The sequence below is a fragment of the Dromaius novaehollandiae genome, chromosome 2 (genome assembly GCF_036370855.1).
Source record: "Dromaius novaehollandiae isolate bDroNov1 chromosome 2, bDroNov1.hap1, whole genome shotgun sequence".
NCBI classification, from domain to species: Eukaryota; Metazoa; Chordata; class Aves; order Casuariiformes; family Dromaiidae; genus Dromaius; species Dromaius novaehollandiae.
Genome location: NC_088099.1, coordinates 14,459,180 through 14,531,268, shown reverse-complemented (window position 1 = coordinate 14,531,268; position 72,089 = coordinate 14,459,180). Strand labels below are relative to the sequence as shown.

Below are 72,089 nucleotides of genomic sequence, written 5' to 3'. Positions count from 1 at the left end.
TATTAGAGTCAGCAGGGGCCTTAGTACTTATGGAAGCAGAAGGAGGATGTTTCCCTTTGATCAGCTGAAGGCTTCATGTGGCACCTTGTGTGGACCATCTGTATCAGGATGCAGTTCACTGTGTGTAAACAAATGTGACTTCCAGGAACCGAGGCTACAAATCAGCTAGGTGTTTTATCTTCAGTTCTGAGCTGCCCATATGGATTTAATTTATACCCATGAAATAACCTTTAAGAGAATTCAATGTATCTGTCTTAAAATTAGCCTAATGTTAGTCAGATTTGCCCTCTTTCGAAATAATAGTGCCTGCAATGCACTATTTATACTCTCCCTTGGAGCCACTATTGTGTAAAATATAATTAAAGAGTTTCTAAAATTCACAGTACGGTCTAGGTCAGGTAAATACATAATCAGAGAGTTATTAATGGAGCTGCAATTAATTAATATGCCTCCATTGGAGCCATTAAAGCTGATTAATGTTATGGCACACAGAGAGAATTTGTAGTTAACAAATCAATGACCCAGTAGACCGTATTGTCTCCTTTGGAGCCATTACCCATACCATATCGAAGCCTCATTAGAGAATTTTTAATTTACTGATCATCAGCCCCAGTAGTCATTAGTTGGCCCAGGCTGATGATGCATGTGCACAGAAGAAATGTAAGATAGTACTCCACTGGGGGATAGATCTCCTCACAATGACACTGCTGTAAATCAAAGGTGACTCCATTGGAACGAACGAATATACACAGTCATAGAAAAAGAAAAAAAAAACTGCAAGAGGAGAGTCAAATCAATTGAGATTTGTAAAAGTTCATTTATTATGCTTATAAAATAACTCATTTATAACGAACTAACTAAAAGGTTTGATTTTTCTTTTCAAAATAGAAAAGAATACTACTCAGAACTCACAAATATATGACAGGGAGGCAGGGAAGGGCAACAGGTTTTACATTTTCATGCCTTACACTTTTGTATTTCATCGGAGGTTTACCTTGGGATCCGATTTTTTTTTGTGGTAACTGAAGCATCCCTGGGATGCATTTTACTCTATACTGCTGATATATACTTCTAGCCTTTGCTCTTTCTAGGCGTAGATTTTGTGTGGAAATTCATTAGTTTTTTTTCTCACTGGAGATAAATCTTTCCCAGGTTTTCATTAACTTCAGTGGAGTTACACCAGAGAGAATTTTGGCCCAAGTGGTTTAATATAGAATTAATGTTCACAACTGCAGTTACAAAGATCCCTTTGAGGATGGTGGTGATCTGTACTATAATCTTTTACAAAGACTTAGCCCAAGTCTTTCCTTGTTTAGATTTACAAACTTGGACTTGCTTTGAGAGGTCACCTGCCTTGAAAGCTGTGCCATTTTAAGAGTGTAGGAAGGAATGACTCTGGGTACATGATTTCCCGGTAGTCGCACTCTTTTTGTAGATTTTGTTACACAGCAGTCCTTTCCAGGTTGCCAGAGATTTATGGAACAGAGTCTTGCTTTCTTGTCCATTTTGAAGCGAGGATTATTATCTGACAGCCTTGCTCAGAAATGTAGATAAGAGTTCATTTCATTTACTTTTGATGTATTGTAGAAGGCATGTGTATTCTGTTTTATACATTTATTCTTACAATAGACAGAGCTTAGACCATTGCTAAGAAGCAAAGGATTTACTACATATCATATAGCTATTGTTACCCAACTCAGACTTTCTGTAGACATGGGTTTTACCAGAAGGTTGATTGATGTAGCATAAAGTATCACAATATTAGTTTAGATTAGGAAAACTAAATCCACCTTTTCAGATAGTTCAATGTAAAAAGAGACAGCACCTCACTTGCTTTCCCTTTCTTGTTTTAAACAAAGAGTGTCAGTAAATGGGGCCACTTTATTTAAAAGATCATTCCATAAATCGGTTGGGGAGTGAGAGTGTTTATAAATACGTATTTCAGACCAGTAGAACTCAAATCTTTTGAGAGTCAAGTTTCTTTTGCTGCTGAAATGTATTGCTGACAATATTATTGTTAAGGAAAGATGACACCCATAACTCTGCTTTCAGATAAAAGGGCAAACTCAGCCCACGGCTAAAAGAAAAGCTGCTCAATTGCAGGGCTGCAATATCATGTGATGCAGAAAGAGCATGTAACTGCAGTTATTGCAACTGCCGTGGCTCTTTCTTGTCATCTATACCCCTCTGACCTGTAAATCCACACCTGAACGGCAAAAAAAAAAAAAAAAAAAAAAAAAAAAAAGTGTAAATATTTTAGTCAGACTTATTTATTTCTGATGCCTGATAGCTAAATATGCTCTGTCATCAAAAGCCTTAGCAGAGTTGTGTCCATGCTTCTCCACTCAGATTCTTCTTCCCAGTTCCTCTTGTGATGCTTTTCCTCATCAGTTGTTCTCTGAATAGGACATTTTTTTTTTTTTCTCCCCCTCAACAATTATTGGAGTGGGGCTCATAATGAACATTGAAATTAATCTGTTTGGGAAACTCAAGAGACACTTGCAACTGTGAGCCACGTTCACAAAGAGGATAAATGGACAAAATTTCCCGTTCCTAACTAACTAGTTAATTTCTCACTAGCTATCCCTGCATTTGTAGTCCCAGAGTCTCTTGTGCATAGTTGTTAACATACAGATTACAGCACTTCTGCCTTTTTTAATGGCTTTATTTAGGCAGTGATTTTCCTGCTGTCACTGCAATACTGAGATGGCTCCCTTCCCTGTCCAAAGACATTTGATGGACTATAACATAAAATCTGATGTTCCATTGCTTTCTAATGGGTCCCATCAGTTAGACTGTACTCCTGTAACTGAATTTAACTCATTGCTTGTTTTGTTAACTCATTGTTATGTTTTGCAATAAATTCTTGAAATCTTTTGAATTAAATCCTTGAGGTTTCACAAACTGAAAGGGTGGGTGAAAGGGCTATAAGTGTTTTACAAGAGAGGAAGACCAAGTAGAGATTTAAGAACTGGAAGTATCTGTCCATTTTAGTATGGTACTCTTCCAAAACTAGCTATGCTAAGAGTCAATGTACCATGCAGCACAACACTATGTAGTGGCTGTCTGCTTCTGCTATCCAAACTAGCTCAAAGAAAGCCAACCTATGCTTCCTTGCACAGTGCAATCCTGCGGGGTGGGCAGGTGGGTGATCTCTTGGCTGGAATTTTCACAAGCCCCTGTTTGGTCCAGGTGGTTTTATTGCCACAAGCCCTTAAGTGTACTCCAGATTCAGGGAACAATCGTTCAAACAGTTCAAAAAAATTGACCAACTCCAGCCCTATCACCACCACATCACCTAGCTGTTCTCTCTTGACAAATCTGTAATAACCACTATGTATTTTTTTCTCTTTAGCAGACTTCACATAGAAGAGGCAATAAATTCACTTTCTACAAGATGACTCATATTTTAAAAGTGTCAAAAATAATTTCACAGTAATAATTATGGTGCTTTGGCAATGTCAGACAAGCACAGCACATGATTTGTGCTAAATAGGAGATGAAAGACACATAATTGTTGTTTCTAATAAGTCAAATTGGCCACTAGAAATGCAAGTAAGCTGAAGTTAGGCTTTTATAAGGACTACTGAAGTGAAGGATCACATCAAATTCACTTCTCTCTCTTTCTCTCTCTTTTTTTTTTTTTTTTTTACTTTTGACAGACTTGCTAATCGTCTTGGATTTTACTTCTTTGTGTAAATGAAGCACAGCTGGAATGAAATTCCCTAAGAGGATGGTTTCATTCTATTTGCTCGTGATTAAAGCTTTGTTCATAGATAGGTTTCTATTTTCAGTGAGGTTCTGCTTTTAGCCTGCTTCTTCTTAGAGATGTCAAAGGATGATGAAGAAGGCATCAAGTGACTTGACCCTGGCCACACTCAGCAGGGGCTCTGCCAGCTTGCAGCTCTTTGCTCTTTCCTCTAGCCAAAAGATGATTCCTGTGACCTTTCTCTTCCCTTCCCCTCCTCCCTGCTCCCCCACCACCACCTTGACAATCCTCTTTGTGATTTAACACCAAGAAGGACAAATAAAAATGGAAGTGTTTTAGTACACATTTGCATACAGAGAGCATACCTTGGAGGACTGATCAGCTGAAATACATTGGTTATTTACTCGAACTGAGCTAGAAATATTCTAACCCCTTCTTCTTCTACCCAACCTTATTCTATGATTAATTTTATATAAAAAAATAGGTGGGTTTTTTCCTGCTTCTGCTTCATGGTTGAGAGTACCATAAAAGTGCTGGAAACAATAAGAAGAAATATCAAAAATTCTGTAATTTCACTTGTCATGGGCTATGTTTGCTTTACAGTCATCGATATATTTGGCCCAAACCTTCTGCTGGTACAGATAAAGAAAACCAGATTTACATCAAAAGAGAGCTCGCAGATTGAGAAGTTGTTTTTAGTAATAAAATTACTTACATATACATATATAACATCACTTGCAAAATACTTCTTTTACAAATTTTAACATGTTTTTTTGCTCTCCTCCAAATGTAGTTTTAGCAAAGTTCACAAGTGTACTGCATAAGATGGAAAACATAATACATTATGAATAAAACTTCAAAGCAACAGCTTAAATGGTAATCTTTAAGTAAACTCTAAGCCCTGCAATATGTCCTTTATGTTATGTAGGCATCCTGAGACACATGGAGGGTACAAATTAGAGAGAAGTAGGAAGAGAAAAATCAGCAAAAGCCATTATGAATTGAAAATCTATTCCTTTGTTTCTTTTAGTTTTTCCTCATAGTAGAAATTATGTTCTCAGCAAATACAGCAAAGGGAACACAGAGGGCTTTAAATTCTCATCTAAGTCACTGTAATGCAAATCAGGACCAATTCTGTGAAGCTCAATAGAATAACACTGTTGCAAGTGAAATGAAAAGCAAGTTCCAAAACTGAGCTCTTCATCTCAGTTGAACCAGCACAGACCAACTACTGGCAACTACATTGAAACACTGAACAGCTGAATACGTTATCTGCTTATTTAATTTTTATTGATAGAAAATGAGTTCCATGGAAAGTAAAGAGAGTGGAACAGACATTGAAGGACAATATCTAATGCACTGACCTCCCCGTTCTTCCTCTTTCTTCCTTCAGTAGTATTTCAGAACCACATGATGTGAACCATCCCTATCTATGAGACAAAGCAGCACTGTACTTTCTCAGGTGGATAGATGAGGCAGAGACACCATGTCATCGGCACCTGCCCCTAGACAAATTTTTCAGCTCTAAAGAAGCTTCCTGAGAAGAGGGGAAGGGGGCTTAGGACACTCCTGTGACAGAACTACCTTTGATACTTAGACATATTTTGAGACACCTGAATAAGGCACTTTTTTGTACAGCATACACAAAGTCTTAGGAACCTCCCGAAGGTCACGTATGAAGTTTAGGAGCAAATGTCTGCTTCTCCCATATCTCAGATTGATGTTCCAGTGCCAATGGATTGTTATTCTTTGGTACTGCTGACTCCTGTGTAGTTTTAGGATCCCATGTAGGATTAGTTTACTTCATATATTTGTGGGAAAATGCTAAAGGACATTTTTTCAACTCTGGGTTTTTGAATAAGAAGAGAGTTAAGACATACTTTCTTCCCTCATTGCAATTCACAGTTCTTCTACCTCCCCCCCCCCCCCCCCAAAATCCCCAGAATATTTAGTGGAATTGTTTTATTTCTTGTATGCCTTCTAATTTTGTCTCTGTGCCTCAGCCAAAATTAGAAGTCTTGAAATAGATAGCAGGCCTCATGATCATTTACAAAACTGTGCAAAGGAGCATAGGTTTACACGATAGATTATAACATTAATTTTTCAAAATCTCACTTTCTTAATTTGACATTGTTCAGCGCAGTAATTAATCTGCCCTGACATTCACAGAAGTGTACAATTTCCTGCATGCCACACATTGCAGGCTTTGTTTAGTTAATTCTCATTGGTATAGAAGAAGCTTTCTAGAGTAAAGACAGTAATTTTGCTCTATTGTAGTTATATGCTGACAGTATCTTGAAAGCTTTAGAGAAACTAAGATGAGATCTCTTTTTAACTTTTAAAGAAGCTCAAAATTAGAACGAGCAAATAAGTTTCAAAGTAGAATTAGCACCAACCTGATTTTCTGTTTGAATAGATATACCAAATGTCAGATTCTATTTTACTGCCAGTTGACTTTATATACATCCATTATTATTTGAAATACATGAAGACAGTAGCATGTCACTTATTGGCTACCTTTCTTTGGACTATATTAATATGGCCATGGTCTGTAGGAAATATTTACCTCAGCTACTAATTTGCTCTATTCTACTAATACCACAGCCTGGAATTTCATTTTACTCATAGCACAAGCAGACACACTCATTACACTAGTGTAGGAAAGGTGGTTCCTAATTGCTTTTCATGACTATTCCGAATAACATTAGTTAGCAAATCAATATGCAGCCTGCCAACAATATCCAAAATTACAGTTCTGCTCACCTCAAACCCCCCCCCCAAACAAATAAAAAACCTGAAGGTTTTAATAGGTTATAGTTCCATATAAAAAGTCCACCTGCTACTTACTATCCACATCACTAAAATCCTTTCTTTCAATGTAAATAAGTGATGCCCTATATTGTGATGATGATTACTGATGTATTGTATACATTTTCTGTGTGTAGGTCTAGCTTGTAAGTCCGTGGCCGTTTAAGCATGTCGGTCGAGGGAAAGGGATAGAGAGGGATATGGGTAAGGTTCAAATTCAGTGGGAGGAATTCCTCTGTGCTCATCCACGAGCCCTCCCAAAACTCTGCGGCATCACTTGCACTGCTCTTGTTAGCCTGAAGCAGGTTTAGTGGGACACCATGACACTGAAAGTGGTTTACATGGGGCACCATGACATCCTTAGTAGAGAGCAACATTATGTCCTCAGGGAACACCACATAAAATTAGAACATTTGCAGTCCTCTAATCCATGTTACATTCCCATGCAGGGACTAGCCCAAATCTATTAAACAATCACTAATGCAGATTACATCTCATACATTATTCCAAATTCCATACCCTAATTAGTATTTCGGGCATTAAATGATTTCCTATCCTATGAACATTTTTGAGACTTTGAAATTTTCTTTCCAAACACTTTCCATACAACATTCAAAACTTTTCATAAATCTATTATTAAAAAAAAAGATCTTGAAGTCACTAAAAGAAGTTGCAAAAATGTATATTTAAAAGTCAAAACTATAAATTCAAAACTTTGTTGTTTCTTTTCCAAATGAAAAATAAACTAAACCCAAACCTTTCACATATCCAGACTAGGTTTTATAGGTCAGTGTTATCTCTTTTTCTATAGTCAATGGAGAGAATAACATCCTGAACAAATCATTCATCCCAGTTTTATACAGTTGGTGTAATCTCTATAAAATATCTGTTTCTGTTTCCATTGTTTATAACCAAAGTTTTGATGACTAGCTTAGATTAGATACAAAAAACCTAGACTTCTAAAGTTTGATGAGATGAATTTTGGCATTTACAAGTAGATTAATAAAACTAAGAAAATGAATTCTATGTTTGCCTTTATTGGACTTTGTAAGACAAACTTTAGTTTGGGTTTAGTTAGACAGTGTGTTTTTTAGTCTCCATTTTGCACTAAAAGTCCCAAAAGATGGTTGCAAAGTGCAAACAAAACAAATGCAGTTGCTCTAAAAGTAGGTGTATAAGAAAGAGAATTGGTTTACCAGAAAAATGTGTTACTGCAAAGTTACCCAGTAGCATTCTGTTGGTTCCTGGTTGAGGCTGTACAAAGTCATCTGGCAGAGGAGGCTGAAAGCTTAACATCAAGGCAGGGGACAGACTGAGGTTTTTTTAATCTATTTTTACCAAGTGAGAAGGAGAAGTATTGAAGAAGCTTGGATGAAATAGTATCTTTTTTCCTGAGCTGAGAGGGAAACAAGGGTAAGCTACAAGAATTACTATGACTGGAATGTGTGTTGTTTTACATTTATTGTTATTCTTTTGTCCTTTAGATGTAAACTAAAGGGTAATGGCTCGAAATGCTGTTCAGAGACTACATATATTTATGAATATATTGCCTGTCTACTTTTCTATGTCATTTGGCAAATTAATTCTGGGGAAAGTTTATTTAAGGTAAAACAGAGAAAGTCAGTATTAATCCAGCATGATCTTCAAACTTCTTCCTGAAGGGGTAGTGGATGAAGAATTGGACTCAGGTTAAAGTATCATTCAAGGCCATTATCTCCAGTGCTACCTGATACACTTAATATGTGTTTATTTACACCAATTCTTTTGGAAAGAAACTGCTCATGAAATGGTGCTTATCGAAAACTTTGGGAAGCCTTGGCATTACTGCTGCTGTCAGACTTATGAGGAATCTGGGGGAGTCTAGAGCAAGAGCCCTTTTCCTGGACACCTACACACATGATGGTTAGCTGCTCCTTAATTTACTGCCATTGCTATTGTCTCGTAGTTGGCAGTCTAGCCAGCTGGGCTGGTTGCTTATCCTCCCCCTGCACCCTCCCAACAGCCTATGTTTAGTGTATGACTATAAATACAATACTATAAGCTATAGCTTACAGTGTGATGACTATGTGTTAAGTAGCCCAGACTATGGAATTTTTTGGCAACACTATATTTTATGATTCTTTGGGGTTTTTTTTGTCACCTTTTTCTCATGAGCTTCCCAAAGAACTGTTCTTGATCTTATTTCTGAACTGCAGACCAAAGCTGGGATTTTACAAAGTTGCCTGAGATATGAGGATAAAAATGATAAATTTGATGGGCTTTGAATACCTGTGTGTCTGGAGTTCTCAGTTTAGATGTACTAAGTAGTTGTCATCTATTATTTTGAAAATGGAGATACTGAAGAGACTTATTCTTGATTTTCTAACTTATTCTTTAATTTTCTCCAGTAATAAGAACATATCAAAATCTGATGACTTCTAGAAACACTCATCCAGTAAATTTCAGTATTTTCATCTCATTGTCTGTGATCCAAAGCTAATAGTTAATGATAATGGGACTTCTTCAATACCTGTTGGTTAAAGTAATGAAATATGGTATAAAACTTTTGCAGATTCTAAGTTAAGTAGTCACTATTTTTGAATAAGACAGTAATATGCAGACTGGCTCAATCCGTTACATTCTATTCTGTATATATTGTGACATTCTTTTAAATTTGATTCAAGCATGTAGTTTTGTTCTCCTCTTGAAAACACAATAAGACACCTTAGAGGTGACGAAGGAAGATACAATGACTATAATAAAGATGGAAGCGGATCTTGTGTAAGCTGTACGTTACAGCAAAAATAAAACTATAGAGATCGAAAAGTGTGGTAAAACAGTTTTAAAAATCAAACTCAGTAATCTGAGATAAAATTAGAATAGGAGAGGTTCTTTTAAGCAGCAGAGGACATTTCATTGTTATGCTTTTTGTGAATGATCATCTGTTACGTTTGTTTTCCCAGAATACACCGATTACATTTTTAGAGAAAAGTTTCTTTCCTGAGATATTTTATTATTTAACTTGTGAACTGAAATATTAAATTATCTAATCAATGCTAAAATACATGATCAGTTTAGCCTGAATAGAGCATTCATTGCTATTTACCCTAGAGTATTTTTGTCTTCTAAGCCTTCTCTAAGCCTTTTCCTGAGATAAACTAAGCAGCAATGTCTTCTGGGGCAGGTTAGAATCTCCCCAAAAGATTTTTATATACTAGGTAAATGCAGAAAACTCAGTTCCCTTATTTTTTCTATTGACGTTCTCAAGAAAGTGAACATATAAGACAATAATCAGCCCAGAGGAAAACTAGAGTAAGATCATTAAAGTGAAGTTTCTGAAATAGAACATATATTGTATAAACTATTATCATATTTTAATACAGAAGGAAAACAGCCTAATGGATGTGTTCACTCACTTAGTAGGCTTATATTGTGTAGTTATGAAAACATATATTCAATGTTTAAGGAACTTTGTCTCAAGAAAAGAAAATATTCTGAAAATTGCTATTTTATAAAAATATGATAGATGAAAAGCTATTGTTTCATCTTTTGAATTATGGCTTGTCTGTGTTTTAAATTATTTATCAAATGCAATGTCCAGAACAAGTCATCTTTCCTTACACCCTTCAAAAGTGATTTTCTTCTGAGCATTTTAGTTTTTCCTCAGTTTTATAACTAATAAAGTCCAGTTAAATTACAGTCCATTTATCAATATCATCTAAATGATATTTATAGATATTGCAAGATTGGAGGAAGTCTCTGCACCAATAAGAAGTTTCAGAGCTCTGCTTTCACTTACTGTTTGCCAGTTTAACTGTGCTGGACCAACTTTATGATATATTTGATAAATTATCTATTACTTCTACAAAGCAGGTTTAATTCCTGGAATATATAAACATTCCTGCAAATCCTAATTTCCTCCTGAATTAGATTCTCACTTCATAATTTTGTCTGTGATCCTTAGCCTCCAGAATTAGATATTTCCTGGCAAAATGCAATGGGCTGTTACTTCTAAGACATATCTTTGGTACTATATGTTCCCTTTTTTTGAAAGTAAAAGCATTTCTTTATTTTTTTCTGTTTCTTTAATATTAAATACTTTTGGATGATTTTCCAGATAATATGCTAAGATTAAAAACAACAAGTTTAGATGTATGTATTTGTGTATGTATTTGAAGATATGAACCACTGTAACTGCTGAAAACTAAGAGTTGCAAATTAAGGCTTTTAACAGCTTTGCACTTCCCAGATTCCCATCTAACACAATTTAGAGTGTTAAACCATGTCATAATGGATAGCAATACATAAGAGACTCAGCCCTTTATTTCTGTTTTCATCTTCATTTTTCCTTAAAGTGTAAGCCTCTGATTTGCAAAACAGCTACTTCCTTTTTATCTGTATCCTCCTCAGAAGACTCACTTTCAATTTGCAAACAGAAAGTGCTTGCTACACAGAATTTCCTTGAATAGCAGTAGTATTATTGAGTATTCCTGTCTTAACAGCATACATTTGGTGTACTATTTGCAAGACTGCTCATAGCTTAGATGCCATTGTCTTCCTGTAGAGATTGTCATAATCCAACTTGTCAGCACGCAGTACATTTTATAATAAAGCCCAGTGCATGGATATTATAGCTCAGTTTTGCCATTCAGCATCCTAAGTACATAGTATGAAGTTAGCATAATATATCTGAAAAAAAGAAAAAAAAGAAAAGCTTGGTTACACAATGGGCTGTTTTGTTGCTTTGTTTGTTAATGACTTGTTTTCCACAGGCAAACTTTCTCTCTTATGAGGAACCCACTAAATTCTTTCGAAAACCACTACTACAAACCCAGATCCACTACCCTGCCGATTCTGTTAGGAAGCCACTACCTTTTGTAAAAATCTGCTACCCTACTGTTCTGTCTCATGATTTAATGGTTTTCTGGATGAATGACTGTTGTGTCTGCAGACAAATCCTATTGTTCGTGCAAAGTGAGTCTCTCCCAAATGTGTTGGACTCTATGCATGTGTTGTAATTGATCTAAACACACAGAGTCATTTATTGGATTTGTTGCTCATGCCTAGAACAATAGAGCTTAGACAATAGGTCAGACACAGAACACAGAATAAAACAGTATTTTGGCCTCTGGATCTGCCAAAATTATGTGGTCTGCAAAACATGCCAGTGTGACATGTTCAAACCTGATTGACTTTGATATTGTTACAGTATAGAAATATAAAGCATTAAACATTAGTCACACAGATTAGGTGAGATCCTGATTTTTTTGAAGCTGATACAAATATGTACTAATTATATCCCAATAGGATCAGGATTCAAATATTTCTTTCTTCTTTTCAGTAATTTCCAAAGCTTTCTTTTCAAGAGAGAATGGCTAATCTATTTTTTACCTAGAAGAAGATGTTTCCTGGGAAACCAGGGCTGAAAAATTGAAGCCAGACCCACCGATTTGCTAATTTTAGAAGAAGCACAAAACTTGTCTTTCAATTAGTCAGCTGCTCTATCCATTGATTGCCTGAGTAGTGATGCACTTTATCATTACTATGACTTGCAATAATGCCGGTGAAGTCAACAGGAGATAAGCATGCAGAATCAGTTTGTCTCTAGTGATTAAGAATAATGTACAAATGAAATTACATCTCCCAATATTTTATGAAAAGACATTATGAAACCAAAGACAAATGCGGAACTGTTTATACATTCTAGACTGCTGCAATGTAGCTGTCTATTATAATTAGAAATTTGCATGTAAACTAATATAAGTTCTGTTTACTGACTGTAGTGCATTCTGCTTTAAAACAAATGTTGATTTCAGTCAAATGTAATGGAAATTATGGAAGCCTAACTGGCTGAGAGGAAAAGCTAACTCTATTGTTCAATGTTTTAGATAGTGTGTATTTTTATTTTTTTTGTTGTTAGCAAAGCAGAGCTAATTTTCATAGTAAAGTTAATGGGTAAATCAGTCAGAATTATTAGCAATGATCAAGTCCCATTAGAAAAAGTATGGGCAGAACTGGAAACTGCTCTTAAAACATTAATTTATCCCTGTCTTCCAGCTTTTGCAACCTGAAATTATTGAAGATTAATTAGCTAAGCACCGCCCCCCGCCAAACCAAAGACTGTTTTGTAAGTTCTGCTAAGGCTGCTCTTATATTACTTCAGTGAGGGCAAAAAAGAAGCAAGTGACCACAGGCTGTGTCACATGGACCTGTCTCCATTCCCTTTCATTAATTATTAAGTGTGTTGAAACCTAGTTAAAGATATAACGTGTAGCAGGCTCACCCCTTTCTAGTAACCACCTTAGATGCATTATGATTCAGAAGGATGGCCTCAAGTTTTCGGTTCACAGACAGTTGACATCATAGGCAAAATATGAAATCAAAATACTGTGCACAAGTGAATTACAGCCACAGGAATATGAAATAAATTTGAGAAACAAATCCTAGACTGTTTTTTATCATTTCATGTCCCAGGAAATACTGGGTAAGACGAGAAAATGCTGACTGACACTTTAAAACCTGAAGAACTGACATAAGTTCCTGTTCATTTACACAGCCAGACAATGCATGAAAAATTCTTGCCCTTCTGAAGTACTTTTATCCCTGGCTTTGAGGGGAACAAAGTTTTCCTGTGCTTCTTTGAACCTAAGTATTCAATCATGTAGCGATGAGCCTACATCATGAGACTGTCCTTATGTGGGTGACTTCTTAGCCATGAGCTCTTGCTGCATAGGCATTTTAAAATTATAGGCTTCTAAAAAGTTCATCGTTTTCTTTTTTAATTTGCTTTATTTTCAGAGCAATGAAGTAATTCACTGCTGCTGTTACTGTAGCCGTTTTTCTGATCCTACTTCTCTTGGCAATCTGTTCACGATTCATTTGAATGTGCAATATGTTCGTTGTGATAGGCAACTGGGTGATTATGGGACAAGGGTGTGGTGGAAGGTATCCCAGGGTCAAGCACTCAATAGCATTTTGCGTTTTGTTAAAAAGAAGGGTGACTGGCTGTAGCCACTTTCATTTCACAGATTCCTGTGAGCAAAAACTCCCCTGACCTGAAAGGGTTACATTTTCAAATTTGAGTGACCTCTGTGACCTGATGTTTTTTCCACATATTAGTTTTGAAAATAAACCCTTCTGATAAGGTCACTTGTTGCTCAGCAGGTGATTGCTGTATTCCCAGATGCACAATTCTGGTTTATGCTTACTGTAAGTACCAGAAAAAAATAAGAAAGTATGGAGAGACATCCATAGAGCTGAGCATCTACTAGTTCCTCATTATTCTGAAAATTTTTAAAGTTTCTAATGCTCACTTAGGTTCCTGTGTAGGCAGATTTTTCAAAAGGCCTCCATGCTTATTCGCATGTATAAGCAGCACTAGATTCTCCTAAGTCTTCCAGTCTTTAGTAGCTTTGAACACATTTCAAATAATGCAAAATGAAAACTCAGCTCTTAAAACTATATTCTTAAGTTATTTTTCAACAAAATAGTAATAATAAAAAACGACAAAAAATGTAGTAGAAATACTGAGACACAAAGCCTATTGAATCAGTACAATTGAGTTAATTCTAATGAAGGGTAGAGAGTAAACTACTGAGGGGCTTTTGAACACTCAACACAACAGGAAGTTCCTTAGTCTGGGATACATTATTGTTGCTGGAAAAGTATCTTTGTCTTTCTAAGAATAATCTTAAATAACCATTCTCCCTGCTTGTTACGCATGAACAATACTTCAGAAAACAGTTTTTTAAAGTGTATAGTACAGATTATCAGAATGGTCCAGGGTTAAAGACAACTGTCTCATTGATTGAAGACGAGATCCACATTTCCAGTTAACATCTACTTATGGATACTCTGTCTGTGGATTTTTAAACAAACAAGTAAACAAAACCCTCCATTTCTTCAATATGTTCATGTATCTTTTCATTGAATTAAGAAACAGGGTAATATAGCAATAACTAATACACGCAGCCACTTAGACGGCTGCACTGGAAATGGTTCTGTATAGCTTGAAAATAGATTTAAAAAAAGGGAGAGTGCAGAAATTCATTTGAAAGGAGCTTGTATATCAAAAGTCCAAAGTGTGCTATATGGAATATGGAATCTCTTGGCAGGATTTAAAAGTACAAATCCCAAGGTCCTCTGGAGCTAAGTGCTCTCTAAGTGAGGCTGTTAGCAGCCAAAAATCGTAGCAGATGTCTAGCTAACTTTGGGAAGAGGGAAAAAATGTTGTTTATTATTTTTGGCAAACTAACCAGTTCTTTAAGATATAAAGGAGGACAGATATAAGCCTATATATTGAAATTGTTGCTAGTCTGTTTCACAATTGCCCTTTTATAGCAGTATTTTAGCCTCCAGAAGAAAGTAGCTTTTCTGAGGAGCAAACTATTGGCAAATTTTGAAGTTGTTCATGATGAAACATAAAAGCCCAGACTGTTGCATTGATATAAAGAATTATATTTTCAGTTTGTGTAACTATGTTGACCAGATGTCCTTGAATTTAATTTATTAAAGCTAACACTCCTGAGGTTGCTAAATAATTTATACAGGCATCACTGTAGAATTTTGCATTTGGTGACTTATTGAATCATTTTTTATTAATACAGAGCTTTCAATTAAATATTAAAAGCTTTGCTACAGTATACAGCCACTTTAGATAAAAACGCCCTGTAATCAATAAGTCTGGGATATCATATCAATAATCACAACCAATCATGCTGCTAATTCACAGTCACAGGTATTTCTGTCATTATTTCAATGAAATTCAAGTCTGTTCTAGATGACTAACACTGGAGCTGATGTAAAGTACACAGACACGAATTCTAGTCCTCATCTTCAAAACACAGTGGATGAAAAACCTATAAACTTTTCTCTTCTAACTCTAGACCTATGCAGAAATCTCAGAAAAATAGGTGGGAAATGTACTCTTAGGGAAGCATAAGCCCATATTGTTCAGTTTTGGCTACTCTTGTTTTGTACATCTTGTTCACAGGAATCCTCTTACGGGCTTACATAAACTCCTTGTCAATGTTAAACATTTAGGGCTAGACTGTGGAATTATCTGAATTTTCAGAAAACGTGAAGGCTAGCTTGGATGGTTGCAGAAACAGAAAGAGGATCAGAACTGGATTGTGATCAGAGAGTCTGGAATCTGAGCATATATCACTTTATTCAAAAAATTTCTGGTTTGGTTTGAAAAAAAAAAACTCGACCTACTTTTCACCTTCACTGTGGAAAGACTTTTGTCTGCTCCGAACTATTAAAACTGGCTTCAGTTTGTATAAATTCCTATATACAATTGTAAGCAAAAATTTAGAGGATGGAAGAATACCCTCGATAACACTATGAGTATCTGCATGTGTGGTTTTTTTTGTTATTGCTTTTTTTATAAAGTGTCGATGTACCTCACAGTGAATTCAAACTGTTACAGAAAATAAGTTTGTCACGTAGCAATTTCAAATTGGATATCATCATACGTTCAAAATATTTGATTGATCAATACTTTAAGTGGCACATTCAACAATGATTAAGTGCTTATTTATTAAACATTATCAAATATTTATTGAATGTAAAAATATAGAACTTTTTAGGCTTGCTCAGTGTTATTTTTGGTTTTAGCCATTGAATTGCTTTAAATATAATGGCAACATTGAATCTACAAATTGTTCAGCTCCAAATATTAGGGTCGCAAACATGCCTGAACTTTCATTTCTAAAATATTCTGCAAGCAAACACAATGGTTGTGTGTTATATATTATTCAACCACCATATCTATTGGTCTGGGTACATATTATTATGATGATGCTAGTGTGGATTTTCTCAAGAGCACTTAGCAACAACAACAACAACAATCTCTTCTTTTTGTACAAAGGTTTACTTAGGACTGTAGTTTCCATGGAAACTCCTAGAAATAGCAATTTGATTCCAACCTTTACAAAGCCAGTGTGAGCCTTTTTCATCCAGACGTTTTTTTTGTTTTAATAAACTCTTACATTCTAACTTGTTAAAGTAACACAAATCATGTCCGTGTGGATTATTAATAGTTTATTAAAATAATCTCTTTATTTTTAGGCTGAAATGGAAAATAGTTCTATCATTGTTCTTTTTCTGCCAAAGAATATGAAGCAACATCATTCAAAAGAATATTGTTTAAAGTAACTGTCATTATAAACAGCTCTGATTGAAAAAGTTTTTTACTGCATTTTAGCTTACTATTTGATAGGATATGAGTCACACACAAAAATTATATACCTAACCCTTAGAGCTACTAAAATAGCTGCAGCTGGGACGTGTAGCTCCATCATGAATGAATGAGATATAGTAAAAAAAAAAAAAAAAAAAAAAAAAATTATCCTCTGTAAGGAAGTTTCTCAATGAAAAAGCTGGTAAACAAGTCTCAGAAAAAAGGAAACAGATGCTCAGTGATAAGAATGTGCCTGTTCTGACAGGGAACACCACCAGTATGCGTGTGTGATGGGCTGAGTGTGTGTGTGGAGGGGACTTATTCAGCTGTTTCCTTGCTATACTCAACAGTGAATCAGTAAAACAAGATTTTGCTTTTCAGCTAGGAAATGACACTTTGCTTCTATGCTATAAAGGAAATAACCCTTTTGTTCTCTTATGTAAATTCCTCTTTAGGAAGTTAAGATGGCTGGGGTGCAGCCAGGATTTGGAGAAATAATTTTACAAGGCTCAGAAGATGTTTATTGTTACAAAAATAACTAACTAGCCTCCAAGGATGGAACTGATACCAAATTGTTTGTGGAGCTTGACTGACTCTCTGGGATAGCCAAATATTTGGGACTATTCACAGAGAGGTCCTGCAGAGAGCCTACTATCTGGTAGCTTAATATAGTTCATACGCAGGAATCTAGTTTTTGTTCTGCTAATATGTCTCATTAAACTATGTGGAAATAACATTATTCTTATCCATACCTTAGACTTATCAAAAATCTAAATGTAAAATAAATTGAGAGTTTCTGATGAAAGTTGCTGTATGTATATATATGCAATTATTCTTTTTTTTTCTTTTAATGTGTAAAGGTTTCTTTACTGTTTTTACCTCAGCATAACAAATCAGAATTTGGAGTCATTCTTTAGTAGTCAGAAATGGTCCAGTACCATTGCTTTGTGAGCTGGAATTGCTAGACTGTGCTACTGATGACTCTTAGAAGAAGTGAATCAGGGAAATTCTCTCTTCAGTGTAGTCTAAGGCTAGATGGAACATGTTGTGTTTAATACAGTTAGAGGCATGTCAAGTGGAAGAAGGTTTTCCGTTATATATTTATGTAGATTATGAAGTAGTTAATATGAGAAGTTTTCTGAATGTTAATCAAGCTGATATTACCTTGATCTAGATAAAAAACGGATGCTTTTTTTCCGGGCATTTTCAACTTTTTTATTACAATAGAGTTAAATATGGATGAGATGGAAGCACCTGTGTGGCATGTCCCTATCATTTAACAAACAATTATGTAGCTTAAATCTTTGTGTAACATCTATGATATTACTGCAGAAAACAAGAGTCATAGCAGATTTCCATTTTCCTGGTTGGAAAATATGTCAGAGACATAAAGTCCTATTTTGATAGAACCGATCAGTTACTCCTTTTGGATAGTAAAATGTTAATATTTTTCATTTTAGCAACTGCTGAGATTTTGCTCAGTGGACTCTTTTGATGATTATTCTCTCTCTCATTATCACTTTGCTTTTGTTTCCTCTTAGAAGAAATATTACTAAGAATATAATACTGATGATAAAACTCTAGAAGAAACTGCTCAGGCTTATGCTCCTTCAATTCTTCATTGTGTGTTTATCTACTGGCATCATTCAGATAATGAAGCAGTTGGCATCATTCAGATAATGAAGCAGTTTCACAGGCAACGCACAAATCCAGAGCAGCTGACGGTGAACTTGGTAGGTTGTAAATAGGACTTGAACGGCTCGTTCTGTAATCCTAGAAATACAATTGTGGTGAGTAAATGAAAAAAGTCATTACCTGTCAACTGTGAGCACAGTTGTGATGTTTTATTTTACACAGAATGCAAGAGGTCTTTTTGGATGGTTTACAAATGTTGACATTTGCAGATCACTCTGCAGATAGCAGTGAATTTATTCATGGAATTTTGTTTTCCTTTAAGTCTTCCACAAGCATAATATTTCTAATCCGTACTTCATAACAGTCTTTGGAATATCAGGATCATCACTGGGATTCTTTAAATACAGTATTGCTACTCTCTTTGTCAGCTCGCAACAGTGCTCTATCGTGTATGAATCAAATGGTGCCAACTGTTTCATTTCCACCCTCTATGCTGAGTCTAATCCTAAACCCAAGATTATTCTCTGGTCTACACTTGGGTTGCCCTGCCAGAGGCTATGAAGTAGCACATGCAGTGTAGACAATGAGAAGTCCAGAAAGAGAAGTAAATACTGAGAACAGTTAAAGGATGCCTGCAAAGTCAGACACAATCTTTTATTGTTTTGAAAGAAATAGATGGATCTTTGATTCCCCTATCAGTATGCCACCTGGCTCAGCTGAGCTTCTGTAGAGAACACTGTAATTTGCGGCTAGTAAAGACCAGCACTGAATCAGCACAACTTCTTTCCTGTAGTTCTGAAACAAATATTTTAGATTGAGGATAAAGCTGCCTTGCAACCCCATAGTTAAGCATTCTTGAATCTTACATTTCAGTCAATAGAACTCATCTTCTGAGGCCTGAGGGTGGAGGAGATCACCTGTTATGATCATAATATTCTGAGACAGACTCAACTAATAGCTACTGTTGTTCTCTTTTTGCCTTTTACAACTTCTTCAGCAATGCAGTATACATCTGTTAACAGTAACCCATCTGCAGTACACTGAGGATAGTATCTCTCTTTCAAATGCATCTGGGTATAATTTGATTAAGATGACTAAACATTTTAGCCTGCTGTGCTCTCTGATGTTGCCCTGTACAGATATAAGTTAGGGTATTTCTTTGTCATCTTTGTATTTGATCAAAGAAAGAACTTTGCCTGTAGTTCTGTAATAAAGTTTGAGTCCCTGAGGTACAAATTCAATCTCTCATGTTAACAAGGCTATGGAGAAAAGACTACAAGAAAAATAACATCTGTTGAACAGTTCTTGGACAGGGTTCATTTTGGAATGAAGTGTTAAAGTCCTCCCTCAACATTGTTAGTTTTTGTGCTCGAGGCAAAAGACTAGATAGTGACTTTACATCACAACTGGAGTAAGGATTAAAACAGAATTGAACTTCACAGATCATAGGTGATAGATTCTCTCTCACACACTGACATTCAGTACAACCAAGTGTGCTGAGCATTCTCCAGTCCATCACAAGAAGTGGGAATTACAGCCTCTTTCAATTTCTTCTCCACAAACATGCAATGAGTACCAATATGAAAATGCTTGCAGAGAAATAAGAAGTTGCCTTAAAGGCCTTTGAGGAGCAGTGAAGGCAATATTTCCAAGTTCTCTGAACTACTTTTGCCTTCAGCAGTGATTTAATTGCATAGGAGGAAGAACAGAAAGATGGGAGTTTGTGTGGTAAAGACAGACTTTTGGGCTTGGTGTATCAGATTGACTCACTGCAGACATGCTTTCTAAATACATTCTAGACGTAAGGGTCTTTGATATGTGCCTTCATTCATTACAGTAAATCAAGGTACATAAAACAGTACTTGTGGAGAGCGAAAACAAAGGGTAAACTTTATTCATAAGTGTCAATTAACTTTTAGGCTGAGAGTAGGGTTAACTAGAATTATGTTACATTTAAAAAATAAGGTCCAATGTTGGCACCCACTGGACAGTCAAAATTAGTCACTGCTAAAAATGTCACTAGTTGATGTAGGTGTTAAAAAGTTTTAAAGCTTTGAAATAAGATACATTTTCATGTGACTTTAACAACATACCTCTGAGTCCTGCGAAGAGGTGATGACAGAAACAAACGTTTTCAGAAAAAGACAGAAGTTCCTTGCAACAACATAATATTGAATTAATATTCCATTCCATGCATTTTTCAGCAAATAATTCATCCATTACATATTAACTCAACTGATGCTTACAATTGATGCAGATTAAGCTGGACTGTAAAGCAGCATTTCATACGAGCAAGGCTCCTTGCTGTGAAGGAGTAATATTTTACACAGACAGGGAACTATTGCTATGAAGACATTTCCATCCCCACTGCTGTTTTCCTGCAGCATGGAATTCCTACAAATAATTACCTCAACTGTTATATACTCTCCCACCTCTAGATTATTTTCTGTCTTAACAAAACTAAAAAAAAAAGTGACTTCACTCCAAGGTCCTATTTATTCAATGGGATGTGGATTGCATCCTATAAAAAAAGGGAAAGCAAAAGATTTTAAAGGATATTTAAGTATTACTTTAAAAGATTTTAGCTGTGTTAATGAAATTCGGTATTTCATCTGCTTCATCTAAAATTGCCCTAGTTTGAGGTTAGCACACTTAGACTCGAGGAGATGAGAATTTTCTATCACTGCATGTCAGAACAAGTGGACTTCAGTTTCCCCGTGATAGCCATAACAGAAAATGTTTTAATGAGGGGGTTATAGTAAACCTGTGAACTGAGGGATCTGCAAAAACATTCTTCCTGATTTCTCCCAGGCAAAATGACAAGTAGAAAGAAACAGAGGTGGCAGGATGACATGACTTCTGCGTCTTTAGTATATTGTTTGCAAACTTTATGCTTACTTTGATAAGAAAAAATAATTAAGATAACAGATTCTGTGCTAAAGAGATTCTAAACTTCTCTATTTGTATTAACTTCTCATACAGAGCCACTAAACCTCTCTTGCACTTGAGGTTAATTTAGATTTGTGGCTTTGGAGGAACAGTTCAGTAGTCATCTATAAAGTATCAATTTAGGTGGGAGAACTTTAGATAAGACATTCAATTATCTTGAAGTCTGATTTCACAACCTGTTCTGGGAGAAGGGATGCTGGTAACACATCACTATCCTGTGATGTCAGATTGGTGTCTATAATTAATTCTTCTCAAGGTGCATTTGTCATATATTATAGTTATCTTTTACTGATGGATACATTTAGCAAGTGAGCAGTTACTCCAAAAAAGATTAATGCTACAGGGTGGTTGTGAGGTGGAACAGGGATAAAAAAAGGGCTGATCATGCAGGAATGCTGAGCATTCTGGAAAGGAATATAAAAGTTGCAGGACCTTTTTAATCTCTTTCTTAAAAATGTGATATCCCCATATTTAACTGAATGGGATTTTTAAGTAATAAATAAAATCTTCCACTGGAACTTTGCTATAAGCTTGTGATTTCTCTAGTTTGGATAAAAAATTACAGATGTCTTTTTATCAGCTATTGAGTATTCTTTTCTATGTCCACCCGACTGCATCAGTCTATAACATGACAAGTAGGCTTTGTTCAGGGAGATTACAGATATTCCCTAAATTGCTAGGAACACTAATGAAAATTTTCCTTCCTGTGAACCTCTTATACTGTCCTAGTTGAAAGCAACCAATACCACTATATGCACTACTATTTGTATAGTCTGTTTTCCAAGCATATAAGAAAAATAGCCTTTAGGCCAAACATCTATGGCAGCCAAGACTCCTTTTCCCACCCTATACTCTGATCTGTGGTGAATAACTGGAGCTATTTCCCTCCAATGCAAATTCTGCGTATGTCATCACTGGGTATTCACCTGGTGTGTTATATGAAAGCTCTTAAGATTGAATGTTGTAAAAAAACATGTCTTGGAGATGGATAAAAACATAAAAGCTGGTCCTTTCCTTTCACCTCTTCCAGTTTGAGGGGCAGGAGGGTTAGAGGGGTTGCATTTTTTTGGCAGGGCTCATTTTGGTGAAAGAACTTTAGCCTTTTTTATCACTTCTGTCAAGATAAAGGCAGCTGATCTTTATAGCCAAAGATGCATACATGCTCAGTAACTTTGCAGACACACAGCAAGAGATATCTTGTATTTTATGGCAGAAAGTACCTTGTATTCTTTGAATATGAACATGAATAGTAGTATTGGCTGCTGCAATTAGTAAATGGCATTTGGATGCAATTGGTATCTAGAATAGATATGGAAAAAATATATATCTAAATAAATATATATTTTCTAAAAACAAGATATAGCTGCAGAAAGAGGTGTTGGCGTCAGTGCAAAGACAGTGCTTCACAAACAACTATGTCTGAGGAAACACTTATCACTAAAAAGATGAGGCAAGATGTGTGCAATAGATTTCATTGTGTTTTAAATGAAACTTGCTACACTGCCCTCCAGGAAATTTTTAGCTAGTGTGTATTTTTCCCAGATTCTCCATCTCATCCGCTTCTAGAGCTCTCCATACGACATTTAAATGGCCCACAAAGACTAGATGAGCTCTTTAAAGGAAAGTTAAAAGCAGCAGCTTCTCTTTTCTCCATACATCAAGAATATATCAGATACTGCAGGATCATCACCAGTTATACCCTCAAATCAATCCATCATTCTTCTGTCCATGAAATGCCTTTTAGACAATGAAGATGAGGAGGCAAATAACCTCTAAACAATAACTCTGTATTAATACCTTGCTCAAATATACCCAGCTTTTCATCATCAAAACCTCACCCCGCTTTCGGATACAGATCATGACACACATGGGTTCATAAAGAGTTATGGAGTTCCTGGAAAAACCCTATTCATTACTGTCTAAGCTCCCTGAACTCATCACTTATGCAAACAGTATGCAACCCGAACTTCTTAGGCAAGTTCACATCCCTGTCACCTTACACTCCATTCCAAAAAATCAGGTGAAATGTAAGGGGTTGTGGTCCCCTAGAGACCTAGAAGGCTTCCAATAGGGAACAGCCTCTGAGCAGATACTATTAGCTATCCCCTAACAGCATTCATACCCCTAAGAACTGTGGACCTGAAGGAAGTCACTAGAATAGTGTCAGCATTCCCTATCACAGAAGTGTGGTTTAAGTCGTAAAACTTCATTCTGGCTTTGACCTACGGACTGGGCCATCTTGGGACAGCCCAACTAGGAATGACAGGTGAGGGAGATGAAGACCCACAGTCAAACGAGAAAGTGGTGAACAGGGCTGACAAGCAAAGTGTGCAGGGTATGCAAGGGGACACAAAGGGTGCAGGCACACAGCATGGGAAACAAACAGGAGGAATTAGAGGTCTATGAGAGTTGCAGGGCTAAGATCTCACTGGGGTCAAAGAGAAGTTGTGGGATAGCTCACACTACTGGAGTGCTGCAGTGGGTGGATACCAGCTCAGTGGGGAGCCCAGGAAGGCTGCAGGCCAGGAAACCAAGGAGGGGGAGTAGCCATCTATGTGAGAAAGCAGTGCGAATGCATGGAGCGCTGCACGGGATGGGTGATGAGCCAGCTGAGAGCTTGTGGGTCAGAACTGGAGGGCATATCAATATGGGCGATGTTGTTGGGAGTGTCTACTACAGACCACCTGACTAGGAGGAAGTAATAGATGAAGTCTTCTTCAGACAATTGGAAGAAGCCTCATGTTCACAGGCCCTGGTCCTCATGGGAGACTTGAATCACCCTGGTGTCTGCTGAAAGGGCAACACAGCAGGGCACAAGCAATCCAGGACGTTTCTGGAGTTTATTGATGACAACTTCCTAACAGAAGAGACGGAAGAACAGACAAGGGGATGTGTTCTGCTACACCTGACACTTACGAACAAAAGAGAACTGGTCAGAAATGTGAAGGCTAGGGGCAGCCTTGGCTGCAGTGACTGTGAGTATGACCTTCTAGTATCCCGGTAATTTCCTTTTCAACTAAATAAGGTTCCTTACTGGATGACTCACTAAAACTCTGCCCAATTCTACCTTCAATGGCATAGCAAATAGTCCATTGGGACGCTCCAATTAGCTTGATTTTCCAGTGAAAATAATAAAATTATCCCTCTCCAAATACTGCAGACAACTATTACACCCTTGGATTTTTTCCTATGATCACAGGAATTCTCTGGGACTTTCCAGGATTGTTGAATTTGTACTAGCAAGGAGCTAAGCTCTTTGTGTATAACCCTAGACATTTGGAAAGAAAGGAAAAGTGAGGAAAATGTATCAGAGTATTATATCCAGTCAGTATCCACTCACCACACTGCCAGTGTGGTGTGGTAATATAATGAGTATATCAGTAGCTGTGAAAAAGACCATGATATGGTCCTTGTTTTGTGTTTGTGTGCTCACACATTTACCCAGAAGCCCACTGTTAATATGTCCTTTCCTGAGTGTACATCTGGCCATCTTGTCTAGAAATGCTTGATGTAACAAGCTTAAGGGAATTTTCGAATAAGCAGATGTTGCACACTGCTATCATGTTCACCTATAGCAAATTTCTTTCTTGGCTTTGTTATACTCACACTACAGCACCTAAGAAACATAACCCTGAACTTGCTCTCTGGCTTCTTCTGTTTTAATATATTCATAAATACAAATTTAACACTCCTATTCTTTTTATCTAGTTGATATCTATAGACTAGCTAGAGAACAGCTAAAGCAGTGATAAGAGTGCTCAGCTTTCTTTCTCTCAAAAAGAAAATGTGTGTTGATGGCTGTTAACATCTCTCCCCTCCCAGGAATGGGTAAATCCCGGAAAAGAGGTCCTCGAAAGCTAAATATCACTTCAATAAGGTAATATCAGCAAATATACATTCTGCCAGCTAAACTATGGAAGAAAAGGCTTCTGTATTGCATTGTGGCTGGTATTTGCAGGACACTTCATATTGTCTAATTGAAGTCCCTCTCTCTCCCTGGCTCTTCTTCATGCACCTGTTCAGTTGTCCATACTTCCAGTCTAGTCTCCCTTTTAGATCTCATCTCTGTCCTAATAGTGTTTTTATTATTCTCAGACCAAATAAACTAATCTAACTGCTAAACTGATCTATGATCCCCGCCCAAAATCTCAAAATTGTCTCAGACTCCTCTCCCAGCAATCTGTAGCTAGAAAAATACAGTAGAAAAACATGTTTGTGCTTCATATCACTGCAAGTAGCTTTCCTCTTCTTCTGAGCCTCCCTTGGGGCCAGCCTGGGCTTTTGTCTTAAGAAGGTGTAATTGTGGTTAGAACAGCTCTATTAGCAGAGTTCGAAGACAAGAGTATATTGTTGCAGTGTAACTGTAGAGGTGACTGTGCAGACAAATAATTTTGTGGATTTTGCTACCATTGCTCAAACGGACAAGGTGGCCTTATTAGTGGGTAATGAATCGTGCTGTGGTAGCCAGTGTCTTGTGTGAGACCCCTAATGTCAGCTGAGATACCAAATTGTGTTTTACAGAATGGAAAAATCCTGAATCAGGATTTGCTTGGGTTCTAGTCACACAGTTTACAAACAAACCAATATAAAACCCGTTTGCTGACTCCTCTCTGTGTACAGATATCTAAAGCTTTACAGGCTATATCAGCATCCGTTGTAATCAGCTGGCATTTCTCTGATTTTAATAACTATTAGATCAATGACCTGATGGAAGAGAAAATGATGGTATGGCAACTAAATGTCAAATATCGAAAAGTATATCCAAGGGGACTGAAAAGTAAAAAAGGAACAGTTCTCCATCTATAAAACTGATATCAGAAAAGATTAAGAAATATGAGTTATAAGAAGTAATCTTTTTCCTTATTCCCTCTTGCTATTATTGTGCCTGCAGGCTTGATCTGGATTTTTAGACTCAAACCAAGGAAAAGATAAAGTATTTTTTCGCCTTAAGTATGTGTTTAGCTCTGTAAGAACTTTATCTAAATTATCAGAAAATAATAATGAGATGCTTAAAGATATATTTAAGTGCTTTATTGGATCTAGGCAAGAAATCTTTGCTCCTTGTAAAAATCAAAGCTTGCAACAAGCAGTGTCATCTGGTACAAGGAAATCTTTTAAACCTGATTTCCACAGGGTTACCGTATCACAAAAAATTTTATGAAAAAGTAAAAAGGTAAGAAAGATGAAAAAGGTGATCGGAGGAAATACGAAATAGTTTAAGTCTCTTCTGCTTAGAAAATACTGAGTTGGAAAGGATAGGCTAGAATTCTAGTGTTTTGTGAATGTTACAGAAGAAGATGAATAGGGAATGACTTCTCTATTTCTAGCTTTATAAGGTCCAAAACACAACCATCAAAACTAACTGACAATGAATTCAATGACCAAAAAGGTATACTTTTTCTATATAACACTTAAACTCTGAATACATAGGCAGGGTCCAGTAAAATAGAGCCAGGTCATGAGCTCAAGTATTGACATGTGATTGTCTGCATTGCTTAACTGTTACTGTTCTCCTTGCCATGGCTTTAGTTTGTCCCAGGTGACATGTAGATAATTCTGCACATTGTTCAAGGAACTGCTTCAGCTCATGGACTGTATCCATTGGTGGGGTGAATGAGGACAACCTGTTTTGTGAATGAAGAGATTTATGACATCTTGTGCCATGCTACTTGACCTCAGGGCCAAAAAATGGACCCTGCACTATTTTATTTACTGGTATAAAAACAGCCATGGGGTAACACACTGGTAAGTGCTACTTGTTCTGTGTTGCTCATCTCTAGGCTAACTCTTGGACTGTTGCAGCTAGCTGTCCCCAACACAAAGCCTAGGAGAAGTTCTGGAAATACTGAAGATAGGGCTTGAAAAACACCATATAGATGATGGTGTATGAAGTTTGATTATAATTGCCCTATACACTATCCCAGCAGGATTTGCATCTGCAAACATTCTGCCTCCTGCAATGAATTCCTTCAGTTTTATGTTGCAGAACACTACTGTAATGGGCTTCCTTGGTACTGCACAACCCTAACTTTACTTCAGACATTTTAACAGCATGAGGGGACCACCTCGACCAAGAATTATGTAGTCTGGATATGACCAACCTACTCCTGAGGCAAGGAGGATGTAAGACAAACCATGGCATTTGGTCTCAGGGGTCACTTTCTGACCCTCTTTTATTTAGCAGTTCAGACATATCCACAGAAACCAAATATTGCAGAGGCCAGGAGTACATATGTGTTCAAAAAGGAATTAGATAAATTCATGGCTATGAGAAAAGTAATGGTTCAGATACAACTTCCATTATGGAAGTCACTAAGCAAATATCTGTTGGAAGGGGAAAGGTATTTCAAAGGAAAGATAAGTCTATGAAAATGTTCCAGGTCCATTCTCCTGGCAAGTGTCTGAGACACTGAGATGGACCTCTGAGCTGACTTAACAATATTAGGCATAAGAATTGTTTTATGTCAAATACAAAAGCTATTTCTGAACTGATCTCTTTTAGGATTCCTCTCTTTTTACTTTTTGAATGTGTAGAATTCACATGAACTTTGTATTACTTTTAAGTGTTATATTAGCTCATTGAAAAACTCTCTAATCAAGTCTTGCTTTAATTCCTTTGAACACATCTATTTTCTGCCAGGAAAATATTATAACTGGATTCTATTGCCTTTCGTAGTGCCAAGAATGTTAGTAAAAATACCTTAACTTTTCCTCTAAGAAACAAACCTCTCATTCCTTCCAAAATATAGTAAGGGGCTAATGACCACTCACTATGCATTCTTCTTCAGTGGTTCATTTTTTTTCTTTTTTTTTTCTTTTCTTTTTATGCTGTAGCCTTTCACAGCGCAGATATGTCACTAAACAGGACAAAGTGTATTTATTCTGCTTTACACTCTGTATCTCACAGTCTAAGAATCACAGATTTATTTCCCTAGAAATGATATTCATTTGTACAATTCCTACAGCCTATTGCTGTGGTCTTTCATCATGTCCATGGCTGTACGTATATGTGGAGAAAAAAATATCAAGTTTTAGAAAAATAAGAATTCTTGTCACGTTACATTTAGAATGTTTGTGACACCTCAGATCTTAACCAAGCAATATCATCTTTTAAAAAAGCAGCATAAAAACCTTAAAACGTGAGGCAAAATTCTTCATTCCATTTTCTGTATCTGTAACACTGATCAGGGTGCTACAAGTTTGTCTCTGCACCAGCTCCTTAAAGGCTGTCTCTCTTAATCCCATAGCCCTGGCTCTCTAAATCAAGCTTGGCTTGGGGATGTAGAAGTTCCTCAGTTCAAATGTTGGGCTGTCAGATAAAAAGAAGAAGAAGAAAAAAAAGAACATAAAGCCCTGACCTGTCACACAAATTTTCAAGAGGAAATAGGTACTTAGAAGGTATTTGTATACTGAGCCTGGGCAAAATCCTTACTAAGACAGCTTGCTTAAAATTTTTTAATCATGATAGTGTAGAAATATGTTGTTATTCACATTTTATAATGGAATTCTTGCTATATTGAATGGGCTAGATCCTCTACTGAAATCAGATGGTCCACGCTTATTTTATGAACATGATCCTCTAAAAGTATCCATCTCCCACAGTTTTTGAATAAACTTTTTTTTTTTAATTATAGCCTTTAATAGCTTGTCTGGTTAACAGGTAATTTAAATACCAAAGGAATATCGCCTATATAAAACTTATATTTTACTAAAACTTGTGGTTATTTCTATTATTCATAGTGTATATACATTATAAAGAGGGATTGACATAGAACTAATTAGTTTAATCTCACATGTAATTCAATGGACCCTAATTTCCACAACTGTACATGAGATCAGAATTTGGCTTTTGATATTTATCATAAAGAGCAACTCAAATGGCATTCTTATGCCAACCTAAAGCAAAGATAAAAAGCATTCATTCCAGCCCATGATTTCAATATTGAAGCAGTGCATGCGGAAAGGTCATCACAATTAAAGGCATAATGTAAAAATGAAACTGTGAGCAAGTGTGCTTCTTTTCTATCTCAAGATTTATGTGATTGACTCTTAATTGGAGACCTAGGGTTTCATTTCACAGCTTAGGCAGACAGGCTATTAGATCTCAAATGAACAGGGAGAGAGTAGCAATACTTTGTGTGTATATAATGGAGAATTAAAATACTTTGGGGCTTCTGTAATGATTCATAAAAAAAAAAGAAGTTAAAAATACAGAAATTCAAGATATTTGAATGTAAGAACTGTATATTAGTTAATGATGGCAGAGTGGAAAAAAATAAATCTTCTTCCCTTTACCCCAGGTCCACATGATCCTATATGGGCATGTTCTGAATACACACATGGAGGGGGGACAATGGCATTTCAGGAGACTGATGTTCTCTTCTGACTGTCCCCTGATTTTTGGCTATAAAATAGTTGCAGTTTTCTCTCTCTCTCTTTTTTTAATGGCTTTAAGCTTCTTTTGATGCCACTGAACATGGGCATATAAATTATTAGTTATACTTGGTAACTAATGTTATGATGGAAGACAGGAGGTCATTTATCTGCCCAAACTGAGACTGGGTACCTTCATATAGAGCTGCCTTTTGTCATCCAAAGCCCCACATAGAGGGTAGACTACATTGTCAGCCAAACTGGCACGTGCCACAGATCTTCAGGTCCTTCTTGGATTGCTTGTATGTCTACCCACACTGGTGAAAACAGAACCCTTCTCTGCAGAGTAAAGACTTCTATTAGCTTCTTTAGTGTGCCTCCATCAAGTAACATAGAAACCCTGTTGATTTCACTGTACAATACAAGCATAGCAGATTAATAATATCATATCGTGGCATCTTCCAAGTTATTATTTTTCTTCTTTTTTGTAGCGGGGAGTTGATTTTCATTCTAGCTAGTATGTTGACTCTGAGAGAGTACGTAAATGCTTAACATGATTCTTTCCAGGTTATGATAGTCAAGAAAAAAAGTACTAGGAGCTCCAGACTAATTGTAATGTAATGAAAAGAGGCCCTCACAAATCAGGTGACCGGGTGCAAATGGCTTATTTGTCTTGCTTCTTTCAGATGGCATCTCGTACAATCAGTAACTGAGCTTCTGGGCTTCTACTTTTTATGTCCTTCATTCAGTTTCTGTGCCTTCTATTTCCTCCTGGCATACTCTAAGGCCAACAAGATATTAGCTCCCACAAATGTAATGAGAAAACTTCTCAGCTCTACATTCACTGAGCTGCAGTTGGGGATGCTCAACAGAATATTAAACTGGAGACTTATTATTCCACTATATCATCTCAGTTCTTCAGATGAGACACACACACACAGAAAAAAACATCAGGGTTGCAACTGAATTGTGGGTGGATAAGCATAGATAGGTAGTGTGCAGCTGAAATCTAAATCCATCAATCAAATAAAATTAAAACCATAGTCAGCACCTTGTGTCATAATCTCTGTGAAGAGATAATCAAACCATTTGCTTGAGGTGGAAAGAAGGCAAGCATGCTTAAACAATCTTGTGTTATTGATCCAGTGCAATTCTGAAAACAGCCCCTGCAGTGTAATCACTACAGCTTGATAGATTGCATTAGCAGATACACTCAGACCAGTGAGATCACCTTCAGCATTGGTTAAAATAAAAACAAAAAAATGAGGGTATATTTTAAAGGAAGAAAACAAAGAAAGGACTGGAGGATGCAAAAATGGCACATATGTGGCTTCCATCACTGGAGTATCTGAATGTGTCACCATTTTGAATGTAGCAATGTTACACATCTGAGTAGAAGTTTTATCCCTGTTTTACAGATGTGGGAACTCAGGACAAAAGATCCGAGTCAGACCACACTACAGGATGCCTGCATTAGAGAACATGAGCTGACTTGCTCATAGGCCAGGGTGTACAGACAATCCTCCTTTCAGTGATCCTTTACTGATAAGAACAAGGAAGTTACGAGAGACCATGCAGATTTATAGTCCTTTTAAGACAATATTAGCAAGCTAACATCTTAACTACTTTGTTTCAAGTTCAAGTCAAAGCAGCGATAAGCTGAAATGATAAGGAATTCAGCAACTAACAATATGTACAGACACTCTCACATCTCTAGGTTAAAACAGGAATTGCAAGTAGCCTGGAAAAAATGATGCCACACACAGTTCTGCTAAGTTACCCAACTATATGAATAGTGTAATTTGACAGAGCTCAAATAACTTTTTTTAGGGCTCTGCTATTTTACATAAGATGAAGAATTGGCTCTTCAACTTCACTGACTTTATATTTTATTTATACACTGACTTCATTTATATTGCCAAGTTCATGGCATCACTGGACTTTCAAAAATTGAACTCTCTCTTTAATAAAAGCCACTCACTTTCCTATATTATGAATTTGCAGCCATGGAGAACAGCAGTTAAAGATTTTTCTTATTTTGGTTATTTGATGTAGACGTTTATTGTGTATGACATTACCATAAAGGGATAAATGGGTAAAATTTAATTTGCATACTCACAACTGTAAGGGAGAGAATACCTGAAGTCAGTGGTTTCTTTCAACATATGTAAGTAACTGGACTTTACTTTTTATCCAAACAGAATCTGACTTCTCATGCTCTCCGTTTTACCTCTCCTTATGTTAAAGACAGCAAAGACTATAGTTCAGATGACCCTTTTTAAATAAGATCAGAACTGTGCTTGCTTTTAGTTGTCTAAAACGTAAACAGAAGCCCCATGGATAAAATCAGCTTTGATATAAAAGGTCAAAGTCGTGGAAGTCGGAGATGTTAAAACCCTGACAGAAAGCCATTGGCTATTGTTAAAACTGAAACAGATGAAACTTAAAGGGAAGAGAGACATTAAATAGTTTTAAAATTGCTCAGTAACCTTTATACAATTCTTAAAACAATCACCATATTCCTTAAATCCCATATCCCTCCACATTGCTATTTTTTCCTTTCTAATTGTCCATTTTACAGGGATGCTTGTTTCTTACCAAGAGGGGAACCTTTCAGTCTAAGAGCTCCACTAGTACTTTCACTGCGTGGGGAGCACACCCTTTTCCTGCAGACCGCTCAGCAGCCTGTCTCCACAGGCCTGACCTGAGGGAGACGAGAAGTTCTGCACAGTGCTCAAGATCAGATGTTAGCCCCACATCTGACTGGGTTAAGCAACCATTTCCTGCAACAAAAATCATGGAAAGTGAACAAAGAGGAGAAAATCTGTGGAGGTTTGACACAGATGGTGGAGGAGAGGTTGTGTCAGAGGCGAGGCGGCGCGCTGAACCTGCCTCCCTGCGGTGCAGAAAGGCTCTGAGTGGGGTGCGGGAAGGCCCCGTGCAGCTGTCTGCAGACGCACGGGGCTGCTGCTAACCCTGGGAACCTGCAAATCCCTGCGACAGCGAGCAGCTGTGGGGAGGCAGCCCGCTTCCTGCTGTTATTGTCTTGCCCTGCCATTTGCAGGCCTGCTGACAATGAGAAGCCATTTCCGCCCTCATCCTGCGTCTCAGGAGAACGCGCTCCTGAGGAGCATTCCCTTGCCGTGTGAATCCTGGAGACCGGTGTTGAAGCTTTCTTTTAGTTTAAATGGTTTTTATTCTCCCAATTTACTTCACATTCTTAACAGTTTGAAGCGCCTCCTATTTTGACTTTTCCTTCAAACACTTGCCTACCTTTATCAAGCCATGTCCTTTGCTCTAAAGTTTCCACATTAAATAATTTCCTGTATAAAGGTGAATTCATCCTCTATGTCTAGCAGAGTAACCGAGGACAAACCGGTGTGAAAAAAACAGAGACGATTCTAGGGTCACCTCCGTGAGGAAAGAGCTGAGCTTTTTCTTTGACTTTTGCCAGAAGACAGACAAACAAATAAGGTGAATTGAGAGTTCAAGCTGATTTTTGAAACCTGGGTTTTAAAAATGCAGCAGTCTGATGGGTCAGAGTAAAAGAGACTGGGCATGAAACATTGGCATTTGGAAGGTTTCACAGTAAACCGAAGGCCCTGGAGTGCTATCTGTGATTCTTTTATTAACAGCCAAATTACGCGAGAGATTTTGCAGATTAATGCAGTATTTTCCCTGTCTTAGGCAATAATTTTCTCCAGGCAGTGATCAATTTCTTTTATGTGAACCTTTTATGTTTTCATGCGTAGGACTCAAATCTTCCATGAAATATTCTATGAAACATATTCTGCAGGATTATTATTGATCTTTGATTTCTCTTTAATTACAAATACAGTTATTTCAGTTTCTTGCAGACTTTTTGTCAGTATAGTTGTTTGTGTGGAAGCCAAGATAAAAACTAACACATACTTCTGGAACTGAATCACATTACGTTGTTAGTTTTTAAGGAAGATCTTCCATCGGTTTTGGTGGTAGGATCTACGTCAAAATTACTCATATGACACACCAACAGAAAATAATATTAACGAATTACTAAGCCTTGCAGATGAGCTTTCCTGGAGAGAGTAAAGAAGATAAATTCTTTTTTCAGCATTTCTAATGCTAGCTCTGAAACATCTGGCATAGCAGAATACAGGAGTAGACAGACCATTTCGTTGATCCCATTTGACAATTTCTCTCTCTCTAGTATTTTTTATCTGTCTTGTGGTGTTCTATAGCTTCTTTAACTAGAATAATCTTATATAATGTGATCTAACTCTGGCAAGATACTGAATAGTATAAAAATAGCCTTACCTTGAATTGCTGAATGCAAGGTTATATAAGTTGTTAAATGTGGAATAATTATTCTACCACAGGATCATCAGTGGGCACATGTGCTTCATATAAGTGAATGACAAGATATAAATTCACTGTGTTAAGAAAAAGTCTCTAATGAGCTCTTAAAATTTTAATACCTGAACTGAAAATCTGCACTGCACATCAGTTAAGGACAAAACTGTTAAACCTGCTATTAAGAAAGTCTTCAAAAGGAAAGGCAAGATAAGAACAAGTGAAAATTGTTGGCTAATTCCCTGACAAGCTCCAATACATAATTATGAAGGGGGGAAAAGAAGCCCCCCTCCCCCAAACTTGTACTACTACAGCAGCCCATAGAGAATAGTAACTTGGCAATGCAGCCGCACAAGGAGTGTGCGTTCAGGAGATTCATCATGTAACAGAGAAAAAGGCAGAAGATATACATGAAAAATCAAAGGGAGCACAAAGGATGTGATGATTCAACAAAACTAAACCCACAGCTTTGCCTATTTACAGTAGGACTCTGTTCTTTATTTAATCACAATCTGCACTGCAAGTTAGCATATGGGCTGGGGGCGAAGGGGGGCATGATTTGGCATCTACTGACTAACTTGATATATAGCACATTTTTTCTATCTACTCATTACATATGATGCTGAAAATTATTTGAAAATTAATGAGGAGCTAACTGACCCATTTTTTTTTTCTTGCAAAGCATGCAGTTCATTGCACCTGCTTTGGGGGGAAGGAAAGTGAAAAATAATTGCAAAATTCTTAAGGGCAAATTTTCAACTTGGTAATCAGAAAGGAATATTATGAATCAATTAATTCTAGTTCTAGAATACACCTATATTATGGGAAAAGGAGGTAGGGAAAAGACTTAGAAAGAGTATAGATCTTATTAGTACATTTCTGACTCATACTGACCAGTGTCACTGCACTGAATTAGAGCATCTTCAGGTGGTGGATGCTGCCTGATCCATTTTGTCAAACTGCAGGAAGCCCAGTTTAGCTCTGAAATTAGTGGTAAGTTTAAATTAGAGTTAAAACTTCATAAGGAATAGATTCAGAAAACTCCCTCAAATGTAAACTTTTTTGGAACAAAAATTTCTGCAAACAAAAATCTATTGTTTTTAAAATTCCCATTTTCTGACAAATCCGAAAAGCAGATCATTGTTTTTCATTATTTTAAAATATTTTTTCTATTAAAATATTAGAAAAAAACAGTATTGAAAAGCCTCAGCTGAAGTCAAGACAAGGTTCAAGCAAGACAATTTTATGACACTGAAGATGCAATTTACTCTGATGAACCTTATTCACTGTCAGTGTATTAGCCTCAGAATGAAATGTGATGCTCAAAATATACATAGAAAATACAAGTAAAAGGTCCCTCTTTGGAGCTAGGGGTCTCTGCGTTCTGTTTAACATTTTTATTTTTTATGCTTTGTAATTTCATAAAGCAATATTTGATCTGTGGTCTATATGTATCATAAAAAGAAGACCTAGAGATGAAAAGTATTATATTCAGTCACTCTGTTAATGTACTTAACAAAATAGAACCATTTCTAGTATTTTGTGTGGCCTAGATTTTAAAAATCCCATATGATGACTAAGAAGTACAAGATTCCTACTTATACTTTAACAGTCAATAACAAGTTTTACAAGTGGAACTCAGTAAAGGTAGTCCACCTATGGCATCCTCTGTGATGTACACCATTTCTACTGTCCACACATAATCCTTCCATTTTTGCTAATATATGCCACTTCTTAGGGAGGATTATTCCATAAGCTATTATCACCAAGCAGTTCTTCTGATCTTCAGCCCAGTTTCTTTCACAGGTTTCTTATATTACTCCTTGTTAAGAGGATTATAGCCACCCTAAATAATTCCTTTCTCACCTTGAGGTTTAAATATTTATAGACTATTGTTATATACACCCACAAGTATCTTTTGCCTGAAATAAATCAGAAGAGAATGTATGGGACTTTTGTAAGTCCCATAGTAGCTTTCATAAATGTGGATGGGCTTGTGGTTGGATGAACGTAAAATGAGATTGGGTCTAGATAGTGTAAATCAAAGTCCAATTGTTGTGGTGTTGTGAACAAAAGCTGGATGGAAAATAAAATATCTGTTTTAAATATACAACCTTTTCAATGTTTCAAAATCTTTTATTTCCCTAGCTTTATTTGACAATTTGCTTGTGGTGTCACTTGAGAAAAAAATAGTATATTGGGAAATTATTGATATGGAAGATCCAGATTAACATTGGCACTCCAAGTCAGACTCAAAAGGAACATAAACCTTGATTTTCTACACTACGGCATTCCTTTTCAGTCTATCCATTTTTAGTGTGAGTAATTTCTTTGATCAGAAAATCCATTTTAGACCTGGGAAAGTTTCCAGAAAAGGTTTTGTTTGTTTGTCTGGCTGTTTTGTTTTGTTTTATTTTTCAAATCCAATACATTTTTTGGAGTTGATTATCTTCCAGGTAAAATTTTTTTTAAACCATTCCTGATTACGTGAAAAATTTCCTTCTGTTTTTTGCAGAATCATAAACACACATACATATACATATATATATACACATACAACCTTCTATTGAAGATAACTGTATTTTCCAAGAGTGCACTGAGATCTGCTAAAGAATACCTGTGAGGATCACAACTCCCATCAGTTTTGGTCATGGTGATGATAGTGAAAGCACAGACAGTATCTCCCAGAGGACTCTTAAAGAATATTCTTAGTAGCAAAAAATGTCAAAAAGGTGACAAATGTGAGAGAAACCTTAGAAGTCCAGAATGCATTTTTAAATGATCATGTCACTTCATTAAGTTTAAATCTTTCAGTCTGGATGGTATTTCATGAAGGAGAGTTTTCACTTAGCTTTTATTACTGAGTGCTATATCTTCTTGTGTGCAATAATCTCCACATTTCCAACTCCAGTTATTCAATTGCCAGATCCATCCTATGACAGAGATAATTTTATGCAAGTAGCTTACATATAATTATTCAGGCAATGTCTACTCAGTATAACCTACTTGAAAAGGCAAATAGAAAGACTCTGCAAATTTGCAATAGTGTGCTTCAGAAAAGCAACCTGTTAAGCTCTTCACTACTATCCCCATCTTGCACTGTAACTTAGAGTGTTTGGACTGTGTCCTGCACCTGAAGTGTATGCTTTTGTGCAGAAAGCAATTTCTTTTACATCTTTTTTCTATAGGGCACAAGGAGGGCACCTAAGGTTCACTAAGAAAACCCAGTTCAGCTACCTGTGACTAGGTTAGAGCTCCAGGTATCCTGAAAATGTTTCTTGAAAGGTGATTTTCCTGAGGAGAGTGAACAAGAGCACCCAGTAGCCCCGTGCCAAAGGTACTTGCTGCTCACATAGGTCAACTGGCCAGTGGCCAATATATGGGAAATCCGGACAAGGCTGTTTCCTTCCACCTTCTCTGCTATTTAGGCACGGGAAAAGGACAGGATGGGACTTTACAAAGCTTGCTCACTGTGCCTGAAACACAATACGAGACAGAGATACAGTGTCTGAGTGGAGAAGAACTGACCCATGGGACTGGCTGTAGTGAGCCTAGCCGTAATGAGCAGGCTACCCAAAGAATGGCTTCCTGCAAGTAAGCTGGTAAATGCTGGAATGCTGCCAATCAGTAGCAAAATAAAACATACAAAAATGTGACCTTTGCATTTTTGTTAAAGTATCTGTTCAGATAGAAGGGGTGGGGAGACGTGCAAGCCTCGCTGTAAGTCACAAGCCATGAGCATTCCAGCTGCAAATTCCATCTGATAACTACCACGACACTGCCGTGCCGTGCGATTCCACCCTAATGCACGGCAGGCACTTTTAATTGGACAAAAGACTTTAAGAAAACCAGAGTCTGGAAAAACTGCTTTTGACAACTGAGAATGAACACAAAAATATGTCTGGCAGCATTCCAGAAATGTTTGTGCTTAAGTGGAACTGGAGGAAAGCCAAAAAATGTGGTGGCTTTGCTCTGAATGCAAATATTATCACACAGCTCTCATCATGGCACAATAAGAGACAAAGCGATACTCAAGGGAGGAAAGATATCATCTGATTGCACAAGTACTATGATTCTGTCCAATTCTCCTTGCAAAAGCTAGGAAGTAGAAACTACTGGCTGCATTCTGCACAGGTTTTTTTAAAAAAATCTTTCTTATTGGAATTATTTCCTAGGTATTTCTTACCACGTCTCTATCCTGCACAGTGTCCATCTACCCCGACTTTGACAAGCGCAATCAGGCCAATTTGTCCATGCTGAGCATTTCAGCTGATCACAGAGATTCAGCAGGATTCATTTTTTGTTCAACACTTTAAAATGGGTTGAGATGTTCCCCTAGCTCAGAGCCAGTGTGCATCTTCCAGGATGAAGTTTCAGCATAGAATTTTGATAAAATTGTTATTGACAAGTCCCCAGCAGAACAAATAACACTTTGTTCTGTGCATTTTAATGCGTGACTATGTTTATGCATTTCTGATAACAGCTACTTTCTTCATCCAGGTTCCAGGTGCAATTTTTAATGAAGTCAGTAGAACATGAACCCAAACAGCTGAGGGCAGAATTGCACCAAATTGCCTTAGTTTAAGACTGAACCTGTATGTAGACTCAGGCATCATTATCTTACACAGCCAGATGGCCTTATTTCCTAGCACTGCAATCAGAAAACTACTGACCGGCAACAATACAGGTTTCACTTTATATTACTAAAATGAATCACCCCTGCAGTAAAGTGTATTTTTCATAGATTTCATATGGTTCACAGAAGTAAGAATCCTGAACTTAAAGATGAAGAGCATAGGCATGGAGAAGTTAAGTAACCTGTGACAGGGATGACTCCATCTTGGAGCTTGGCTAGGTGGCCTTTGTAACTCCCCAAATAAATCTGTCTCATTCAACTAGATGCATAAAAATGTTAGGTCTGTATTCTTAACCGTCCTTCAGCTTTCCAAAGTGCTTTTCTTTGATAGTGAGTCCTGTTGAAAATATTTCTTGGTTTATGGGATACATTCACATTTGTGAGATTCGGATATTTAGGTTTCTTCTCTGCCAATACTCCTTTCCTTGAGTGGGATTCATCCCACTGAGTTTGTGCAAGCAATGGCAGTTGGCTGCCTCGCCTTCCTCTGCAGTCAGAGAGGCAGGTCTCACAGGTTAGACATGTACCTTGGGAGGCTTTAAACCACCATGTGGAGATGCCCCCAGTTTTTTATTTATTTATTTTTTAGCAAGCAAGGGAACCAGTCCTGGACATCTGACTCTTATATGGGCGAAGGTAGGTGAGATGAACCCCCTAATGTTCCCTGTTTATCAAATGAAAAATTTTCCTTCCTACCCTTTCATTCTATTGTGGCTTTAGATTTTTCAATCAATATGTGAGGCATGGTCCCTGTGTTTGAAACTATATGGTACTGAATATAATGGGGCACAACTTCAATTTGTGTCTCTCCTGCTGCATAACAATTTGAAAAATTCTCAGAAAGAATGGATAAACCAAATAAAGCTAAGAAAAATAAATTTTAAGGCTCCAAGACAGCGATTTGTAAGTGCTACCGATCAGTGCAGAGCAGAGCACTACCCTTGGTGCAGGAATCTTTGTCAGATTTTAACAGGAGCCTCTGCAGGTTTTTATTTCCTTCTATATTGTAACTTAGTTCTATAGCAGTCTAGTAGTTACCTAGGAAACAGATATAAGAAGGACATATTGGTGATTCCATGAGGACTAATTTGGGGGGTTTTTTTAGATTTTCAGATAGATATTGAAAAGAATTTTCTATTGCTAAATATTTAAGAATTTACAAAATTAGTTCTAGTCGTTATTAGTTTAACTAATTCTATGGTATGGTAAAACTGACAAGTCATAATAAGAGAATAAGATTTTTTTAAGATACTGAATAAACTATATAACCATGGACAGTTATTAAGCTATTCCTCATTGACACTCTGCTGATGACACTGATTCATTCCTTTCATGAATATTCATAATATTCCAGACTTCTTTATAGCTTTATCTGATCTATTAATAAAAATCAGTAGTGCCTATTGTAAACACACTCCAGGTGATAAGAGATGTCCTGGATTCAATTCTCCATCAGTGTCACATTAAATTCTGACAATTTCAATCTATCTATGTAGGCCACAATGAGCTAGATCTTCTCCTCAAATAAATTTTCATGTTCTCTTGAGCTATGCTGCTTAATATAGACATCATTCCTACCTTACATAATTCAGACAAATTACAATTCTTATGCTATAACAGTCATTCTGATAATTAATAAGATATTGGATAAGAAAAATTTCAAGGAAAAGAATACACAGCCTCTTTTAGGTACTAAAAGAAAACAGCATTTTTTTTTCACCTCTGTGTGCCCCTATGCTAGCTATTAAACAGCTAACATGCATTAATTCCAAAAAGATTTGCAATGAAAGAAATAGGAGATTAGCATCAGGACAAGTGAAGCTTGGTTTCCTATTAGTATATAGTAAGAATTTTTAGTATTTGACAGGGATCAAAACCTTTTTTTTCATAGGATTTTTTTACTCATCTGGCTATCTACTTTCATGAATTCAATATCTGCAGCCTCCATGGTAAATGTTTTTAGTGCATTAAGAAAGCAAGCCGAATATCACCTTTGCTATTATTTAAATTCAGTAACTTCCTAAAATAGCTTCCTACAATTGCTGATGAAACAAAGCAGACAGACCAAAAGATTGTATTGCTGTATTTTTAAAAACCTGTGCATAGCTTTTAGTGACTTTTTCACCTGCCAATAATATGATTGTGGAAAACGTATGGCAATAAAATTATAAAATCAAAGTGTCACCATCATAATTTCAAGTTTCACACATTGCTAGAAGTGACTGAAATACAATTACTGTTGATATCTACTGCTTCATTTTTTAACCTTTAATTTGAAATTTGGGAGCTTTCATGCAGCTCAAGTGGCCCCTGTTTTTATGTGTTTACTTTCATTCTTCTCCCCAGTGTCAGTTTTCCATGATTTTACCTAAATACTTTGATACAAAAAATTCCATTTATATATAGCAGTTTCATTTTATTAAAATGTTCTTAAGATATTTATAGTGTTTTTGCATTGCAAACATTTCAGTCTGTAGATCTCAGGTGAGATGCAAAACAGTTTTGTAACACAAAAAAAAAGTCAGTTCAGTGTTTATGGAATTTAGGACTGTTTAAAAACCTATAGCTCTGGAGGCATGCACAAAACCCACATTTTTTCTTATGTAAAAAACTTACATATCTTTAATGATACAAAGGACCTGCTTAATTGTGCCTTTGGTAAAGTATACATTCAGTAATAACTGTAAATGAAGGATGTCTAATTCATTTGTACGTAGTAGTGTTTTGTTTTTGTTTTTGTTTTTGTTTTATGTGAATCACCAAGTGTTAGTTCTGCTATTCTTCTGCTTATACTCTGGATGTTTTTATCCCTTGAGGTCTATAGTACAGTACTCTGAATCATTTACTTCCTCTTTAACCTCTGAGGGATGAATTTCATTCAAAAAGAATAACTATTATGTTCATCTGTAGTAAACTGTTACAGCTATTTCACCTTTCCTGCCTCCAATTCCCTTAAAAGCACTGAGAAAATTAAATGCAAAGAAAGTAAGAGCAAAACTAGTGTGAGTACAAGATCAAGAATTGGAAATCTAGCATCTAAGACCCAGGAAATAAATGGTTGGGTTTTTTTAGTGCATTACCTTAGTCTTATTCCTTATACAGTTCTGCACAGCTATAAAATTCTGTGTTTTACCTTTTATAATTTAATGTATACCATACATACACAGGACATTGAACACCCTAAGTAACTTCTGGCTTTTCCTGATTTTGTGTTTTTGACTTTCCACTTTAAATATGACAATCCTTTTGTATTTAAAACTTCATACACATGCTGTCCACACCCATCAGGAAAACCAGCTGAAGATACATGCTTTGAGTTAAAAGGCAATCAAGTTTTTGGATCACAGAACGTTATTTATCACTTCCAAGGAACACCACAGAGCTCTGCCTAAGAGCTTTTGCCTGGGTCCAGTTCTTGGAGGCCAGCAGGGCTGGGCAGGGCATGCTGCATCCCAGCCGCTCCTTCCCTCTGTCCTCCCCGGCACACTCCTCTGCAAGGAGGGATGGATGGAGTCAGATATTCCATTTATATGTTTTACCGAGATCTCTCAAGTGGTAGTTTTTCCTGGCCATGTAACTCAGGCACAAATCTCATTCTCTGTGCCCCAGCTGAGGAGGACAAGAACAACAGATCAAGCCAGAGAATCTTCCCCTCTGACCAGTGATGCTAAGATGGTGGTAGTGTTGCGTGTGGTACCTTTAAGAATTGGGTTTTTTGGTTTTTTTTTTTTTTTTTTGAGGACTTAATTCCATCCATCTGATAATCCTGGAAGTCTTTCAATTTTTCAGTCTGAAATTTCTTTTAATAGAAAGTCAGCAAGTCATTTCCACTTTTCCATTCATCTCCCTCTCCCCATCCTCTTTTTCCTTTTTCTTCCTGATTCATATAGAGAAATGGATTTGAAACAAAATGTCAAAAGGGTAAGTGCTGGACATATCTGAATTTAATTTAGCTGCTGTTGTCTTTCCCTTGCAGAGGAGAGTAATGTTTTTCTATATCAAATTAAGGGTTTTTTTTTTCCATTGGTTTATCTTTTAAAAGAAAAATCAAATGAGATTTTATGTTTTAGCACATGTAAACAAGTTTTAAAACTAATGATTAAAATCTGCCCTTTCATAGAATGATCAACACATGAAAATAACTTTTGTCCTCTGCTTTTTGTTAGCAGTAAAATCAATTACTCAGAAGAATAGCATTATTTACAATTAGAAATACTACACTTGTAATTTTAATTCATTACTCTGGAGTTCCACAAAATATAACAATAGTTTGAATTGCATTTACTACAGAGTTAGTCTCTCGTATAAAACTCCAATCTGTTTTTCTGTTAACAATATATTTAACAATGTAAGAATGAATACAGACTGGAACATTACACCATACAAGATAAGGATGTAATTTGCTCAGGTGTGTGAGTAGAAAATAACATAACAATTGAATCGACTGCAGTATTTCTATGATTCTGCTTTACAAAAGACATTGTTACTGAAAAGAAAATGCTTTCTTCTTTTTAAAGTCAGGATATAATGGCAAGAAATCAACAGTCACAGCTGCTAAAGATCAGATCACACCAAATACACAACCCCCTCCAAATGTCTTCAGAAAAGACACTTTTTATGAACATGAACAATTCTGGGAAGCAGATAGGCCTTGATCTCATCTGGACTTTACACTGGACCTTTACCAGTAATATTGTAGAGTGGCATCAGGTGCTGTGAAATTGATGAACTTGATCTTACAAACTCTCTGAAAGACTCCATAGGATGTTAGGAAGCTTATCTGGTGACAGGGAGATAGCTATTCCCTCAGATCTCTACACTGCCACCTTCGTCCTACCCAGTCCCTTCCACTGCAGTGGAAGGCAGATACCTTTATGTACACAACTATAATCTATCTATCCACCCATCCATCCATCCATCCTCTTGTACATATACTTAGTTTTTATGGGAACTTTGCAGAGAGCCAATTATACCCACATTTTACAGAGTATTCATCCAGCTTTCAGGCTTGGGCTAATGCACACAGTCTTGATACAATGTAAAAGTATGTAGTTTAGAGCTGTAGAAAAATGCTGACTGAAAGCAAAAGGAGAAGAAAATAGGAATTCCTAGATGAAATAGGAATAAAATGAATCATTTGCTTCAGTTCCTAAACAAACACATCAGGAAAAATGGGGGAATTTTTTTCCAGTGGATGGGGCAAAAAAGCTCTCCAACTCTTCTATTTGCCTCTTCAGACTTGCCAGTACTATCTCTTGACAGCTTTGCTTTCATGAACAGCAGACAAACTCTTTCCTTGGTCTTCACCATGCAGCTAATAGTTCTGGAACAGTTTTTTTTTGTTGTTGTTGTTGTTCCCTGACTAAATTAAATATCTTTTGAGGCTTGGCCTTATTTTTTTTTGTCCCTTTGGGCTTCTACTTCTCCTTGGTAAGCTGACCTGCCTTTTACTCACTGTATGCTTCCTTCTTGTGTTCAAAGGAAATTTAAAGCTCAAGAGTTCACTGTGTTGATCTCCTACTTCCCTCTACACTTGTTCCCCTAATATTATTTCTTTGAAGAGTTATCAGTATGATCCATGTTGCTTTCTGCTGCAATGTTCTTACCAAATTTCTCTCCATTTTCTTGAATCAAATTTAGAAGGATTAAAGAATACTAGTGTGTGTCAATTCAAAACATCCAGCTTTCTTTCTTTTCTGTTTTCTGTCTTTGATACAGCAAATGGCCAAAACCAGACACTTGGGGAACAGAGCAAGCATAATGTGGTATTTCCTCATAGTATCATCCTGGAATACACAGGTTTTTGCTTTTGGTAATCTACATCTCTGGAGGTTTTCAAGACCCATCTGGACACAACCCTAAGCAACCTTGTCTGAACCCGTGATATTTCAAATTCCGAACTAATCATAGTTCCATTACCACACTGTCTTATGCTTCGCATATTGCTCAAAAATGTTTTGTGTCCTTAACCATCATGATTTTTAAAGGCCAACAACATTAACCTTGTTCTTTTCCTTCTTTTATCATTGTTAGGAGACTTTCAGGAAGCATATCCCCCCTTCATTCTTGATTTAGGAAAAACATGGAAATGAATCCCTCCTACTTTATTTTCCATTGCTTCACTTACTATGATAGTGTGTTTGCCAAATGCATTTACTGCTCAGTAATTTGAGATTTTTTCTTATATTTATGTCTTGCATTTCTTTAAGCTCTCTTGGCAGCAATTAGGAAAAAAAAGAACATCTACATTGTACAAAAATAATTAGGGTTTTCCATGTATAGAAGGACCTGTTCACTGCTAAAACTAATGTATTAACTAAAGGTGTATTAGCTGTTGCATCAAGGTACCACAACTAACTGTAGGAAGTAAAAGATTTGTTGAATTTTTTTGAAGCCACTGCTTGAAAGAAGAAGACAGCATTAGGTGTTGCAAGGAATCAGGACCATATCCAGCATAAATCTGTTCATAGATTATGAAAAACCCTTTCAAACAAAAATGGCCCCAGACAAGCTCTTTCCTAGGAATATATCATTCAAAGTTTAATTAAGTCTTGATTTTCTTAAACTTATCTAACAGTATGACCCCTCGGGAAAATATGTATAGAGTTTAATGTAGCTTCATATGCTGACAGAGAACTCTAGCAGATATCTCAAAAAAGCCTATTAGAAATACCTTTTCCCCCAGTCATATCTAATTTATGTAGATCAAATACCTGTAGGTATTTAATTCTTGTAAAACTGTTATAATCTTCTTAAGTACTGTTGCTCTCATCATGAAAGGATTTTTGCAGCAGGGAGGATAATGTACAAGTTATTACGATATGGTTCATGAAGCTTTTCCTCTATCTGCTGTTGAAGTGTACACAAATCTCTTCCAGCTTAACTCTAGTGAAACACTGGAGAAGTCCAGGGCAGGGCATTTTCAAAGAGCAGAAGATACATCTTTGTTTAAATAACCTCCTTTTTTCTCTGGAAACCTCTGTGGATTCCTGATGAAAAAGTTGGTTTTCCTTGCCCTCTCCAATAAATTGTTCAGCCTCTGGTAACCCCAGAACCCATGCCTCACCGCAGTCTGCTCACCTGGCAGCGGTAGGTGGCTTTGTTGCTGCTGCTGGTTTTTTTTTCCTCTGCTTGTGTAAATTCTTTAATGCAAAATGAGCAGAAACTTTGAAACAGCACAGCATAAGCCTCCACAGTCAAAGTTTCATTTGAATATTGGGAGCAAAAGTATTCTTCCAGTCTCACAACCCACTTGCATATTAGAAACAAAATGAAGGAGAACTGAAGGTAAATTTGTTCTTATTTCTTTGATAGATTCTTTGGTAGATTTCTTTCTGTAAACATTTCTTAGCTACCATTTCTTTCATACTTAATAAGTTCTGAGATTCAGTGTGATTGGGGATCATCTTCCTTATTCAGAATGCAGCAGTGCACACCATCATAAAAAGATATTTCAGAAAGGTAAAGATGAGCCTGAAATCTGAGATCTTATTGTTCTTTTTCTGTTTAGTCAATTGGATGTATTTATTCTTTTTTGGTGGGTATTGATAGGTAACTGACACTCTGTTGGATCATTTTCTTCCCGACATTTCATCTTCTAAGAGTTTCCAGCATTTTTCTCTCATCCTTTTTGATCTTCTACAACACTCTTAGTATTTTGTGTCATTTTTTAAATTTTCTCTCATCTTCTAGTGTCTTTCACTACTTCCTCTCCTTCCTTCATCTGAGCTTCCAAGCTTAGCTCTCCTGTTTTTCCCTTTCAGTCATACAAGCTTTTTGAGGGGGAAGATCTCTTCTCCATCAGATATTCTGTTTTTATTTTCTTTCTCAAGTCTTTCCCTCTTATATCAGCTTTTTACGCTGTTTTTTTTCCCCTCCATTGTTTATTTTGGTCTCCTAGTCCTTTCTTGCCTAAGATAACCAAAAACATGCTGCTTCTCTCTTATACAGATGTTGAACAGGTCCCTCGGGTGAAGCACAGGTCCCTCAGAATCTGCAAGAATCTTACAGCCGTTTTCAGAGCTTGTAGACTTCTTACTGCACTTGATTGCTGAGTTTGGGACATTAGGCTCAAATTGCAGAAAGAACATTACTCTTTTTCCATCTTGGCAGAGAAGGTTCCCAGGCATTTTCCATGGAAATTCTCCTTCCCAGTATTTGTAGCTGATAAAAAGATCAAGGATGCTAATAAGGGACCATTGACACATGTAAGACTTGGCAATCAAAGCAAATACCTCTAATGCTTATTATAGTTAAACTTTGCCCGATTATTTTCACCCACAGATTTCAAAGCAACTAAACAGAAGATGGATACCAATAACCTCATGTATGGGAAGGGAGTGGTGTGGGGAGGGGTGTTGAATGAAGTACAACGGGATTAATTATTTTGAACTATGTTGTAGAGCAATCCAGTGACAGAGCCAGAAAAATCTCATCAGTCCTGGTCAAGAGCAGATCCATGTTGCCCTCCTGGAAAGATTGATTCTTCATGACCAATCCCACTCTGTTACCTGCCCTAGTTACTCATCAATTCCACCTGTATGTTAAGCACATAGCAGAAACCAGCCATTATTAGTAACCAGTCTGTGTGTAGCACATATTTTTCTCTTTGCTTCCACTTCCCTTGACTCTAGTTTGTATTTCTCACTTTTTTGTTTGTTTGTTTGGGGTTTGCCCCTTCATGTCATCCACTACTTCTATTCTAGAGAAAAGAGAATTAAAATTCCTAGGAGCATAGTTATTTCAAGACTCAACCAAGATGCTCTACAGTGTATCATTAATATTTTACCAAAGGGCTTCTCCTCTGGCCAGCAGCACCTTGCTTTTGCCATTGCTCAGGTCATTCAGCTGGAGCAGACATTCAGCTGCAAACACAGGGTTTTTTAATGTGCTGCAGAGAAAGTTTTAAATATAAGTTCCATTTAAAACACAAACTAGCATTCCAAAGCCGTCACAAGGGGAGATGGTGACTCATCCGACACAAGGGCACATTTTATCCCACCCTGCTGTTTGCTCTTCCACCCAGAGTAAGCAGAGGTAGAAAAGTGTTCCTTAATATTCCTCATGTTTCTTTTTTCTTTTTTTTTTAATTTCTGTTAAATAAAGCCCATACGGGAAATGGCTCCAAGTTCTGTAATATCAATGGGTGATTCATCTCCACAGGAATTATTAGAGAGAAAATGTCCTTATTGTGAAGTGGATTGCCTTCATTGAGGGCACTTGGTGTTTTTCCCTCATTGTTATTACAGCATTTTGTAGACACTCAGAATCCATAATATTGTCATAAATCTAAAAAAAAAGGTTGGCATTTTCCTTTTTTTTTTTTTTTTTTTTTTTGTTATATACTTTGCTGCCATGAATATCTCACATTTCTTCCCAAAGTAGAAGGAACATCCCATGACATTTCTCTGAAGCAGAAAAAGGCTGTGGTGCTACAACTATCTTTGCGATTTCATCTATGGCACTGGCCCTGCTGCTTCAATGATACCTAGCTCTAAATCCAGTCTGGATACTGGCTAAAGGCTTTTTGTTCTCAGGAAAAAAATGATTTGGTGGCTGAATTGCTCATTTGTAGGTACGTTGCTGCAAGCTGATTCTGCATATTTCTAGCAGCTCTTATCCATATCATTTTCCAACTGGCGATTTCTATTTTCATTTCTAGGTTCACAGTTCATTTACACTTGATCGCCCAGAGATTATTTTCTTGAGCAGGCATTTTGTACAAGTACAGAGACTGGATTAACTCCAGTACTCTACTGTATTCTGGATTGTGTACACTCTAAAAAGCTCTTACAGGCATGGACCTTTTTTTCCTGTCAATTAGCTCTGCATTCTGGTTCCTATGCTTACTCCATAGTTTGTGCTTCCCTATAAATGAGAAATACAATGCATGGTTTGGGTTTTTGTGTGTGTGTGTGCGGGGGGGAGGGAGGTGTACAGTAAGTTAATGGTATTTGCGTTTCAGATATGCCAGATTTCTTCACTAGTGACTTGAGACACAGCGCAAGAATGAATTACTCTGAACTGTCTTTCTGTCTCCTGACAGGTCTGCTTGAAAAGCATCTTGCCTCAAGCTGAATTCATTGTTATTTCACTTATCTCCGAGTCAGCAAGAGACAGTTTTACAAATCTCTAGCATAAGGCATGAAATGGAATTCAACAGTAACACTGATTTTCCTCTTTTTATTCGGCTTCGGCCAAATGAGTGGAGACTGATATATTGCTAATATAGAGAGCACATTTGGGATGGTTTTTTTTGAATGCTAACTTTATTAAAACCAGTGAGTTTGTGAGACAAATAGTAATCACATGGAGAATTAACTCTCCTTGATTTATTTATCTTTCCCTATAGCTACCTTAAAATACAACCTTTAGGGTGAAATACAATGCAAGCTGGTAGTGTTTACTGAGGTGCGTGAGATATAGTATTCTTTCTTATTTGAGCAGTAATACGACAATAATACATTAGTGCTAATAAATGTTATTTAAATAAATATGCAATTAGCTGAAGAGTGGCCTGAAAGACCTTTCATTTTTCTAGAGGCAACGTTTCCCTGAACTGTCCAGAACACAGGGATGATCTCAAACACATTCTACTAATTATAGTGTTGTGAGTAGTAATCTACTTCCGCTTATGAATTGGTCACAATCTATATACTAATGTGTAAAGAAGCCAAAACTTAAGAGGGTGTGTCTGTATTTGTAAACTAAACACAGCCAGGGCCCCAACAACATGATCAGCCACATAGTCAAATCACCAGGATAGTCCCTACCCCAGGCCAGCCAGGGCCTCAAGCCATGAAGAGGCACAATTCTGGAAACTGTGCTAACCACCCTCGGACCACAGGACCATTCTCCCGAGGTGGCTTGAGTGTGGTCACCACACTTTGAGGAAGTGATTTTAGTTGCTCTAACGAGAGTTGTGCCATTTGGCCTCAGAGCTAGAATTTAGTCCTTGACCTCTAGTTTTAATGGTGTCAAAGCAAAGGCTACTTCTATCAAGAAAAAGGATTTTTCAGGGCTGGCTTGGAACAGCCCCAAACATCCAGGTTAGTCATACCTGTTGAGTGAGGTCTTTCTTTGTGTCTTTCATTTGGTTAAAGCAGCACTAAATACCACTTCTGTCAGCCAAAGGGTCTTCCTCCTTCCCATGACTCCCTTCCCCTTCAGCTGAGGGTTGCCTTCTCAAGATCTGAAATTGAGACCTGCTGAAGAAATACCTTGGGCTGGGATTCTGTCCTGATCCATGAAACAGCCTTCAAAGCTGTGTCTGTGTTAATAAATAAAATGGAGCTATTCTGCAGACCCAAGGGCAAGTGGTATAGTTCAGCTCTCTTCCACAGGGCTCAACCCCCCTTCCACTCCAGACTGGGTAGCTTTATCAATGCTGAAAACATCCCTTGAACTGTGCTGTCTTTGAATATGCTCAGAGGTCAAAACCACGCTGAAGTGTGCTAACAGCTATATCATGTGCCAATGTCCATGACTTTGCTGTTGTCATTTTTGAGCTACTGATGCAGACACAGGTGAACAGCCTTACGATTTAGAGTGTCCATGAATGGACGAATTATACCTACAGTGTCTCAAGACATTGTCTTCTGGATAACAAGTCCACTAAAAACTGTCTCCAAGCTATTATAGCCCATTCCTCTACCTGAGGAATTTGAGATTCAGTACAGAATCTTACCCAAAGCATTTTAAAAGCACATGAAGTGCACTGAAGTGCTGCAGATAATCACATTCAGATGCTGCTGTTCCCCTTGATATGGAATACACAAAGTAAGGAAAAAAATACCAAAGCTGTGTCAGGACCAGGCCAAATCCACCCATCTTTTAAAATTTATTTTTCTTTCCACCAAAAATGCTTGGCATTTTTCAGAGAAAATTTGTCAGTTAGACTGTAAAGAACTGCCCATTAAAACCCATGAGCAGTTCTTTATACAGATCAAGGGCCAACATTAGCAAAAGGCTCTAAGTGGTTGAGGTCAAAATGTTAAGCTTAAAACTTTGAAGGAATGATATTTTCTAGTATTGTAACAGAACACTACTCTGGTTACTTTGAGTGTCAGTACTAGGTTATTAATGTAATTTCTCAATTACTAATGCCAGTAAATTTTCTTCTATTTTTCCCCTCTTTTTGATTTCATCCAAAAGACCAGATAAAGTGCAGCATGGTACTGTAGGGATTTTTAATCAAATGCAATTATATAATTAATGATACAATACTAAGCCATGGCAGTCCAATTACCATGGATGAACATTTCTTCAGGGGTCTCTAGCTCTTCATAGTGGAGACTGGCACAGAATGGATTCCTAATAGGCAGCTCAGAGCCCCTTAGGGTATGTCATAGACAAATAGATTTTCACATGCTTGTACTGCTCTTGTCTTATTCTAACAGCTCCCTTCCTAGTCATACTAAATGAGTTAGGCTTATTCTGTGGAAGCTGACTAAAAGTTCTGCACGACTGCTGTAACTGTTATACATCATATTTTCCTCCAGCACTAGCACATTTCAGGGTAGGAAACTTCACTCTAGTTCACACATTTAGAAATTATTTTAACCCCTTTTTGGCTAGGAAATAAATGAATTTGTGGTTAAGCAGTCAATAACCAATACTGACACAGCTTGAAACTGAACTACAGCTATTGAAAGTTGCTTTGTAATAAGTATGATAGAGAGAAAATGAATGTGTGTTCTTCTCAGATAAATTTTTCAGGGGACTAAAACAAACAAGACCCCCACTTCATATGCAGCATTTAAAGAATCATGACGTGCGAGGGAAAGAGAGAGAGAAATAAGGGAAAATGATCTAAAAGTAACTGACATTATAAATTCCCACTTCCGCAAATAATAGAATCACACAGGACATAGTGACTGATGCCAAAGATTGAAAATGAATGTCTCTCTGTGGCACATCCAGAGATAGTCCCTAAACGGCATGGTTTATAGTAACGCTGCTAGGGTGGGCAGGGAACAGGTCAGGGAACAAAGCCAGGGAAAAATGAAATAAAAATGTTTTATGGAGCTACAAGTATCAGGAGAGGATTTGGTTCCATTTCTTCAATAAATATTCATTTTTGGCCCAAGTCTGGGTATAGCTAGTCTTGTAATGAGGAAGGAAGGGTGCATAGCAGAACAGCTGCTTCTCTTATATAATGCTGAACACCTGTCACTAATAAGACTAGTGCTAATCACCAGTGCTAGCAAGAGGGACTACAGTACCACTAATGCTCTCCAGGAAGTCTGTTTCTGTGTTCCTGCTTTGGACACAGAGCCACCAAGAATGAAACCAGATGACCAGGCAATAAAGTCCTTAGGAAAATAAAAATGTATTATGAAAAAATATACTTTGCAGCTTAAATTTGTCTTTGGAATTATTCATGGAGTAGATTATTCTTGACTACTTCCTGCCTTCTACCTCCTTACATGCTGTGTTGTAGCAAATCTGTTGTATGTTTGTAACCATAGCTCATTCAGTTCTTTGAAAAATAAATGAAGGAAAGTTGAGCTTTTTTCTTTTTTTTACCTCATTATTCAGTCTTCTCTTGAGACAAAGAATTATGTTTTGCTGTGTATTGCTAAACAAGGAAAAATATTTCTTCCAAACAAGGAGGGAATAGATAAGTCCCTACCATGTAGCTTTTCAACCCACAATTGGATTCAGCTGAGTTACTCAAATTTAGTCCAAATGCCATTTGTTTCTCCTGCCACTGGTACTATTTCACAGATTGTTCCAATTATGGATTTATAGTTTCTTTATGAAGCTGGTTTCAGTTTTTACAGTGAATATGACATGTAAAAAATGGCAAAATCAACTATATATCGTGCCTATTGATTGTATATCTACAATGAGCCATAAAACTTAATCATAATCATGAAACTTCTTCACAGAATTACTACTTCAAGACTCAAAATGAATGAATGGGGAGAGCTGTTTTATAGTTCTTATACAAATATTGGTTATATATTCATTGCTTCAGGAAGAAATTATGTGATCATCATTAACTCTATAGCAAAATGGATTTTTTTGAAATGTAACACTTCGGTACACCAACTGACAGTTAATAGAAGTTTAGGGACAAAACTTGTACTTGGTCACAAAGGTCTAGATTTGCAAAGTGCATTAATATTGACTGACATCACCAAGTACAGAGCTGTGTAAGCAGCAACAAAAGAGTTTGCATGAATGCTGGTATTGGTATATGTTAACAAAGATGAATACTGACATCTTTAGAAATAAATGGCTCTCAATTAATATGAGTAATCCCATTATTTTCACTAAGCTTTTTTAAAATGTAAAGTCTGTTTAAATTATGAAAAATAAAGTGTTTTTATGTAAATAATTGTGAAAAGAGCCTTGATAATCTTTTCTTGCTTTTTATGGATTATAATTTGAATAGGCTCCATCTAATCTATAATTCCTTCCAGATAATAGTAGTGTCTTGTTATGCAAATGCCACTGCTTTTGTATTGCTAAGAATGTGAACAGGTCTTGACACACTATTCACCTCTACCTCTTACAGTCAGCTTTCTAGAAGGACATTAATGTAATCATGTACTTTTCCCTTTGGTCCTTGCTCCAGACATGACTCAAAACTTCTTGACTCAGGAAAGGATATGGAGGTAAGCAAAAGCTGTCATATTCAGCCTGAACTTTGATATCAGCCTTAACCATCTATGAATACATTGCTAAAAGAAACACTACTTTATGAACGCATTCCATAAAAGATAAATCATGTTGTTCACAATGCAGTTGCTCCAAGAGTAGAACAGGTCTACATTAGATTAAACTCATGACAGGGTTTATCTTCTGCATCTCAACAGCCTGCGGATCAGACTGTCTTTTAGAAAATTTCTCCTCCTCCTGACACCACAGGCCAGAAGGTTATATGGTTGACAAGCCATGAAACCTGTTCTTCGTCCTAGATATTTTGTATGCAAAATGATGTCAGCTCAAATTTAACATAACGTTAAGAACTTTTTCTTTTTAATGTCATTCCCCATTTCAAGACTGTGTAATGAAAACAGACTGCATCAAAGGTGCAGCTGACAAGTCCCTGGATTTCTGAGTTGTTGTTGCATGTTACTCGTTTATCCCTCTGACTTAACTTGTTTTCAGGGTCTGGAGTGCCTTGGAATGAAAGCAGAATCAAACACCAGTCTTGTCTTAAAATTAAAGATATTATTTGTTATTCAAAATTGCCATCATTTTTGTATATTTATTTTGTTGGAAAACCTGTGGTTGGTGGATGGAATGCTCTGCAGTAGCAACGTGGGAATTCCTGTACTGCAGGAGATCTACAGTCCATCCAGGCAATATCTTTCTTCTCCCTCCCAGTGACCAGCGTCAAGCTACTGTGGATGAAAGCACCAGATGCCCTGCAATCTGCAGATTTAAAAAACTTGCCCCCAGGCAGGATATCTTTAATTCCAGACAGTCATGGCAGGTCTCATTTTACTAAATATTGACATAAACAATGGAGACATCTGCAGCTGGGCTGGTCATTCAGACTTCTAGTTATAGGAGATGATAAGGCATTTCTAGAGCACGTCATCAGATGTATTTTAAAATACCTAATTCTCTCTATTGAAGATAGAATTAAAGGAGGTGGTGAACTCATTAATTTTCCACTATACACATCCAAAGGTAAGCGAAATACAGTCTATCCTCAGAAAACAGTTCAAACCCTGAAATAAGCAGTTATAGAGACATTCTAAAATTCTCCAGTCCATGATGGAAAAGTAATGAGCAACGCAAACAACTTTGTGTAATATAGGGGTACTTCAACATCACTGCAAAAGCAGGTTAATTCCAGTTTAACAATATAATCCTTGAAAAGCCTTTGCTTATTACCCAGAGTACTGGGGAAATGGGTCAATGAGGTTGTTTATGAAACAGAAGCTGATGCAAACAGAAAGACACTCTTATCAGCACCTGAGTGTAAAATAACCAATTGCAGTTCATCCCATACGTGATTCACTGCAGGAATTAGAAAGGTGATTGATAAAGGGAGGACACAGAAATGTAAGCCAGCTACATGCAGAAGGAATGTAAACAATTCAGCATTCCTCACTGCACTTACAGCCATGGTAACGATAACAACCTCCTTGCTGTTGACATACTTTGCAGGTCAGCATTGCCTCTCCCGTACCTATAGATGCTGAGCTCCTTCCCGATGCTTTTAGAAACCTTTATCCTTCTAGCGAAGGAACAGTAGCATATATTCTTGCCTACCTCCCTGGCATGCTGGGATAGTGATAGTACTGAATTTATTCATCCTCCAAAACCACTTTCTAGGGACCGAGCTGCTCAGTCATACAGGCCGAAATATCTATGGTGCTCCTTCCTTTTATATAGAAAATATCACAACTATTACACTTTCTATTTGTGAGAGCAGATAAATCATTTTAAAATATTGCACATTTATTGTGTTAGCATTTTGGAAAAAAAAAATGAAAGCTCCAGTAATAATATCAGTATATTCCTGAGAGTCCGATCTGCATTCCACATGTCTTTGTCTCCTGTTACTGAGAACTACATTAACAAATTAGAATAAAATCTTAAAGCGTGTGGAATCCTGAGCCTTTGTCGTATCCTAAATGAATACTGTTGTTTTAATCCTGCTTATTTTGTAAGATGACATTATTGCTTCAGTGAAGTTACTTCATCTGAGATTCTTATAGATCTGTATAAGACAAGCATTACGTGGATCAGACAACCATTGTGTGTGATCTTGTTCAGAAGAACAAGATCCTCCCAAGCAGCTTTGCAAGTTGGCGAATACCGATTGTCCACCTGTCCCTCTTCTGCCAACAACCAGAGTATTACTCATCAAAGCATTTGACCATTGACATGCTTTCACCAGTTATTTCATTGAGCCTGAACTTATGCATAATTCATTTTCATTATTCCTTCCGTGTATGGATGATAGTGCTTAGATATGCAAAGTCCCTACACCAACAGAAGCTAAAAATGGTGCTCAGGGCAAACAACTCCTTTTTAAAAAAAAAGAAAGAAAAAAAAAAGTTGTGTTCACTTTGGAAGTGTGTGGCAAGGTTCTGATCCTTTCTGTTTCTTTAAGGGCACTGAGGATATAATTCACACTGAAGCTATAGAAGAAGGAGTTATAGAGTAAACTGCCAGAACCATGCGTTATTCACCCAGAATCCTCAAAAGAATTCAAGGATACAATAGCTGAGCTATTAACTGTGATATGAAATCTTTCACTTAAAACTGCTCAGCTCTCAGAGGATGGGAAGGTGGTTAATATGATGCCAGCTTTTAAGAGTGATTTCAGGGTAAATCTGGGGAAATACTAATCTGTAATTCTGACATCCATACCACACAAATCAGGCAATCTGTAATAAAGAATAGACTTAGCATGATATATATCATATATTAGGGGAGCGCAAGCATGGCTCTTATATAGGTTAATCATGACTAACAAACCTTCTAGAGCTCTCTGGTGAGATCAACAGTCATATGGATAAGGGATAGCTGGTTCATAAGATATATTTGAATCTCTAAATTGCATTTTGAAATTTCACTTGACTAAAAGGGGTTTTTTTTGAAAATTAAATGGCCATTAGGTAGATGTTCACATTGATAAATGCTTGGTTAAGAAATAGAAAACAGAAGATTTAGTACATGATCATTGTTACAAATGGAGTGAAATCAATGCACAGAACTCAACAGAATACTTCAGTGATCTGTGCTGTTAACATGTCCATAAATGATCTGGAAAGGGCAATTAGCTGAAGTGTCAAAATCTGCTGAGAAATCTAAGTCCTTCATGGTTGTAAAAAATGCAGGGTGACCATGCAGCATTGCAGAAGGACCTAGGCAAGTCCTGACTGTACTGAATGCCAGACTGACAAAATAGAAGATGAAGTTAAGTGTAGATAAATGTAAAATAATATATCCAAGAGGAATGATCCTCATTTTATGCATATAGTAATGACTTACCAGTTCTGCTCTACAGTGAAGTTTAGTAGCAAATTCTGTGGAAGTGTTGTCTAAGGGCTCACTACAGTTAAAAAACAAAGAAAATGTTAAGCAGGATCAGAAAAGAAATAGAGGACAAACTAGGAAACAGCATTATGTTGCTATAATCTACTATTGTTTTTTATTCGCAAAATCAAGAAAAAGGTACTTCAACATTTTCTTGAAGGGTATTAAAAATAATAACAGCAATAACTCTGTGAAGTCAGCTTCTTGTGTTAAAGCCATTTTAAAGGTCACCAGTTCCTAAAGTGTAATGATAAGTGTTGACAGTCCTTGCTAATTAGAATAACCTCCTGCACACTGGGGCTGCTTTTTAAAAGCACTTGTTTCCTTTCTTTGAGAAAATGAGTTTTGCAACTAATGGCAAATTCTGAAGTTTGTCCCCAATTTTACACAAATGCAGATGCAAGCTCTCTTTTCTCTCTCTCTCTCTCTCTCTCTCTCTCTCTCTCTCTCTCTTTCTGTTCCACTCCCCCCCCCCCCCTACTTTTTCCTTCCTGGCCTTCTCCTCACAGTGGGAGAAGTAGCAATTGGAAGTGTTGAAACCAGGCCACTACAAAATAATTGCAACTGCATTAGCACCAGAAATGTTTTAGAACCAATTAATGAGGAAATTCACTAAAAGCCCCATTATCTCTTTAAAAGAGCTTTACACGCTTATGTCATGCAGCTCATAAATAACAGGGATCTAAAAGGAAATCCCTTTGTAAATTGTTCTTCAGACTTTGTAAGAGTAGGTGCCAGTCATGGAGCTATTGAAACATAAATTAATGTTCGGAATAAAAGCACCATGGAATGAATCATGATCTCATTTTGGAAATGACCGTGGGTGTAGATGGAAGACTTTGGCCAGACTGGTTATGTTACAGACACACAGGGGAACCGAGGAGATTTGGATTAAACAAGGGGATGTCAACCATGTTTTATTGGTGATTTAAAGATACTGTTAAAGTAAGACACAATGGAGAGAAAGCAAAAAGGGGCACATAAGTACATATAAAGTCATATAGTTAAATGATGAAAACCAGAAGGAATGCAAATAGACCAGCAATCCATGCTTACTTTAGTAGCAGCCAGTCAAAGAACTATGCAGTGCAATAAATTAGCTGGATTACAAGTCAAGAAGCAGGCAGCCAGCCAAGTAAACCTGTGGCTACAGTGTCAGGTGTGGCATCACTGCATGAATGAGTGAGCATTTGAGACATCAGGCTCCTCCAACAAACCAGCTTCATCATTTGTGTTCGTATTTGAGGTCAAGCTTAATTGCCTTCTTGCAAACTTTTGTGATCCACAGTGATAATTTCAGTAAGGTCCAAACTGACCTTGTTCCTGAGATAGCTAGGGGAATTTGGAGGGAAACTTCTGTTGTGCTTTTTACACCTGGAATCTTATCTAGGTGTAATCTTAAACAGTCTTAAACAGTCTTTGTGAACTGCTGTTTGGTGACATCTTAATTACTATTAACTATCAAGAAGGTATTACAAGATCTAACCTCAGGGAAACAGACTGTGATTTGTTTTAATACGCTCTCTGTCACAGTGCCCATGCCAGGTAGACAAGAAACCTAATCAAGAACAGCCACAGAATAATCAGATGCAGCAGACCCCATCAGGAATAGGTTAACACAAGGTGGGGGGAACTGCATCTTCTTTATTCCCCACTTCCCTAGTGCGCAATTCTCATTTGGTCTTTGTATAGATGCTACAGTATTCTAAAAAAAGTTTGGGGTTAAGACACCAGGGAATAGGATGTAGAACTTTTCAGGGATATAGAGATATCCTGTGTGTATAAGCTAGTCAGAAATTTGGATATTTAAGGGGTGCTTCTACTAAGATAGGGGGCTATATGTGGTAAACAACCTGGCTTCAGTGATAGAATTGCATCGTAGTTTTATTTTAACTTCCTTTTTATGGGATTGTTGCTCTAGAGGAAAAAAAAGCAATCATTTTCCTTAAAGAAAATTGACAAAAAGAATATCACTGAAATGAGTTCAGCAGAGTTGTTACCGTCCCCAGTTTTGCAGTGGTTCTGTTTTAGCCTTTGGGTGTCAGGCTTTCATTTCATACTACCAAATACTTCCTGGATTCCTGTGTTTTATTTCTTCTGCAGTGGTTAACGTTTTACTTCTGTCCCTTTTTCTTTTTCTTTTTTTTTTTTTTTCATTTTGCTGCCCTTACACCTCTGTGTCATGCTCTAATACGTGGATTGAAGTTGAGTTTATGCTGACAATATCCCAACAGGAATATCAGGTAGCAGCACAGCTTTCATTTGTTGCTTCTTCAACAGACAACAACAACTCTGTTCCGCTAATTTTCACAGAGAACATTTCAGATAAAATTACTGAAAGGCATCCAGTCTCATATTGGTCAGTGACTCCTTGGATGATACCATGCCAAGATTGTGTTTGTCTTATACACATTAATGGAACAACTTTGTAGAGAAAGAAATACAAGAATAGCAAACCTCACACATTTGTCATAATACTCTTTCTTCTCCTCTTAGCACCCACCATTAATATCTGAATGTCTTTGAAGAAGCGTTCTTTTAATGCATGTTGTCTTATCCACAATGTACAGAGAACAGTAAAGATAGTGACGGGATCCATACATAACCTCTGTCAAGTTCACATAGATCTGGAGAAGCTGAGGGGGCATTAGCCATAAGTGTATTCACAGATGGATGTTGGTTCGCTCTCGTTGTACTCAATGTCTCAGCATTTTAACATTTTTTATTGCTTTAAAATATGTAAGTAATAACTGTTGGGGTTAAATTGCAAGACTATTTTCTGACACACCATTGCATTACAAAGTTATCACATTTTGATTTCTGACAGAATCTGGAAAAGATCTGGTAACTTTGCATTGTATCTTGTTTCTTGAACTAAGAGTAAATTATCTGAAGAATGTGATGCAGCAGGAAGCACAACTATTCACAAATTTGTACTAAAACACTCATACTAAAGTTCCAGGCATAACAAAGAGCATGTGATTGCCTAAACATCAAATAGCAGTACAGGATTTAGGCTCCTGGCTTCTGTTCCTTCTGCCAGAAGGGATTTAAATCCATATGTCTCCTGAGAGAGCTATCAAACTAGGTAGTTGAGATAGGTGGCTTCTTCAGTTGCTTATGTTGTTCTGTTCTGTTTTGCATTTCATAATAAAATATTCATTAAGGCATTAAAATTTGCTATATAGGCTCACAATTAGGACAGTCATCTGAATTCTAATTCCTGTGCCAATTAGTATTTCAGTATGAAGGCATTTGTCAGCTTGGATTCAAATCTCTATTCTAAATCAGATGACTGTCCTAAACTAGCAACCATAGAGGCAGTCTCATTTTGGCTCAATGAATATTTAAATACATCCAAAGTGAAGAGAGGGAGAGCACCATTATCTGGGCAGCTAGAAATTATCATGGTCACTGCAGAGCCAAGGCCTCAATAGTGAAACTTCCAGAGTTTCCAGGCTCCTAAATCCGCACGAGCCCATCTGTTGACCTGTGAATTTGAAAATCCTGGAAACCTTCAGGCAAGCTGTAAAGGAGATAGGGCTCTATGGGTCTCTGTTCTCTCACCTATTCATTTATTCATTAATCAGGTGCTAAAGGAGTCAGCAAGTAGGCTGGCCTGTGATTAGGGAGTTCTAAGACATTTTTGACATGAGCAGATGCATCAAAACCCTGTCTGTGTTATACTGCAGCTCCACTGTGATCTCTGAAAAAGATTTTGCTCTTACTGATTCAGCATTCTTCAATGAAAAATATGCAAAAAAAAATATGTATTTTCCAAACAGCTAAATGTTTACTTCACAGGCTTAATTCATTACACTGAGTATAGCCGGATAGCTGAATGACATGTGCTGAAGGAGAACTCTCCATAGATAAACATGACAGACTGTGTCACTGGCTTCTAATACATATGCGCTTTGGTGAAGAATGTGTTCCTGATATTTGCGTAAACTAGGATGCCAGGGTCTTATTGCTTTGAGTGAGAGGATGAGATGATACGATCACTGTGCCAAGTTCCTGTAACTCATCACTTTCTATTCCCTGTGAAGTGGCATTCCCCTACTCCGGCTGCCAAAAGCTGGTTTCTGTTTCACAGTCCCAAGGATGGTGTAAAATCTCATTTACTGATTACCTGCTTCTTAGACTATCTACTGCAAAACCTATTTCTAATTTGCACTTTGCTTCAACTAGTGTTCAACTACTAATAAATTCTCTTTCTCTCTTACTCTCTTGCTCTTTTCTTTTCCTCCCCCCTTCTCTCCTTTCCTCCTCCTGCCTTCTTTGGGCATATTTCCAAGTGTGAGCAAAAAATGGGTCCCCAGCCACATACAATAGGCAGTGCATGCTGTGTTTCATTCTTCTTTTAGAGAGTGTGAAATGCAAGACGCAGAACGGGTACTATCTGGAGTCAAACTTGTTCAAAAAGGTACGTTACTATATTGCACTGTATTTTTCTCTGTATATTAGACTGTATTTTTCTCTGATACTGGCACTTAGATTCAAGTAATATTTACATATAAGTCTTCAGTAACTTTGCAAAAACCACCACGTATTGCAAGTTGTGCCTAGAACAAGCAGGTGTAATCCTGGGAAGATAAATATAATCCAGTGGCTAGCATTGATTTCTTCAGCATTTTATCAAACTCCCTGTTGTAGCAACAGTTTTATGCTGTTTTTCCATTCTGCTTAACCAGCAGATGACTCAGTCTACAGACCAAGATAATGTAGTACAATTATAGCATTCAAAATGGTTTATGTGTGACTACTCAAAGCTTGTCTTCGCTCTGTTTATTGGCTACTAGCACACTAAGCTAAATGCAAGTTAACAAATTCCTAAAAATACCCCAGGGATGAATCATCCCTTTCAAAAGGGTTCTGGAGAGTGTTTACCACTGTGATGATAAGTCACGGGGTAGTAGGGAAGCCAATTTATATTACAGAAAGAGACAAGCTTGAGTCAGCCAAATGCTATGTTACAGATTCTGAATGCTTTGCCTGGAAAATGGCTATTATGAGTTAACATCCTCAAGCTTGGGCAATCAAAGGCATTTGCTAAAGTGAAATTTTCCCAGAGTATCCACGTATCTTACTAGTCTGATTTCTGTTGCCCTCCTCAGGAATTCAGCAGTTAGGATTTTTTAGTTTTAGAAAAGTTACTCCCAAATCTTAAATAACTCATGTGTTAATTAGAAACAGTGGAAATTGCAGAGCCTGTTCACTTTGAATTTAGCTGCTTGATTTTTAACACTGAAAATTGAAAATGTGTGTTACAATTCATTGCATAGAAGTGTGTTTAAATATTCTCTGCTACCTGCAGAGCAGACTGGAGTATTTTTGAAAGAAAGAGATTAAAATGCTGTATCTCTCCCTTAAAAACTTTGTTTGATATATCCAGCATTAAATGAAAAGAGATAGAAATGTAATGGTTAATGAATAATAATAATAAAATCTAAGTGAAAATCACATTGATATTTCAACCTTTGCCCTGTAGTAAACCAATAATAAACTGTAATAAATCTACTCATTTCTACAGATGTTCAGTTAGGTTTAGTCCCACTATGTTATTACATTATTCCACGGTGATTTAATTTGATTGAAAATTTACTGTAAATTGAAGTGTCAAGAAATGTCTGAAAGCTGCATTCACAAAGATCTTTCTGTTTGCTAGATTATTGTTCCACACTTGCATTTTGATCCCTGGCAGGTGACACAGGCAGACATGCTCTGAGGATCTCAGCGGTGTGACTGAAGGAGCTGCCTCCGCTCGTACCCAGCAGTGCTCCTCCCATGGCAGCTACCGCCCCTGCACATTTGAGAGGCCACAACCGGTGACGTGGCTGCATCGGGGCCTCACTGCCACTGCGTTTTGGGCAACAAGCACACACACCTAATTAGCACAGATGGCCTCGGCCGACTAGATACAGCTAATGAAAATATGGGAGTACGTTTACCCAACCCAAATATTAGACTGGAAGAATACGCTCCCGAAGCTCTTATGTTAAGTACAGGGGGAGCTTAGATGGGTGAATCCAAACCCTGGTCTGCTTCCGTGCAAAACCAGATGAACTTAAATGTTTTGAAAAGTTGGGTAAAAGCCATGAAAGGTCTTCCACATTTGAATCTTAAGAAGTTGAGAGATATGGCCATGCTCTTTAGATAAATGTGGAAGGGCCAGTATAAAACACTTTTTAGAAATCCTGAATATAGCAATCGATCACACAGGACACACCTCACAGACCGGTCCTAATACACCTCTCTTTTCATGCATCACCTTCCATTTTTAAGAGTGCTATCTATTACTCAGCATAAAGAAAGAAAGGCAGACACATGCTAGGGCAAATTAGAAAAAAGTTCATGACCAATAAAATTAATAAATAGAATTTTTAAAATGACATTTTGAAAATAGTGCAGTGCAAAAGATATAATGCTCTGCCATCTTGTTCTCTGGGCACTGTGCATTACAACAAAATGACAGGTTTAAATTTCCTCACCAGTAAACAGTGAAACATATTATGTGAAAGGACATAGATTAAAATCTTTGCCTTCACAAAGCAGGTATCTTTGATACTCTGCATGGAAAGTACTGACTGCTCAGAGAAGGCTACTCCATTTTCTCACTGTGAAAGAGTTCAGTAAACCCTTATTTCTGAATTAAAAACTTGTTTTACATTTGTCAGTCTAATTACAATTTAATCATACTCTGTTTGTCCCTTGACTCCTCCCTCTCACAGCTACGCTTGAATAAGCAGGCTGATGTTTGTGTTGAGACTGCTATAAATCTTTAAGAAAGTAGCCTATTAAAAGGCTCTCTTTAGCTCACACATCTCTAGTCAGAAGGGAAAGTGTTATATAAGATGTGCTACTGCCATATTTGTACGGATAAATCTGGGGAATTGCCTGCTGGAAAAAAAAATTCGTGAGGAGTAAATGAGGATATCTTTAGATAATCGCCTGTGTCTGAGACTCTCAAACATGCCCCAGAAATGTATGTGATAGTAAAACCTCCCACTTGAGCCCTGTGGAAGCGTGGCGGAAAGGCTGCCGCTACGCCAGAGTGGTGAGTTATATAACCGCGGACGCCCAGCGAAAGCCGTTTGCCAAACCTTTGCTTTTACGTAGTTCAGGCTCCAAGCTCTGAGCTCCTGCACTTCATCAGACGATCCATTTGCCATCCTTCCCAGACTGTACATTGAAAGAGGGGCTGTAATGTAGCTTCACAAAGTGAAATGCAAAATAAATGAGACTGTACTTAACAGCCTTCTGGGAGGTGCTTATCAGACCACAGACGTGTCTCACATCCATCGCTGGCTGTAAGGACGGCTCAGGACACTCAATGTGACCACTGGAAAGCTGGGAACTTACCAGATGATAGTCCAAACACTTGTGGGGCCACGAGTTAGTGATGAGAGTTTGAAAACTTCTGGCTTTTTTAGAATGTCTCACTTTTTCAGAAGTGGATGAAGGAAGATGGTGGACTGAGTAGACCTCTCATGAATTTTAGAACCAAGGAAATCCATAATCACCAGTATCACCTGAAATTTCAGGTTAACAGGCAGGCCCCAAAACTGAGAAAGGACTGTGTAGTTATCTGATAACCACAAAAGGAATAGGTATTAATGAAAAGCTGGTAATGAGAAATAATTATTAATAAGCATTTGGGAAAGAAGACCGCTCAAAAGCTGGAATGGCCTAGAAAAAAAAAAATCTAATGACTCCTTTTTTACCCCAATCCTAATTCAAATTCTGCTAAAGAAATAAAAAAAAAAAAAGTCAAAAAAAATGCAGGGCAGAAGTACTATGTATGTCAAAGTGTAAGTGTGCATGTGCACAAGTACAAATACACACAAGCACATGATCATGCACTGATTTTTCATATATTTATAGCTGACATCTGGGAAGAGTTTACATAGTTCCACTTATGTCTTCTTGACCCTACAAAATAGTAAATAATAGATGAATGGTGGAAGGGTTTTGCAAGCACCTATAACTAGGTTAAAGATTATTGAGATGGCAAATTCAAGTAGTTTTACACTATTTTTTTTCTCCTTCTCAGAAGTGTGTGATGCTATTAAATCAGCATCTAAACAACAGAAAAAAATATATTCTGGATTAAAATTATAGATGTAGAAAGAGTCAGTGCCTCAGAAGACTGCTTGTGAAAGTACAAACACAAATAATGGTCTTGTATATGGTGTATTTCAATTGCATATGTATTTGTTATAAATACAGCTGCGTGAATAGCAGGGTTTCTGTTTGCTGGCAGCTCCAAAAAAAAAGCCCATCGATGATTGCATAGACATCAAAATACATTTAGAATTCATTAAAACCAAAACATTTTCTTTAAAAAAAGTTGAAATAAAGTGTTATCTTTTTTGAAATTTACAAGAACAATTTGGCATAGAGATGAATTTATGAAGTATTTCAGTACAGCTGTACATATGCTTCTCACATGCAAAGTTCTGGCTAGAAAAGGTTTGCACAAATCACAAATTAGAAAATCACCACATGCTTAGCAATTGCAGAGAAAATTTCAGAATACAATTTTACACCGATATCACTAAAATCTGGTGTATGACACATTATTTTCTATTTTGGGCCTATTTTTCTTACTTATTTGCCATATTTTTTCCTCATTCTTTTCCTTTCATTTTTCTTATCAGCTTCTGTCTATACCTCATTTATTTTACTTTGGATGCAAATGTACTAACAGTGAAATCAGGTAATCTATATATTCAAAATCAAAGGGAAAAACATATTTCTCTCCCTAGGTATTTCAGGTTTTGGTACGATTGGCACTATTATATGGTAGATTAGTTTATATTTTTCATACTCCTCAAGAATTAGTCACTTTGTTGGCCTTCTCGTAATAACTAAGCAAACAAACAGAAGAGAGAACCTTGCTCTGACTGTTAAACTAAGCAAACATGACAAGGAAATCACTAGGGTAGGCTCATACATATGCACTGCCAAGGTGCCATCTTGACAAAGTGTCTTTTGTCACTACAGTCACACGTTTTATACTGTCAGCAGGTTTTAGAAGTGATATAAATGTATTTCATAGTTAGAATTAAAAGGAAAGCTTTAAAATCTTTCCCTCTAGCTTTTTCAACATGGTATCAAGTAAAAATGCTGTTAACGCAAAAAGAAAAAAGGTGCAGAGAAAGGTCAGTGTGATAGGTTTAAAGAAGTGCTGCTGATGACTCATTAAAGCTAACTGCAATGCTGACTTTAAACACCGTTGTTGCTTCCACCAGTCTCCTGCAGCCTCTCCAGCAAGGAATGAAAGCGCTGGGGTCTTGACATGAGATAAGCACGTGCAAAAAGTTCACAAGTGCTTGAATTCATCCTTCTTCACTGAAACACTGAACTATATCCTCTTAATTAAAACTGCTTTACTGTAGTGCTGAGACAGGCTGAATTAGGAACATGCTAGAGGCTGGGTTTCAGGTGGTGGTGGTGAGGGGTTCTGCGTCTCAGGCTCTATGAGACTGTTGGTCCTGGTGGCCACAGAGGCCTGAATACTAGCGGTGGGGTTAGTGGAAACATTTGATACATGCTTGCCTGGGGATTCAGCATGCTTTTTACAGACCTCATTAAAAATTTTGTCTCTTTCAAGTATTTTTTATGCTGTAGTATGTTGAGTTTGACTATACTGGAAGTGTAATATGCATTCCCTTTTCTACAAAGAAAGAGGGGAAAAATCAGATAGATGCATCAACCAGCTGTATCTCGATGAACTTTAGCTGGAGACTGTGGACCCAATATTTTGTACTACGGATATGCCACAGTTTCAGGTGGCTTTGAAGCCCTCGTTAAGAGATGTGTAAGGAGAAAACGAAACCTTAAGTTGACCAAAGAAACACAAATTCTAGAAAAGCAAATTTGCATGTTGGCTATAGATAAGGAACGGAGAATCAGCCAACAGCTGCTTTCTGCCCACCTGCAGCCGCTAGCTGCATTGCCTTTGTGTATAGAAAAACATTTTGTCAGGTGTCCCAAAACTCCACTGTGAACTATTAATAAGCCTGTGTGCATAAATGGAAGAAAAGAAAAAAAAAAGAGAGAGAGAGAAAGAGGAAAAGAGTAAAAGAGGAAATGGAGAAAAACGAGAATGTGAACATCTGAGAAAAGAGGCAAAAAACCACAGGAAGCTTCCCTTTCTCTGTCAAACCAAACCAAACAGAAGAAGAAGAAGAAAAAAAGTCCATCTGATATGTGTGATTTTTAATTGTTTGATCAGGAAGGTATTCCTGGAGGAATTAAGAATTTTTAAGTTCAGGGGTAATTACCACCATTATTTTGATTGGTGATGCCTTTGGGCAGCAATTTGCTTCTGCTTATATTTTAGGTACTGTTGTGTCAGTCAGATCAGCTACTGTATTCAGGGACAATTATACTACCTGAACTATGAAAGGCAAGTCATTCCATCCATTCTTTAAGGCACAGTCATTTCATCCAGCTGCTCTTTCTGTAACAGAGGACTGAAAGAGTTAGCAGGAGAGATGAGATATCCATTAAGAATGAAGATGATAGCGAACAAATTTCTCCTCTTTTCCTTTGCAGATTTTTATTTACAGACGCTGTTTGTTTTCTTCTGTAATTGTTATTTATCATATTTCTTAGCACAACATTAGTGAACCAGCACAAAACATTTATTTGCCAAATTCAGCACAATCTGCCTCCCTGCCTCTCTCTGTCTCATCTTTCCTCCTTCCCTCCCTCTGTCATTTCCTTCCATCTGTCTGTCCATCCTTCTTGGAGCTCATCAAAACTAATTACAGTTTCCACAAATTCATTCATGGGTATGTAGCCAAGAAAAGTTTCAGAAGGCATAAAATCTGTATCTGGATAAAATCAGTATAGGATTCTGCAACGAGGTGGGGAGAATTTTTTTTTTTCTTCTTGTGCCAGCTTTGTGTTGCCAGTTTGTATGTGTAATGATGATAACTGAAACTTAAGTTGTTTTTACTCGATCTTAAGGTCTTAATATGTTTCCATTTCTTGACTGAGTATACCTCTTAGAATCATGATTGAAATTATGAATTTAAAAAGGATTTTCTCTGAGCACTCTATATATTGATTAAAAATATTTGACAATGTTCCTAAAAATAACTTTTTATTTTAGGTCCTTTGCTGTTCTTTCTAAACGCTTAACGTCCTACTTACTGGAAGTAGGGAACCATAATTTTCTATTTTTAGTGATGGGAAGCTGAGTGAAAGGGCATTAAGGGATCTAGCCAGTTCACTGGTGCACTTTAGTCACCGGTCTAAACTGCACCATAAGTGCGTCTTACTCCTGGAAAGGATACCCATCCTGCCTATCCCCACATCAAGCAAGGCCTTTTCTGTAGGAAGGACACCTAGACATACAGCTGGGGAGGCAGGAACATCCCACCACACACAGCACACTTTAGATGGTGCCATGGGAAGTCTGTAGTGGGGACAGATTATCCTGTGCCCTAACAAACTGCTCTGTCATTTCTCATAGGACAATTGCAAAATATCCTTATGAGGGAATATGAATGTAGGCAAAAATATCTAAAAGTTACTTCAAAAAAAAAGCTATTACACTCTATTGCCAACTATAATCATCGTTATCATTACACTTTAGTATTGTATTAGCACCTAGGCGCCCCAGTTCCACATTCCAGAAATTGTAGAAATACACAGTGAATGAACAGAGCCTGGCACTGCAGCATCCAGCTAACAGCTGAGAAATAAAATGTTTTCCCAGGTGTTGCAGCTGATAACATGCTAGATCTTACTTCTATGACTGGACATTTGTTTTTTGCATTGCTTGGCAAGTGACTTTATTACCTTGTGCTTGTTTCCGATTCACAAATTTGGGGTATGACTATTTTACTCCTTACTGTAGTGCTTTTAGATCTGCAGGTGCAAGGAGCTATTAAATGAAAACTAATCAAAGGAAACAAGGAAACAATGTTGGCAAATAAGGCTTCATGAAATAAAACATCTGTAAAGCATTTGGAAATACAAAAGGTCTATCTGTCCGCTTGCAAGAGTTTTGTTTTCTTTTATACAGAGACTGCAAAGTAAAATCTCATATAAACTACCAAATGAGCCATCCATGGCAAAGAGAGATCTGGGATAGCAGAGGAAGAACAAAGTCAATGAAGGTGAAACAGAAGATAGACATATATTAAACTTTAAAAATCCTAACCACATTATCCCTCAGAAAGAATCTGTCACCTTTTTTTAGAGCCTTTATCTAGACACTTTTCTAGCTTTTTTTGTTGTATACTAAAGATGTGTTGTCTGATTCCTGAAAGTCACCCAAATAAAATCTTTTTTTTATAGTGGAGTTGAATTTCTTCCTTATTCTGCCAGAAACCTTCAGGGCAAGAACAATCTGAGAAAATAAGAGACTAAAGACAGTGTTCCAATATTTGTGAGTGAAATAAAGCCCTAGTCTTGTACATAATGAAAGCAGAATATCATAAAATTGTTGGCTGTTTTTAAAGATGGCCCTGTCCTCTTTAGGCACTGGAGAACAGTGAAAATCTTCTTTACAGGTAGAGAAAGAGAAAAACTTCAATTTGCTACGTATTTATTTTGTAGGCAATGCTGAAAGGAAACCTGAAAATGAGTGGAAAGATAGAGCAGTCACACGATGGGTAACGTGCCTTGTGTGAGAGCATACGTAGTAATCAAGGAGTGCTAAGTGGATATTAATCTGTGCTTGGTTTGGGATGACTGATAGCATTGCGGCCATTGGATTTTTATAGCAAATAGGACAAGAGGTGAAACCTGCAAACTTCACTGGTGGGTCAGCATAAAGGCTCGGCCACAGCCTAAAGTCTCACCATGTGCCACAGAGAAGGTGGAGCAGAAGCCCTGGCCTGGGGCATGTGTAGCATGGAGCAACTGAATGTATTAACTGGGATTGCAAATTAGGCTGCTGCATTAACATAGCTCTGTGCACAAATTAATAAACATTCAGGGGTTATTGCAGACTTGTTCAGACCCCTGCACTGTGTGTGACACTGTCATCATGCTCCTCTTCAACTGCAGTTCAGAGACACAACCCACTGAAAATGCCAAACGCGGATCCAGGTCTCCTTATGCCACTCAGAGTTGTAGCCTGCTCATCAGCTGCATCTGGATTACTCTATCCTAGAGTGAATGAAACTTTACCGTAAATCCCTCATACTCAGCAAAGCGCTCTCCTAATTGCAGTACTGCAGCCCAGACCCCATCACAAGACGTGAGACATGAATGAAGAGACTCCAGGAAAAGATCTTTCGGTAGCTTAAACTCCATCCTATGTTAATACAATTACTTGCAATGCCAGGGCAGACTGAGTCAACCACAGGTAAAGGAAACCTGCAGTGTGCTCCATTGCACAGTATAAATATGATCACTGCTGCTCTCGTCCTTCCTCTCTGCTCTTTCTCCTTCAGAAGACTCGCACAATAGCTGCAGGAATCTTACAGAAAGATTCAAACAGGGGTGACAATGATCCTGTTAAAGTGCAGCAAGCCACTTCTGTAAGGAGAAAGGCAAATAACACTCTCATGCCATAGATTCCCATTGATAGGTGAGGTGAGGTGGAATCACCAAGTGAGTTAAGTGGAACTAGCTACACCAGTGTTAAGCAATACTGTGTACATAACAACCTTCCAGGCTTATCTAAATAGACCTCGGTGCAGATCAGCCTGCCAAATCATAGCCTAGTGACTATGTCTATGGATAATACTTGAATATAAATATAACTTAAATACAACAAGCATATAGAAAGCCTAGTGACATAAGCTAATTTTTCTCAAAGTGTTCCAGGTCATGTTTACAAACTGAAGGAATCCAGTCTGACCACGCTGTGAGCAACATGATTCCCCTTGTCCAGACGGAGAAATTGCTGAGACAAAGTGAAAGATTTGTTTAAGATCATGCAGGATTTTTTTAACAAAGCCATGATTATCTGATTTTATGATTCTATAGCAAAGCCATGTAGCAGCCAACTGCTGCCCTTTGAATTGCTCTGAAAGTCATTCTTTGAGTCTTAGCATTTTCAGTCCAATTAAACATGTTAAACTGGTACTGACCACCTACAAATCAAATCCATAGCATTGATATGGACCTATATTAATATTTAATATAGCTCTGTAGACTACTCTGATTTTACACCCTGGATAAACTGACCTCCAATGAGCTTGAAATTTTATGGGAAAAAATAATATACTGTGTTTGTTCCCTGTCCCCAAAAGTAACAATTTCCATTGTTATTCTCCTTTAACAGCCAGAAGGTACATTTGTACTTTTCTGCCCTATCTTATATAACCTCACCTTTTAAAAATTGTAGCAGTAGTTCTCTGACTAGTTAAAACAACACTTCTCAATTACATTGTGAAGCTGAACAGCTCATTCATAGCTATTCATATCCTTCCGTATTTCTTCATCATTCATCATTTAATGGGTTGTTTCTGAGTTAATCCTCTATGTTCTTTTGTTTCCAGGTATGAATATTCATTTGGCTTAAGGAAAGAGACTAATGTGGATTATCCTTTAAATGGTGCCTCAAGGTTAAATTGGTGGGAAAATAAAGGATTCCAAAAAACAAACAAGAAAAAAACACTATCTCAAACCCTGGCCTACATTACATAAACTTTGTCTGTTAGAGAAACTATAAATATGAAACACTATCCTTAGGAGATTATGCAGATCTTTGTAATGTGATAGTTCCTCTTCCTCCTCTGTGATTTTTCATAAAAAGCCAAGGGTTCTTTTTCTTGTAAGATGAGAAAAAATAGAGCGAACAGTGTTGACACTAGACCGATCACAATTGGAGCTCTTAGTTAATATCCCACCAAGATGAAAAAAGCAGTTTACACTTTCCAGAACTTTTTTTTTTTCTCCATCAGAAGCAGGCTGTCCACAAAGTAAAATGGCTTCAACTGCAGCAGTTCACACCTGTTCATCTTTTGAAGGTTATCTCAGCAAACCGGAAGGTCTAAAGCCTTCCTCTTTTTTCTTAGAATTTTTTTCTGTATAGCTTCTGGAAGACTTCAACAAGTCTCAAGTATGATGTGCCAGCTGGCAGAGTCCTCTGGAGACTTTTTTTTTATATACATATGCATCTTGAATGGATAAGAAGAGATTTGAAAAGCAGAGGTGTGGAGTTCTCCTTCCACCACAGCATGCTGTTTATTTTTATGAAGAAATAACTTAAGACTAGATTTTTGCTGGAGCTGCAAGAGGAACTAAGAAGGACAAGTCTGGCCTGTGCTGCTCCCTGAGTGCTTCAGTTCTGCTCAAATATACCTTTAGGTGATACCCTTAATACACCACTGTATCAATCCTTGTGGATGTGATGTAGATAAGGTCAGACAAGGCCATAAATTAATTAATGCTAAATATATTAGCTACAGCCATGGAAAGCAAGAAATTTCTCAGCTCTGTGTAGAATTTCTGATCTGTTCTCTGCGACCATATCTGATGAAGCTTTATAAAACATA

At 37.2% G+C, this 72,089-nt stretch overlaps 2 long non-coding RNA genes across 2 annotated transcripts; one reads left to right on the top strand and one right to left on the bottom strand.

The window, feature by feature from the left end:
- Positions 1 to 42,718: 42,718 nt before the first annotated feature.
- LOC135327433 (uncharacterized) lies at positions 42,719 to 63,938 on the bottom strand. Its single transcript, XR_010387554.1, has 3 exons — positions 63,720 to 63,938; positions 56,572 to 56,632; positions 42,719 to 46,767 (listed from the first exon to the last, which is right to left on the bottom strand). It is a non-coding gene; the product is annotated as an uncharacterized LOC135327433 (long non-coding RNA).
- On the top strand, positions 60,918 to 64,025 carry LOC135327432 (uncharacterized). The gene is made up of 2 exons (XR_010387553.1): positions 60,918 to 61,042; positions 62,321 to 64,025. It is a non-coding gene; the product is annotated as an uncharacterized LOC135327432 (long non-coding RNA).
- Positions 64,026 to 72,089: the final 8,064 nt, after the last annotated feature.